The following is a 72089-nucleotide window of genomic DNA, read 5'->3' as shown; positions in this document are numbered from 1 at the left end:
AATAAGCACCATATAATCAGAAGATAACTCTCCACCCACTCGTCACGTAATCGTGCCCCTGAATTCGTATGTCAAATGTAAATAAAAATTGTAAAAATTATTGACATTGAGTAAGAGATAATGTGGCTAATTTAGTTTTGAGTATTATATTAGCCCCGTGTTCATCTGGCTCAGGATCGAGACAAGTAACGGGCTCTTGTGAACACGGTAATGAACCTCTGTGTTCCGTAAAATGTTGGGAATTTCTTGAGTGCCTGAGGGGTTATAGGCTTCTCAGGAAGGAGCCAGCTCCTTAGAGTTAGATTCTAAAGGGATCTGATGATGGTGTATAAACACAGAATTACTGTGAAGAACTTCATGTGCTGAAATGTTCTCGAGCGACAACCGATGTCAGTGTTGAGTTAAAAACCGGATCGCCTGAGACGATTTTAGCAGTGTACAGTGTGATTCTAAATTATTATCGGGGTTTCCGTGGACTATAATTTTAAAATGGGAAAAAAACGAGACGGAACTGCCGATGGAATATGAAAGTGAAACTTAAAAAGTTTTATTATATTTAGAATTAATACTGTAGAATTATAAAAGACTTCAACATGCGTGCCTTTCGTGACGCGTAAGGTTTGAAAATTATAGGCCACGGAAACCACGACAATATTTTAGAATCATTCTGTTTATTCGCAGTGAAAACTTGAAATCTTAAGATCAGAATTTCGTGTTTTATATAAAATCCTAGTGTTTCTAGAAATTTAGGAGACAATGATATGCTGGGAATGTAGCTCGGATGGAGAGGATGCATGCATATAAAATTATGGTTAGACCATTTTAAAAATAAAGAAGAAGGTGGGAAGGTTACAAACGTGTCTTAAGGAAACAGGTTCTGAGGATCTGAGACGGGTACAGTGTGCTCAAGGTCGTATCCAATTTGTCATTTCCTATCTTGTATCCACGGTTTCCGGTACCAAATTTCTAACTAAATGCGCCTTGTTGCTCTATGATATCAAATGTAATGATGGCAACATATAATGGCTGGAACACGAAAGCTGGAGCCTTCAGCAGCAATAAATATTACAATTATGTGACATGAAGTAGTAAGGATATGGAAGGAAACTGCCTTTCTATGTCTTAAGCAGATTCCCAAGGGTCGCCGATCCTAATTTCGAACTCGGGCCTTCACGAATACGAAACGGTACGCATAACTAATTCATTGCGACATTCAGTTTCATACAGCACGAAAAGTTCAGCCGGTCACAATGGCCGCTCAGTCTAAGGCAAGAAATGTCTTCGCTCGCTCGAATACTGGGATCGTGGGTTCGAATTCCACTCAAGGCATGGATGTTTTTATGCGTTTATTCTATGTTTGTGTTGTCCTGTGTACGTAAGGCCTTGCGACGGGCTGATTACCCGTTCAAGGAGTCCTGTCGACTGTCCAAAATTAAGAAGCTGAAACGAAACAAAGCGTTACTCGGATGCCCTAAGCTCCAAGTGGGAGCAACAGGAGTATAGATACATAGATAAATCGATAGATAGAAGAACAGCTAAGCGGTGATACATTTTGTGAGCGCAATATTGAAATTGTTGCTCTCTTTAAAATATTAGAAACTCTGTTGATTATGAATATTATTAAAAGATCGTCAAGATAAAGGTGTATGTCATGTTCAGAGTTTCCTAAAATCTGAAATTTACGAGGCCTGGCCTTTCAATATGATTATTATCGTTATCTGTCAGTTTTATTATCTTCTGTAGCCCGCATACTCCGGGATAATTAATTTCCTAAGTAATTTCCTGCTTTAATGATGGCGAGTGAAATCGCTGAGGAGTTTTGCCTGTACCTTCCCAGGATATTGTCTTCTAAAAGCGAATGTCTTTGTCTGAAGTTCGTTGGTTATGTTGTGCGAATTTCTTGGAACATGTGTTCTGTCTTTACGTTGTGATTGTAATAGCCACGCGGTGCAGTGATTGAAGAAATCGGCTATAAATTTTCACATCATCAGCTTTTATACCTGATAGTATTAAACAAAGGTTAGTAAAATAAAAAATACGTTGAGTTTATGGCGTTAGGTGTTTATATTGAAGAGATTAGTCACTTACAAGATTCAGAATTTCTACATTGTTCATGGAACCTGAAGGTTACTTCTCATTTTTACAAGATTCTGCCATTAGGCCCTGTTATGAGCCATATAAATCCAATACACACCTGCGCAGAATATTTGTCTATGATTAATTTAATACTCGTATTTAACTTTCATTTTCGTCCGTGTCTCCCTCGTAATGTTTCCTTTTGCAGTTTTCGGAATAGAATGTTGCATATAGAGCTATTAACTTTTCGTCCGTGTCTCCCTCGTAATGTTTCCTTTTGCAGTTTTCGGAATAGAATGTTGCATATAGAGCTATGCGATCTCCACCATACATGCCACATGTCAAGCCCATCTCAGTTATTCACCTAATATATATAACAATTTTGAGACGAAACAGTGACATCAAATTTCTTTCGAAGACTTCAGTGTATACGCTGACTCCACCGAGAACTACAAATCAGTAATTAAAATCATATGATTTAATGACATATTTCTAAGTATATTGTAACATGTATAGCTAGGTAACGTCTCCGTAAACACATTCCTAGGCAACACAGGCAACTATAGAATTTGGGTTAGTAGGGTTCTGATACCTGCAATGTAATTTTAACTGATATATCCACGGCAACGAATCGTTCACAGCACAGTAACGGCTAAGAACGATATTAATACACTCTTGAAAGAGGTGATTTCTACACGGTTCGCCAAAACATTATAACAGGAGGGTCTCTCAGACGAATTCATTCACCCCCGTGTGGAGGCGGGGTCGAATACCTCCACTGTGACCCTGCGAGTCGTAGGAGGCGACGAAAAGGGAAGTCTCAAATCTGAGACAGTAAAATATGGTCGTGAGTCCCAAGGTACTCGGATCCCAGAAAGTCTGCGCTGGCAAGGGCCAGTGACATATACAAAAGTCACACCCGTCCTCTTGTCAGAGAGGGCGCTCCAGAAAAGCAAGAACGTAACTGTCAAACAGTAATAAATATCCAGAAGGAACCAAATGTGTGAACTCTTATAATCAAGTGAAATTGTAATATAGACGCCTAATAAATAAATAAATAAATAAATAAATCAATCAGTAAATCAATAAATCAATCAATCACTCAACCAATCAATCAATCAATCAATCTATAAGTAACAATATCAGTCACACCTACCTGCTACACGTGACAATATTTTTAATTGTACAGGTTATAATTAATTAAAATTTCCTTGCTTAATATCGAAGTGTCTCAACCGGTGTATTTGTAACTGTCAATCATATTTTCTCAGATGGAATTTGTTTGTAACTTTGTCGTCCTTCACTATATAAACATCCATATTTATAGCGTTAATGGTTCCGTTGCTTTCGCCGTCAAAACTAAACTTATACCAGTAAATCTGCCCAGTCGCGGTACTGTTTTACGTTCCACATAAAATTTCGTTTAAACTTTCATCTTTTCAGAAGAGTTGTTAACACAGGATATTTCAGGGTGATAACATTGCGTGCCCTCCACTTCTGAAGATCCCGTGGTGGCCGTGTTGATGCTACTGGTGACAGGAAATTATAAATTACAACCTGATTCTAAATTATTGTCGGCATTTCCGTGTCCTATAATTTTCAAAAAGTACAGAGCGAAGTTGAAGGAATTGTTGACAGGATTCGACGGAAGTGTGTCACAGATGCCCTATGCTCCAGAGAGAAGAATTAACTAGCTAACTGATTTTAATAACTTACGAGAATTCTAATAAAAATATAATGAACTTTAATGTAATTTAAGGCGAATAAAACGTTTTTATTTAATTAAATACTATGCCGTATGAGTGGGTCATGCGTTAGCGCAGTTGTCTAAGGTACTATGCTACAAGTCAGAAGGTCGCGGGTTCGAATCCCGCTGAGGTTACTGGATTTTTTAACTGACCTAATCCTTCCAGCCGTAATATGGCCCTAGGGTCGACTGAGTCTTTAAGAGAAATGAGTACCAGAAATCTTTCTAGGTGGTGAAGGGCGGCCGGCGGGTAAGGCTGATAACCTCACCGCCATCTCTAAGTCAATTTTCTAGAAAATGTGGGCGCCTCGACCTCTCACAACCCTATGGGCCTCCACGGCCTGTTACAGGGATAGCTTTACCTTACATTTATGCCGTATGAGTAATGACAAAATATAGGAAACAAAACGTAAGTAACCAGGACAATTACTTTGTAAGGTTTGATGTTCTCATAGCGGTGGCCTTGAAGAATTCTATCCTTCAGGGATATAACACCATATAATGTGTTTAAGATCAAAAGACGTTTCGGTGGGACATGTCTTCAGAGTTTGCAAGTAAGATAAACAAGAAACCAACATGGAACAGACAGCACAAACCTTCAAACATGTGGATCATCATGTCTGTCCGTCTGCATGCTTAAGCCCAAGAAACTCTGGGCTGATTTCAATGAAATTTTGTATTAGAGGTCCTCACAAAATTTGCAGTGTAATTTTGATTTTCATAGCGATCGATCCTATCGAAGTAACTCTCTGATAAATATTCGGAGCATCTGTGATGATAGAGAATTGCGAGGTGTGAAGAATGCTTGTGGAAACTCTCTATACCCCGGTGTGAATTACACACTTCCAATCTTGTCATTGTCATCCCGAATGGGGCGTTAGCCCCACCTTATAAATTTTAATAACTTCCTCTGCTATTTTCGTAACAACATATTACACTTCATGCTTTATAAAGAAACAACTAGTACTCAAAGGCAGTCAATATTGCATTTAATTTAGGTTGGTATTAAAGAGACATGAATCAAGACGTTTCGAAGCGACATTCAAGGAGCTTTATTGTAGTCTTCGAGGGATACGGTGCCTTGGTATCATGTAAGTTGACATGGGCTAACTACTTTCCGCCTGTTCCTATATAGCTCGAAGTCTTTAGATTAGGCAATTAACTTTATGTTAGAAATTGAATGTCCCTTAGAGGGATGTCTTATGAGTTGTTTTGGTGTAAATTTATCCTCGTAAAACGAGACCTTCCAATATTTAGTTAGAGACCTTGTGACAAAACCCGTAAAATAAAAATAACTTAGGGGGGTCTACATATATATACACTGTTTACCCCAAACACTCTTTCATACTGCTTTAACAAGATTATAAAATGAATCTCTCGGGCTAACATGTAGATAAAATCCCCAGCCAAGTACAACTTGCACTTTTTATCTTGATGTCGCGGAAAGATACACTACTGATATCTTTTTTTCTCTGAATTTTCATAGTCGACACACTTGTATTATTAAAATATAAATAATCAATATATACAGGTTGATTCTAAATTATTGTCGGGATTTTCGTGGGCTATAATTTTCAAACCCGTCAGCAACAAATAAAACAACTGACGGAATATGAAAGTGAACTTCATAAAGTTATATTATATATAACATCAGTACTATAGAATGCTAAAGAACTTCAACATGCGTGCTATTCATGGCACATAGGGTTTGAAAATTATAGGCCACCTATAGACCGACAATAAATTAGAATCACCCTGTACGTCTGTAATTTATTGTACCTACTATATTTTATGCGCTCCTCATGATTTCGCGTCCCGTTGACACAACAGGAAACATTGCTTTCGGAACAACGAAAGCTCTACCCAATTCTGTCATTCCTCTCCCACTAAGTATTTGAGATATTTTACGCAAGGAGCAAGGCCCAACGTGAAGGTCGCAATAACCAGAAAACAAACAAATAATGAATATAAAAATGGTGTCCACAATATATCCAAGAGAATAAAGAAATTCAGCATTTGCACAGAAGATAACTGAAAATATCCAGTTCTTATGCTAATTTTCTATTATCAATTTTAATGTTATTAAACCATCTACTCCAGGACTCTCAAGTGATCTCTTTCCATCAGATTCTTCAAGCATGTTATTCTACAAGTTTTTCAAGGGCACACGCATTCTACATTACTCGCCCATCTCAAAACCCTTCTATTTAGCCATCCCAGTGATATCTGATGAAGACTTGGTTAACGAACCTCGCCGTGAAACAAAGGTTTTGCAGGATTCAATATTAGAATTATATTCTTCTTCAGCAATGGGAAATGAGGAAAAACAGCAGGAACTTTGAATTGTGGTGTGTCAGAAGTACGTTCAGGGCAAAGTGAGCAGGAGATCAAGCTAACAGTATGGCGAGTGATTTACTTTCGTACTTGTTTGAGAATCAGTTTGTCTTCAAGGAGAGTAATGTTTATTTAATCGCAGGTGGTTTAAGGACGCTGTATCAGCTACAGAATAACGCAATTTCCAATGAGACGCGACGCTGACTGTGTACAGCGAATTGAAGATAAGGATGAAGGAATCCTGAGCGGCTTAATTCAAAGCGTTTTCTCAGAATTTGCTTGGACAGACTAACGAAAGTGCTGAAGACTGTATTTGGGTCTGAGATCGAGGTTTTAAGAAAAGGATAAAGGTAAAGTCGTACATGTCCTTATTGAACACATCGCCATGAAGACGTATGGGGGAGTGGATGTATAGATCCACGTATTCTTCACCTAGGCACTAAGATCTGAAAGTTTATGACGATGGTATATTGCTACAAGTATTATGATTTTGAATATCATCCATCGTCTTGTCTGTTTTTAAAAAACTTCCTGTTTCTTTTTCAAAACACAGGATTCTGTCCCCGTCCTCAGGTAAAACCTACTCAATCGGGTCCAATAGATAGACAAGACGATGGATAATGTCCAAAAACTTGTACCTAGGCACTAGTTGGAGGCGATGGGTCAAGTTCAAACCGCGGTCACTTTACTCCCGGGGAAAGAGAACGTGGTACTCAGAGCCCCAGAGAACGTTTAAATGACGTGGAGAGGAGAAACATCTTGCCCCCCCACCAGGACTCGGGCTGTATTGGCCAGTAGTAGCGACTTTGCGACGTGCTGATCATTCTTCCAAGGAGTCCTACCGTGTAAAAATGATTACGAAACTGAAGCAGAGGCCAGAGCCCAATGAAGGGATGTAAAGCCATTGATGAATGAATAAATGAATCAGCATTCATTATAATATGCCTAATTATAATGAACGGTTACAAAATGTGTGGAAAGGTGTGTGTTAGACTTAACTGACTCGGAATATTGTCTGATATTTGGCTTTTGTGAACACTGTGATAAACCTTTTCATGTGTCAATACAGAATTTTTTTGAACAGCTGGTATATAATCCTGATTTTCCAGGAAGATCTTATAACCCTGAGTTACTATGGAGGATCATTTACATGTTTTATTTAGTGCAGAATCAAATCAGATTATGGTAATACACGACCGGAGGAAAGTAACAACTGTTGTTACCTCAAATGAAACACAAAGGATGCAGATACAGAAATAAGGCGAGGACATAAATAAAATAAAATATAGAACGGACAAGTTGACATTCATTAACCGACAATGTATTCAGTCTTCAGATATCCACGTTCAAGTCCTGCTGCTCGTTAGTGCAGATTAGCAAGGCATGAAACTTGAGGTTTCTGTTAGTTCCTGCCACACAGCAACATGTGCACGAAATCATAAGTATCTATTTCTTAAGAGGCTGGTTGCGTATCTTGTTAATTAATTCTGTTTGATCCGACAAAATAATGTGTGTTAATACGAGTAAAGCATATCATTAGCATAGGTAATCTTTTAGAATAGCTGCTATTTAATGAAGAGTGAGGCCGTGTCATAGATCAGGCGGTTCGTCGCCGGCGTCCCACGGCAGTGGCCCCGGTTCGAGCCCGGTCAGCTCATATGGGATTTGTGGTGGACAATGTGGAAATTGGGTCGGTTTTTCCGATTACTTCGGTTTCCCCTTCCAATTCGTATTCCAACGATTGCTCCACCATCTATCGTCCGGGGCTTGTACAACAGGCCAAAACAGTGGGCGCAGTACTACTCACATCCCGTGAGAGAGAGAGAGAGAGAGAAAAGAACAAGAGAGATAACTTCATTTAGGCTTACCTTCTGTATGTTTTACTCGTCGAAACATATAAAAGTCAAAATGGAAAGTTCAGTTCTGAATGAAATGAAATTCGTAATATAGGATTTTGATAAAATTTAGTATATAAATAAATTTATCAACGGCAAAGAATTTGTATCCCTTACGTTAGAAGTTTAAAAAATTTTCGAAAATTTTATTTCAACTCCCCATTTTTACTTCTACAATTTACAGAATGTCAATGTGTCCATCTCTTGTAGAATGATTCTGACTTATATGATTTTCAGCCTTGCTGAATTGATGCATTTGAATCATTCAAGGCTACTGACATACTGCGCTCATAACTCAGAATTTTGGATGGGAGAAAATAAGTTTGTAGGTGAGTTCCTATACTGAAATCTAACTTTGAAGTGCTGCATCGTAAATGAGGAAAAGCTAGAAATTCATAAATCGGTAAGATTTTAAAATCTGCCCCCAAAAGAAAGAAATATTCTAGTTCAAGCTGAATGCATACTTCTAGGCTATACCAGGATATTCGTGTGTTTAAAGGAGAGATAAAATGAATCTACATCACTCCTAGAACACCAATTTTTTTAAATTTTCTGCACATTTATAATTCTTTTATTGCTAGTGGGGTGGGACTAAGTCCCTTGTACTGTGGCCACTTCTGGCCTATTGTACCAGCCCCAGATGATAGGTGAGGGTGATTGTGGAGCAATTGATGGAGTGAAGATTGGCAGGGGAAAAGGAATCACTCGGAGAAAACCTGCCCCAGCACCACTTTGTCTACCACAAATCCCACTTGACCAGACCCGGGAGCCGGGAACATTTGTATTTACTCTAATACTTGACGGTGTAACAGTTCGGTTCACTTCATCTTTGTCTTTACAACGAGCTCTTGCAGGAGGGTAAATGACTAAAATTCTGACGAACCAATGTTGGTTTAATTATATGTTTCATTCATTCATTCATCTATCAATGGCCCCGGCCTCTTCTTCAGTTTCGTAATCTTTTTTACACAGACGGTAGTATTCCTTGGACGGGGGATCAGCCGCTACCTACACATAGGGGAACACAAACAAGAATAAACGCACACACATCTATGCCTCAAATGGGATTCGAAATCACGATCCCAGCGTTCGAGCGAGTGAAGACATGGTGAACGAGAAATGTTTACGTTTTTCGAGATCCGTTTTGAGAAGGTTCTAATCACTCAGCTTGTTGAGGAGTTCCCCTTCACGGCAGAGCCCGAAATTCCAAATGACCTCGAATGTGCAGGCCCACGTCAGTGGTTAGGGCAGATATTGTGTGTTGTATTTATTATTTGCTTCCGGCAACACAATATGTGGATAGCTATGCTATACGTTAAACAAAACAGAACTTTTGTGTCTGTGAACATAGCAATTCAGGTAAAAGTAATAGCAAAAGTTAGATACATCAGTGTCAATCACGGCATGTTTCGACCCCCATTGGGTCATCATCAGGTGTACCTCTGTACTTAGAATCTGAATTTTTTGTTCAATACAGATCCACATTTTTCTTCATATTTAACTTTATAATTAAGTGATTATTGCTTAGTAATAAACCTCTAGTTTGTTTACTCATCGGCTTTGAGCTGTATTGTTATTAAATTAAATTGAAGTTAGTTGAAGATTTAAAATTAATAAGTATTAAAGTTAAAAGAATTTTGAAACTACGCACTAGTATGTGTGGGTTCTCATTAAATTTCCAAGTTACGTATTTATGAGTAAACAGTTGAAGATTGTTGTGAATGCCTATCTGACCATTCTATTGGTACACTGGCTTTCCCTGTCTGGAGTCGTCTTTGGTATTGCTTGCATGACGTACAGGTGATGCAGGTTGTGATGTTAGGGTCTCTTGCACTGCACGATCATACGTGCTACCTCCTTATACACGTCAGAGTGTAGGGTGAGTGTTGGAGTAAATGTCGACAGTTTGTTGTATGTTGATGTTGTGGTTATATGTTCCCCTACGGGTGTGTGATGTGTTGTTTTCGTGTTCCCTTTTCCCGTGGCCTGTCATTATGTGGAGAGCGTGTTGTTTGTAGGAATATATGTATGATTAGTACCGATGTAATGACTTTTGTTGTTACGTTTACCTGAATAGTGTCGACGGATACAAATATACTCTTTTGAATGACAAAACAGAATGCAACACGTGAAGATTATATATTAAGCGTTTACAACATGTTTGAGACGTCCGGCCATCATCAGGTAATTTACATGCACCTTCAATTCATATACTCTTTTCTTTATATTAGCCTCTGTTCAGAGTTGCAAGACTCACCGAGTCGTGAGACAGTAAATTATGGTCATGACTCCTGCGGCGCTCGGAACCAGGAATGACTGTGCTGGCGAGGACAGCAGTAATTTACCTCACTGGCTGGTAAATATTTACATATGGATGCATTCCTGGTGTCAGCCGTTTACTTACGTATTAGTTCAGTGTCTGGGTTATACAGTTGAAATTGAAGAATATTAAAATGTAAGATATAAAGTAAAGTAAAGTAAAGTAAAGTAAAGTAAAGTAAAAAGTACAGCTATCCCTGTAACAAGCCGTGGAGGCCCATAGAGTTGTGAGACGTCGAGGCTCCTAAATTTTCTAGAAATCATAGATGATGGTAAGGTTGTCAGCCTTACGCGCCGGCCGCCCTTTACCCCAAAGAATATTCCTGGTACTCATATCTGTTAGAGACTGAGTTGACCCCAGGGACATAATGCGACTGGAAGGATTAGGTATATTGAAAAAAGTCAACCTCATCGGGATGCGATCCCGCGACTTTCCGTCTTGTAGCATAGTGCCTCAACCAAGTACGCTACCGCGTGCCCCCAAAATGTCAGATATGGTTATGATATTTCTTATTAGTTAATATCCCTTAATTTGACTCGATGAATACAAAATGGCGTAGTTTATGTGGCCTGTAGCTTGCCGTCTTCTTTCTCTGTTTCGATTTGTGACCAGAGCTTTTCTTTCTTCTCAGATGCGAACTTATCCTGGTGAGTGCTGGGTGTTATATTCTTCGTCGAATGCCCCACTACGATCGGTGTGTGTATGTCGGATGAGTGTAATGTATTTTATTTCGTATTGTATTATACGTTACCATCGTAGTTTGTAGACGTTTTTGTTCAGGTTCCCATGGGCGTGACCTTGTGTTGGAGGGCACTGCGCCTGTCTAGAGCGATCGTGAGGGAGTTGTGTTTTATCAGTAGCTAGTATTACGAAATGTTATAGTATCCGTCTTGAAACACACGGAACCCCAAAATTTATGCTGGCGGTTGTGTAGCTACTGGTAGAATCTCCTCTGCCATACAGGTAAAAAGGTAAAATTGTCCCTGTTATTAATTCATTTTTTATTGCTAGTGGGTTGGGACTAAGTCCCTTGTACTGCGGCCACTTCTGGCCTATTGTACCAGCCCCAGATGATAGGTGAGGGGGATTGTGGAGCGATTGGTGGAATGAAGACTGGCAGGGGAAACCGAAGTACTCGGAGAAAACCTGCCCCAGAGCCACTTTGTTCACTACAAATTCCACTTGACCAGACCCGGGATCGAACCCGAGCCGCCGTGGTGGGAAGCCAGTGACTAACCGCTTGAGCTATGGCGCGGCCCTAATAATTAATTAAGTAGTACGCCATGAAGACGTATGGGAGGGTGGATGTATAGATACATTTTTCTTGAATTTGGCATTGGTTGGAGATGAGTGATCAGCTTGACGCCCCGGCCGCTTTACCCGCGAAGAAAAAGCACCCGGTACCCATTGGATAGGAGGCTGGGTGGATCTCAATAGCGGTCTTGACCACGTGGGGGAGAGAGAATTCTTGACTCTACCGGGAGACGAACTCCAACCCCTGTTCATTCCTGCACATAGCCAGTCGCTATTCCGGCTCTGTCAGATAAGCAGAGTGGTAAACGCCTAATGAAGCACGATTCGAATTTCGGCCCAACTGACCTCAGCTACTAGCTTCTCACAGCAACAGTTCAGAACGACTGAATTACAGCAGGCCTCTAACTTACTCACTCACGAACCAACTCCTCACTGACTCCCCACTAACTCTAGTTCCTAACTTGTCCCAAGTAGAAAACACCGCTTCCCATTATTGTTGAATCTTCTTGTTGCTGTGGAATTGTTGCATTAGTGTCTGTTGCAGAGCCATTACCTAGCAACGGCTGTTGTATATTTGCTTGTTTCATTGTTGTTGCCTAGCAACGGGCCTACATGCCACAATATAGATACAGTGTCAATACAACAGAACGAGCCACGATTTTTCTTCATGTTTAGAGGAATTTTATCAGTACATTTTAATAGCATCAGTACAATTCACTCGGTACCAGTGTATCGACAGGCTATGGGCCGGAGGTTCGAGGAATCGGGTTCAATTCCCGTCAGGGAAAAGAGATTATTCTCTTCTCCACAGCGTCCAGACTGACCCTGTGTTTCATGCAGCCTCATGTCCGATGGACACCGTGGACTCTTTCCTTGGGGATAGAACGGCTGGGAGTGTGAAGCTGACCACTCACCTCTATCTAGTTCTCAGTCAAAGTTAAAGTTAAAATCAAGCACTACTGTACTGCCTAAAAGGCCAGCAGTAAGCACCACTCTGCTCAGGAAGTGGAAATACACCGAGTATTGTATTCTGAGTAGTCACGCTTCACGGGAGGCATTTCCTGCGAATCACGAAATTTTCCGTGACCATTGAGTCTCAATTTCCATCTTATTATGTGCACTTATTATCGAAAGTTACATGAATTTGCAAGTACGTAGTTTCTATGTGGATTCCCTCCGCAGTTCGACTTCGCTCAGGCACATTGTAATGTGACCTACGAAATATTCATTTTCCTTTTAGCCTGCTTCTCTTATTTTGAAACAATAGCAGTAGGCTTATTAGGTTACCTTGCTGTTTGTGTGTCTGTGTATCCCGCCCCACATGAACGTCTGAATGCCTGAACCAATCTTTATGAAACTTGGTATGTATATCATGGTAACTGAACCCATCTCAACGGTGTACTTTATAAATCCCTTCCTTCAGTCTGTGTCTGTGTATACCATATCGTTGCTAGGCAACGGCTTGGTAAAGAAGTTACCGCTGCAGCAAATACACGCACAACAATAGAATTATTGGATGCATCGTTTTCTATGTGGTCCTTGTCGTATCAAAGGGAAATTGTCGATTAGTTGTTCCCAGAACTTCTCGTTATATTATAAATTTAATTTATTTAGTAAAATATATAAATATCTAAAAGCAGATAAACTCCATTTAGCAGAGTCCGTCTTAAGAACATAACAGTAGTTATGGTGATCAAAAATTTTCTCGCCTTATATGGAATACGAAGTTTATTTTCTGTGTTCACGAGAGCCTTCCGCTGGGACTCTGTTATGAACAAAATGCATCTAGTCCACGGCGTACGCTTTCACGTCTTTAAGGTACATTTTAATATTATCTTCAAATATACTCCCAAGTCTTGCAAGTGTTACTTCCCTTCACGATTTCTGACCAAAATGTTGTACAATAATTCATCCTTTTCATGCGTACTACGTTCCCTACCCACTTAGTACTCTTTTTACTGATATTTAATGAAGCTGTGATGCGCCTTTAGTGATAGGCTGTATTCTGAGCAAAATTTTATTTAGGAACCTAAGGAAGGAGGCAACTTGGGTGATTTCTTTATAGATAGGGGGAAGGAATTAAAGAGAATCATGCATTAAACACGTGCAAGGGGCTGCACTAGAATGAACTGGCGAGATTTTTAGAGTGTATGGTATTTAATCATTGTATTTCGCAAATACTGGCAAATTATTGAGTAGCTGAGGAACTGCAAGCTTTGCAAGAAAGTCCCGTGAGAGATGGGGTTGAGAGTAACAGTCCAGTGGTCGTCCAGTTGAGATAGAAACATGTACTTTCAAACTACCTGTACTAGCGAGGTCGATGCTCACAGATCCATACCGTAAGCCTTACAAATCCATTGAAGAAATGACATTGGAAGAACTAAATGGCCATGCGATATTAGGAAATTGTAAAGGTCATGAGTTCAATACTGTTCAACCGATAGAACGATCACAAAATTGTCTAAGTTGTGATATTAATGTTTGTGCACGCACCGTCCTACATCTAAGTAGTCCAAACCTTTCGTTCGTCCTACTGTAGACAGTGAAAATAAGTATATTTGTAGTAGTGTCAGTAGTAGTAGTAGTAGTAGTAGTAGTAGTAGTAGTAGTAGTAGTAGTAGTAGTAGTAGTAGTAGTAACAATAGTGGCGGTGGGTGGTAGTGACGTTCGTAGTGATAGTGTTAATTGAATTCTTTATTTATTTACGTGCTGACCTCAACAACAAGTGTCAATAATAATAATAATAATAATAATAATAATAATAATAATATGGAATGGAACCTGAAAAAAGCGAAGTAGTGGATCCAGCTGGAACAACCGTTGCTAGGCAACGAATCGATAAACAACGGCGTGACCACAGAAGCTGAACAATCTCCACTGTTAAGATTCGTTACCAGGACACGACTTGTGAAAGACTGAGAAGTTCTAGCGTGTAGTGATTTATAGTGTGGGAATCAGCGATAGTGTTATACTTAGATCTGAGGTTTTCACGGCGGTGACTATGAAGAAAGCAGTCTTCTGGGATTTGGTACCGTGTATGTGTGGTGTTGACCGACGTTTCGGAGGTACGTATCGCCTCCATCTTCAGGGTAGAAGCTCTTTCCCCCCCTCCTACTCCACTGATTTCACATGTGACTTGCCCTTCCCCCTTCCTTCACTGCTCTCACATAGCTGTGTATATTTCCTACACCAGTCTGCTTGTACCGGTTCTCACGGTCTCTTCGCCTGCGGATTTCTTATATTTTTCCTTCTACCCTGAAGATGGAGACGATACGTTCCTCCGAAACGTCGGTTAACACCATATATACACGGTGCCAAATCCCAGAAGACTGCTTTCTTCAGTGTTATAGTTATTTGTAGTCACGACTTGTAAGTGGTCAATAAATCCAATGATCCGAAACCCCGTCTATGGTCACTCCCTCTCGTGGCAGTATTGTAACTATAAACCCTCTGTAAGTTTATTCACTTCTTGGGCTTCTATCTGGAAAGTGAATTAATTGATGTGTAATAAATCATCATAAGGGGAGATATAAATTAAATCTGACCCAGTCTGCTCTTCAGGCTAATTCAATACGCATTGATAACACCCCTCTCCTCATCTTTAGGTATTCTGATAAATAATTGATTTTAATACAATGAGGAAAGTAAAATATTTTATTTAAATACATTAAGGAAAACAATGGGGAAATTAATTATCACAGACATATGAACCAATTTTCAAGAAAATAAATTGAACATGCTTTATTACTATTATTATTCTTATTATTATTAATGTTTCCACATTAATTGTACATACACATCATAATATTGTTTATTTTTTGTTTTGTTTTAAAACAATGTTAAGAGGGAACATAAGTTGAACATAAGTTCGGGTAAGGATGATATATTTGAATCCACTCTGAATGCTTTTCAGGCTTCTTAACGAATGACTTGATGAGCCATAAATAAGAATATTTCAAGATGAAGGCTGCAGATATCGCATAGGACGATTTATCACATTTTTAAGTAAGTGCAATATATTTGAAGAGTCGACTCCAGATAAATAACCTTCACTGGTTCTGTTTACTGGTCCCTGTAATTCCATATAGGATTAAGGATTCAACTGTCATAATTTTTAGTACTGAGGAAGGGATCTCAGGATTCCAAAAATTATCTCTGAGACAAATTTGGCAAAAGATGTTTGAGTATGAAACAAATTATGTCTTAGATAGCATATAAACTATAAATTTGATAAGCTGTGTTAAAATTATTTTTAATAAGAGAATATTAAATTCTACATAAATTTTTGTTTAATTATTATTACAGTGAATATAGAATTGTAGAATTTTCATACAGAATTAAGGTGACAAAATTTACGTTGAAAGTTTAATAAAACTTGTCATCCAACACTTCATAGTTGAGTGAAATTGAAAATCCCTGCCGCAGTACTGTTACAAAATGGCGTACAATACCGAAGAAAAGTACACGAGTAGGAAGGAAATAATCACCCCAAAACTACTGAATATAATTTGGATATATGACGTCATAATTTCTCTCATGAGAATTTGCTTCAGAGCTGGGTTATCTTACTTTCTGTTAGCCTATAGGCCAACTAATTTACCTTTAAAATAAAAAAAGTATTTAGAAAATAATTTTAATATTATCTTCTAGGAAGTTGAAATGTACAATTACACATTATAACAAACACAAAATAAGAATTAGAATAATAACAATTTTGTTATTCCATGAATATATTATATGATACCTCTGCCGAATTATGAAAACAGTAAAACGAACAAAAAGCGTACTTGGTTCCCCATAGAAATATTTTTATATTTTCTCTCTGTAGCCGTAGTAAGTATAAATGGTATTACGGATGGAAGTAGATGAGAAGAGGTGAAACACACAGTTCAGTCCCATGATGCAGTCTTCCACAACAAAGAGCCAGCAGCTTAGCGCCTCCGACCGAACCTGAGGAACACGTGGTCGACGTCTTGCCGCTTAACTCCGGCGTCAACTAGCGGGTTACTGTTGTCACGCGCGACTGCAACATAAAGCATTGCAGTCAGATCATATGTGTGCGCTGTGTGTCACTGCGCATCCTATGGGCCTTCCGTAACATTGGTTCCGTTAGTTAGTATGGATGGGCCGCGCCATAGCTCAAGCGGTTAGTCGCTGGCTTCCCACCGCGGCGGCCCGGGTTCGATCCCGGGTCTGGTCAAGTGGGATTTGTGGTGGACAAAGTGGCGCTGGGGCAGGTTTTCTCCGAGTACTTCGGTTTCCCCTGCCAATCTCCCTTCCACCAATTGCTCCACAATCAGCCTCACCTATCATCTGGGGCTGGTACAATAGGCCAGAAGTGGCCACAGTGCAAGGGACTTAGTCCCACCCCACTAACAATAAAAATAGTATTGATAGTTCAGACAGCATGTAAGTTGACTTCAGGCTGGATGATCTGGGTTCTATTCCCGGCAGGAGCAGGAACTTAATCTTCGCCATTATATTCAGGCCCATCCCGCCTACCATCTGACAGCCGCGGGGAGTAAAGGGGCTGGACACGGGTAGAGTAAATATGGTCATGAATCCCGCTGAACTCGGTACCAAGAATGACTGTGCTGCCGAGGACCAGAAGTAGTGTACCAGACCAGACAAGGCTGGAAGGAGAAGCTGACAACTCACCTCAATCTAGTGCCGAAGTTAGTGCATGAAGCCATACCTGTACCCTCTCAGACATCATTATGTCTTGAGTTTTATTGTGCATAGGAGAAACTTTGCATTGTTCGCCATTTTTTTGAGGAATGATGGTCCATATGTTGAAGAAGATTTATTCTTACAAATATTCCATCCTCCATCATAAACAGAACGATTAAATTGGGACAATCATCTGGCGATATTCCCAAAAAAAACACTGCGTAATGAGCACAATAATCTTCGTCGTTGGAATTTTAAATCGTGGAGTATCAGGTTTTATGATTTGTTGGGTTCCTAGCGACGCTGTTTGAGGTTCATAGGCGTCAAATGAGGTGATGATTGCGAATTTGGACAGGACCTATAAGGAGGCAACTATAGCCTGCTTGAACTTTCTCTCCGGGTGTTCATATGAAGAGATCGAGGAAAGTTACAAACAGCTTCCCTCAGTAAAGATGATAACCCCTGAGTTCGAACTGTGTAACTCCAGAATGGAAGTTTAGATCGTCACCGATATGTTAAGCTTACTGCCCTGCGTCATAGTTTAATTGTTATTAAGCTGTTCCTATTTCATGTACTGAGTTCAGTTTTCCATAACAAGATTGGGTGTCCTGATTTTTACGATTTTCCTTAGTCCTTGCAGGCAAATGTTGTGATAGCGCCTTAAAGTTATATTTCTCTCTACACTCTTCAAATTTCCTCATTCGCAATTACCTTTCAATTTGAGAAAAGAAGGCAGGCTTTGAGGCTGAGACAAAGTAATAAACAATGGATCACAATTTGTTTGGTGAAGCATGAAATGAGGCTATTCTTGGTAAAGTAATTTATTTGTAAAGCTATAAATTGTTACCTTTGTCATCTAAGTAGGCTTCCATTGCGTTGGAGAGCTCGTAAAACGTCGACAATGCAGCGCAAACCTTACGCACTCTCAAGGGGATATCCTCCTGCTGAAAACTTGGGCTGCACTGGGGAGGGGGGACCGCTGCTACTCGCCTCGACGCGCACGCCAACAGAACGGTGAGGACGCAGATGAGAACCACACATACGTGCTTCATTCTGCCACAGAAATCAGCAACTGATGTAATCTGTCTGCAAGATTAACTTTTCATGCTTTGTGTCAGAGATCTCATTTAGAAAACATAGGCCTTTCTGGCCTGGACCACCAATACGTGTGACTCATTCAGTCACAGAGCTCAGCTACAGATTTAATCTATAAGTATAGAACCATGTTATGTATAAGATACCTCATATGAAAGTAGACTTGTCTATTTTACATTTGTGAAGATCAATGAAATAACGTATACATTTCTCTGTCAGTAGTTTAGCTGAATATGTGTGGCTTTAAAGTCTACGTATACCATGTTACCATATTAACATAAGCTGATTTCTTTAAATCAAAAGCAACAAGGAAAGGATTAAAAACCACCGTCCGCTAAAAGGAATTTTTTTAAGCCTTTCCAGGAAACTCGTTTTATCAAGAAACGTGCGTGCAATTAATGTGTCATGGTCAGTTTTTAATAAAAAATGAATATATATACATTAATTTGGAGAACATATATTTTTTGAAACATGAGCTTTGCTGCTTTGATATCTAAGTGGTCTTGATGTTCGAATATTTCAGATAAAAAAATATACACTTTTTTTTTGTCAGATTTAAATCTAAAATTCAAAATCCGACGCTGTAGAGTTCTGATACTGAAAGTATCGTTGGAAAAGCAACGAAAAAAGCAAAAATACCTAGAATTGTGTTAAAATATACTCATCACATTGGAATGTGCTTTAAAGAAAAGTGGGGGGGGGGTCCTAATTAGATCTATCCAATGCTATGTATTTTGCGTGATGAGTAGTTTCCGAAAAAACTAATAAATTACAATTGAGCTTCTCATGAAATTGGTATCATGTTGGTCCGATATAAGCCACGTTTAAATTAGCATGACATAATTTAATAGAGATCGCCACTATCAGCCATCATATTGAAAGAAGAATGTGAAAATATACAGTATACAATTAAGGACGTATTTCACAGAAGGAATTCTAAATAACATGCTCAGTTATATGTTGCGATAAGCTCAAATATTTCAAATATTTATTCATATAAGTTTCCAATATAAGGCCACGCCATAGCTCAAGCGGTTAGTCGCTGGCTTCCCACCGCGGCGGCCCGGGTTCGAACCCTGTTCTGGTCAAGTGGGATTTGTGGTGGAAAAAGTGGCGCTGGGGCAGGTTTTCTCCGAGTAATTCGGTTTCCCCTTCCAATCTTCATTCCACAATTGCTCCACAATCACCCTCACCTATCATATGGGGCTGGTACAGAAGTGGCCGCAGTACAAGGGACTTAGTCCCATCCCACTAGCAATAAGAAAAGTAAAGTAAAGTTTATATTACTCGTATATTAATTTCAGAGTTCCATGTGTCTGTTATACGACCCACATCTCTCTTGGACTGCAATTTCATCCTCTGATAAATTGCGTGGTGACAATCGGAGTTTAGGACATATGGAAAAGAGAATATCACATGACGGTAAGTCTGTACCTTGCGCTGAATGGGCTAATGTCTCTTTGTGGTTTCTTAAGACGTGTGTGTGATAGGATTACTTTACACTAGCAAAAGCACTCGCTTTTCTCCCCCGTGATTTCTTAAACTAAAACATACTCCTGCTGGAGTGAAATTTATTGGGTGTGACAATCTTTATATTACGTTTTCCATGTTCTGTGAACTTATGACTAAGGACCGGATTTTTATATAATAATAGTCCCTTAAATATGTATGCATTTATGCATGAAAAGCTTCCAAATTTGCTTATAAAATTAATACCAAATATAAGAATTGATTTTACGTTATTTTAAGACAAACAAATCAAATTTAAGTTAATTTAATATAATCATGTAACTTGCGGCATCAGTCACAAAGAGCAATACGTGCTCATACTGAATGCCATTCGACCATAGTAAATTCATGGAATCCATAAAAAATTCGAAAACTGCGGAGCTATTTGTGTTTTCAAATTGCTCTACCGCAAGAAGATATGGGGTAGATTGTTCATTTTTATTAAAGGATCCAACTACAATGTTGCAATAAGCCGTCCCTCACAGTGTTGTGTTTCGTCGAGTGACACCCGCAATATTATCTTGAATCTTATCTGTAATGTTTTCAAGTGTAAGATCGTAACACTGCTTCATATAATTTTTGCGCACAGTAGATTCATCTGGCACTTTGCACTGTGTATACTTCTCTATGAAGTTTCGAGGTTTCTCAGAGTAGAACTGGTTAGTTTTCACAGCGGAATATCTGCCGCTGAATGACTTCGCATAAGTCAAAGGAGAACTGTGAAAAACTATTGTCGCGTATCGGGCGTATATCGCGGCAAATAAATTCTCGGTGGATTCGATGTAGCGAATTTTATTTCACATTCGCACTCACAATGCAGTTGCATTAAAATCCTGTCCCTACTTATGACCAAGAAATAAGTTCCCGAAAGTACTCTTAAACTGATTAAATTACTAATTTATTGTGACAATCTTATAAATTGGATATATGTTCCTGGTGAGCAGTGTTCTGTTACTTATCGCCATGATGCTGATCAGTTATAGTTAAGTGGGTCTGCATATTCGTTTCTGAAATCCATTTTACTGAATAATATACAGGGGATATTGTTGGAAGATACTTTGATACTCATCTGAAGAAAAATTCTTTCGAATTTTTACACTTCGCACTTTCCTTCAATTCTTCATATCCTTTCATATGTTTATCTCTTTCCCTCCTTTTTCCTTTAAAACAGTGAACGAGATACAGTGTCTTTCAGATGGTACCGTTTCGATTAAGAAGCTCGGCTTTTCAAGCGTTCCGTTTCTAATTTAAACTTCTAATTTGTTTAAGGGCTTGAAAAAGCATCAGAGCTAGGCAACTGGGTCATTCTTCTGTTTCTTATCCAATATGATCGAGGTCGGATACTGGAAGATTGTGTGGAGAAATAAATTATTGAAGTTAAGAAAGAAATTAGAAGGAACCGATGTCGTCAGTTTTACAAGAATGAGCACGATGAAGATCTCCTTGTAGCTATTACAATTAATTACGTTTTCGAACTGGCTAAAGTAATCGACCTTTGTCCCTGTTTTTCCTAACACAAAATGTATTGAAATAATTAAATAGTTCAGTCAACATACACAATTATTTTATATTTGTATCCATAGTTTTATTAATATTTTACATTTGTCTTTCATAAAATATGGGGCACGCCATAGCGTAAAATGATTGAGGCACTTTGTTACAAGATGGAAGGTCGCGGGTTCGATTCCTGATGTCATTGAATTTTCAATCGACCTAATCCTTCCAGCAACACTGTGGCCCTGGGGTCGACTCAGCCTATAACAGAAAATAGTACCAGGAATCTCCCTGGGGGGTAAAAAGCGGCCGGCACCTAAGGCTGGCAATCTTACTGTCATCTGTGAGTCGATTGTCTAGAAAATGTGAGAACCTCGACGTCTCACAACCCTATGGGCTTCCACTGCCTGTTACAGGAATAACTCTACTTTCACCTTTCATAAATTTCGCGAATAATACGCATAAATAAAAACAGGACACTTTAAGTTCTTACATGAAACAAGGAAATTTGCGAATTGCAAGAAAGAAACATTGAATTATTTTTACTTGTTATTAAATTCAGATTCTAAAAAGAACAGTGTCGCAATACACAAATTTTCTATTTTTTTACCTCCGCATGGCGATAAATTGCTCTGTGCCTTGCAACGTGCATTTGGTTGCCTAGAAACGAAGCAACAGTAGACACAGATCCTTTTAGTTTGTGCTTTATACCTCTCCTTGCAGTCATCAGATGTGAGGGAGGGGGGGAGGGGAGCAGGAAGGAAGAAGGAAGAGCGGTTTTGTGCTATAGATAGAATATATAAGTTTATAAATTTAGAATACGTCATAAGGTTCATTAGGTTTAATTTAGGCAGAATTCAATACTTGCTCAGAGTAACACAATATCTAAATGTTTTGAAAAGAAACAAAAACAGTTCGCGCATTCAACACGGAAGATATAACAATTGCCCCTGACTTCGGCCTAAAAGAATTTACGACTAATGAACCACCAGTTATGTGTAACATACTGGAAACAAATTAAGTATTTTACTTCTTTATTTTTTTTTTGTTTCCAAAACTAAATATATAACGTTCAGTTTTCAATGTCACATATACAGTTATTTGCCCGGAGCATATCACAAGACTATGGCTAGTGAACTTCTTATGTTGTTAATGCAATAACTTTATAAATTATTGTAGGGGTTTCCATGGTCTATAATTTTCAAACCGAAAACAATAAAATAAAACTGCTAACAGAATATCAAAGTGCAACTCAAAAGGTTTTGTTTAGCAGTGCTGTACTCGCCGCATTGATGTTTGGGAGAAAATATGACGTCATACCACAAAATGGCGACTATTCGAGAGAAAGCAATGTGCATAATTTGGTTTTTCGAAACGAAGTCCGTTATCAAAACGCAACGTCGTTACAGAGCTCAATATGGAAAAGATCCACTTTCAGATGATGCTATCCGACGTTGGTTAAAACAGTTTCAAGAGATTGATAGTGTTCTGCACCGAAAAGGAGTGGAAAGACCGAACACTTCGCAGGAAGATGTTGATCGAATCCAGGAAGCGCCTCCTCGAAGCCTGCAAAAATCAACTACACACGTTTCTTTACAGTTATCATAAACTACGGTTTGGAATGTTGTCCATTCAAGGCAGTTTCATATTCTCGAAATATTTTTATTTTCTTTATGCTATTTGAAAATTTTAGGCCACGGAAACACCGACAATAATGTAGAATCACACTGTATAAATAAGTTATGTTTCTGAATTCCTGGCATTCGTAAGGACTCTGGTCTAAGTAATCAGTCGTTTGCTGAAGAATATAATTTAATCAGAATATGCGAATCAGAATACAGACTATCCCCACTTATCTCTTTCAAAAATTTGTTTTAAAATTCATGTGCCAACCTACTATTTTCGTTAGAGCTGATTTTAAGCGTTACTTATTTTGTAAATATTTTCAATCCCTACTCCTTAAATATCTAGAACTGTCTCATTTTAGAATATTAATCTACCACTGTCAGTTTTTTTAACCAAAGCGATCCAGTTTGATTTCAGTGTTCTACTAATTAATTAGAATCGTCTTTTTAAAACACTGGTTTACATGAGGGCGTTTATTGTACAGTATGATATCCTTCCGCTGAAATATTGACATTGGCACGGACAATACTCCGTTCTTTATTGATACCAGCTTTAATTCACTTCCGCGTTTTAATTGATAACTAAAAACCGTAAATCTATCTGAAAAATTTAAGCCCATGTTCATCATTAATTTCTACATCATTCTGACTTTACGTTAAGTATATACCTATCAAATGTTTTTCTTCCTTGTTTAGTATAGGAACCCTTTCCGCTCGCTATGTTACGTATTCCCTTTTTCATGACGGCATGGCGCAGTCTCAGTTTGGCGATGGAGGAGAAGGCCTCCAGATATGGAGGGTCGCTATCGATATATTGAATAAACAGTGGCGATTTATTAAGCTGAAGGATGGGGGTGTTACGAAACGCGGACTCATTCTGTGGAGAGACGTAAGGACCCTCACTTAACCCAAGGAAGGAGCGTAAGCTGAGAATAGGTTCCTGTGGAGAATATTAGGACCTCAGACAGAGGATACGAAAAGAGGCTGCAGTAAATTGCATATTGAGAAGCTTCTTAATTCTCACTTTTCATCAGATATTGTGGTGCTCAAATCTAGGTAGTGAAGAAGGATAAAATTTGGGTTAGAAAACCTGACGGTAAAAACTACATAATGAGGAGCTTCATAACCTGTACGCTTTTCCAAGTATAATTAGAATGATCAAGTCAAGGAGGATGAGGTGGGCAGGGCATGTAGCACAAATAGGGGATAAGATATTGGTGGGAAAGCCGGAAGGAAGGGGAACACTGGGAAGACCAAGACGTATGTGGGTGGGCAATATTAAAATCTTAGAGAGATAGGGTGGGATGGTATGGATTGGATTGATCTGGCTCAGGATAGGGACCAGTGGAGGGCTCTTGTGAACACGGTAATGAACCTTCGGGTTCCAAAAATGCTGTGAAGCTCTTGAGTAGCTGCACAATTGGCGGCTTCTCAAGAAGGGCTCAGCTCCGTGAGTGGGTGAACCTGACAGGCGATTACAGGCAAAGACCTGCGCATGCGGTGGGCGGTGATATCAATATTTTGTTGGAATATTTAATGACACTGTCCATATATATCTGTCAGTATCCGTGGAGTAGAATAATAGTACGATTTTTAATAATGTTTTTGAAAGGATTTAGAAGGAATCGGCCGTGGAATAATTGAGATACTATCCAAGCATGCGTCTAGAGATACTGAGTAAAACACAAAAAACCCTGAGTCAGAGCTACAGGTGTTCCGGTCGAGAATCGAACCGAGCATCAATTGAATACAACATTACTGCTACACTAACCTGCTCGGTGATAAGAAGAAATAGGGAGTGAGTGGTTGGATTCATCTGGCTCAGGATAGGGATCTGTGGCGGGCTCCTGTGCACAAAATTGATTTTGGGTTTCCATAATAAAGTGAGAGATTTGTTGGTCTTTCTGGGTGACTATCAGCTTCTCAAGGAAGACCTACTCCATGGAGGTACTTATTTTCCCATTTATTTACGAAAATAAATACTCAAGAGTGTTAATGACACTATAAAATGGATTAACCATCCTCTAATTTCTTACTATGTCATTTACATAATTAATTACCCGTATATCAGAAATCTGACAGTGTGAGCTCCATGAGATGTCTAAATGTGCTCTAAGAGTTCTTGCCATGGGGTGTATATAATTAATGCAAAACGAGGAGACTGTGCCTGTCCATCCATTTGTGAGCACGTTTCATTTCGGACGCTACCGAAGAGAATGTGTTGTAACATGTATGGCTAGGAAATGTTTCGGTAAACACATTTCCTAGGTAACACAGTCAACTATAGAACTTCGGTTACTAGGGTTTTGATACGCGCAGTTTAACTGATTAAAAACCAATTTCCATGACAAAGTAGTAACTAAGAATACGGTAACTCTACTGTTAATGGAGGTTATCTCTATAAGATTCGACCAGAACCAGCCTCAGGNAACCAGAACCTACCTCAGGGAGAGAACTGACCAACAGAAGACAGACTATGACAGAAGATAAGCAGAAGTCAGAAGTGAAATCTTTATTTAATGTGGTGTAGTCACAGTAACCTTTAAAGTGTTATCACCGTTTGTAGTTACGAAATGTTATAATTACTGTAAGATTGTGTTACAACTACTTGTAGTTCCGCCTGGTGAATAGCCAATAAATCGATTCATCTAATCCGGAACCCATTAATTACTTGTCGCGTTACCAGGTTACGTGATATTATATCAATATTTAGTAAATTATAAGAAATATATCCTAAATTATTAAATCATATCTACTGTAGTCCTGCAGCGAACCGAATATATTTCACAAGGCTTCTCGTGATTTTTATTTCTCCAATAAATCTTCATGGTACTTCTTAATCCTCTTCCCTCTGCCTACCACCACCAACCTAAAATAATATCTGTAATAAACATGGCCTAATTTTAAACATGTTCTATATCTCGCATTTGTTTCATTCTTGCCTAATATGTCCCGCTCTTTGCTCTGACTACGTTTAAGCCATTGCCAGTGAGCAGGAAGAGAGTCTCGAAGTCAATAATTCATAAATCGATTCGATCATGTTACTGATAGGCAAGACAGTTGTATCTTCCAGACTTTCATGTACACAAATCTGAATTCCAAAGCAGTTCCAGCAATTCCACTTTATAAGATATTTGACGCCTGTTTTCAGTCATCTGAGATTCGTCTTAGCACTTGGATTGAGAAATAATTGAATTTTAGCTTAAAACTGACACTGGCTTCTCCAAAGCTGCAGATGAAATCCTGTAGAATTATATTAAATAATATTGAGTAATTAATCTTGATGAAAGTTGCCAGGATCGTCAGAGAGAAATAGAAAGATCTGTTGTACTCTTGTAACTGGAGGAACACACGACCTTAATCCATGAAGCTGATGATGATGAATTGACGAAAGGATTTAGTTTAAATAAATAAAGTCTGAATTAAAATAATCTTTTTGCAAATTCAATGCACAGTTATTGTCAAAGTACAAGAATTTATAATGTTATCTGCTAGGAGCATGTATGTTACATCTTAGTCCCTTATCCTCTTAACTTCAAGCTTACTATTATTAGTCAAGTGAGTATGTTAAGGTCCCTGATTGAAATCATTTATTTCTTCTATTTTCACAGAAAATGAACCCGAAACAAATTAATCAAAGCAGTGATAGTGTAAAGAAAGCTGAAGATTATATTTTTAATGGTACGACGCCTTGTGTTTATATATATATATATTGACGTTTCGGAGGAATTCGCTGTCTTATTCCAACCTGAAGATACAGGCAGCAGGTGTTTCCAAAAATTTGTATGTATTTGTATACGTATATTGTCACATATTTGGTGGTGTGCGTGACTTATAGACGTTTTTTTGATTGATGACCGGATTTATTACACACTTATACAACTTGTTACTACACTTCACACACCACTAAATGACACACAATGTCTTCTCTTCCCCATCAGACTTCCAACTTCACTGAACTACACTCAATAATTCTGATGCATCAATTCCTCAGTTCAACTCCTCTGCTCCCAAGATTATCTTCGACTGCCATTTCAGGAGACTCCATTAATTATTCTCTCAGCCACCTGAGATCCTCGTTATATAGCCTCGGGGCGGACCCACAGGAAACAATACATCTCAACAGTAGATCCAGTGTTGCGCGTTGTTGCGGAAGCGTGTTTACCGGGCAGTTGCATAGCAATGGGCGTCTCATCTGGCTCCACTATTTCGGCTTTCAGGCGTCATGTCACAGTACATATATCTACCAGATTAAACGGTGTTATACCCGAAAATATCGCAATATTCATATTTACGTCTACGTCAGTGGGGACCTCAAATCGAACTTAGAAACAAGTGTACAAGCAAACCATAATGCAGTCTGGTTGAAACCTCTAGGCGTACCTAGAATTCGGGTTTCATTAAGGGCGAGTATTCAGTTTTATGTTACCACCATCGAAATTGTTGTTAAGCCAGAAGTGAATGGAATGTCACATAAAGCCAAATGTATGTAGTTGAAATTATATGCCAACATCTTTTCGATACTTAACACAATGTAGGTTTTGAGGTTCTCCCAGCGGTGGTTGTGAAGACCACTATCTTCTGGGACATAATATCAAGTAGTCAGTTGGAAGTCAACCGACATTTCGGAGGAACATATCACCTCCATTTTCAAGGTCGAATAAGCCGAGCAAGATACCAGAGTGAAAGGAGGTCGCAAGCCAACGGACTACACGTGTTTATGTCCCAGAAGATAGAACTCTTGATACTTAATATTGTCAGCACTGAACTATTTGAAATTTTACTTCGCCCCAAATTAGATCACGGACATTTTCTTTCACAACTTCAGTCAAGACACACAAAACTGAAATTTTAAACGGGGAATTCCCGAATACGAAGCAGGAATCCTTGCCTATTCAATCTCAATGTTCGTCATCATAATAATCATTGTCCTGACCGTTCGTTTTCATCCTTTATTTCGTATTAATAAGATTACTCCAAATTGTGTTATACTTTACATGATCTAATGCAATTTTGTCTTTATTTTCTATAATCAAGTGTAATATATTCAGAACAAAACTGAACATTTAGCTTGTCTCTGACAAAAATGGAGAACTATAGACTGAGGGTGTTGAGAATATTTGGACCTACGAGAGATGAAGTGACAGGAGGTTGGAGAAAACTGCACAATGAGGGGCTTCATAACTTGTACTCTTCTCCAAATATAATTAGAATGATCAAGTTGAAGGAAGATGAGATGGACAGGGCATATAGCATGAATCAGAAGAAGAATGCATATAGGATATTGGTGGAAAAGCCAGAAGGAAAGAGACCACTGGGAAGACCGAGACGTAGATTGGTGGACAATATTAAAATGGATATTAGAGAGATAGGTTGGTATGGTATGGATTGGATTGATCTGGCTGTACACTTGTCGGCTTCTCAAGAAGGGTTCAGCTCCATGAGTGAGTGAGTGAGTGAGCTTGTTTATATAAATAAATAGACAAAGAAGGAATTAATAGTGGCTCTTGAAACACAGTGTAGAAGGCTCGGGAGCGCGGGATGCGGCAAGACGACGAGACGGGTTAAGAACTGTTGCCCGTGGAGCTTAAGTGTATACGATAAGTTTGTCAAATCCAGTGATATCTCGGTAGAGTGGACTGGATACCTCTCCGGTTCAGATTTTGTGCGGAAGAAACCTGACTCTGTGGGCGTGTATTAGTGGTGGTGTGAGCCGAAATGTTGTCGACCCGCTTGGGGAGCCACAGTTGCGTATTTAGAGGATAGAGCGCACCAATTCCGTTCCAGTTTAGTAATCCCTAGAAATTGTATCCGCGTAAAACCGCAGTGTAACTACTGACACCAAGGGTATTGCAATGGCTTAGAGTAAACAGAGGGTTTCAGGCTCAGCTCCTGATGAAGGAAGATTTCAAACCAAGCGAAATTTTGGAGCACATTAGAATTATCATGGTTCGAGAAGTAACATAAACATTGCCTTCGGTCTGCCTCTGTGGTCTAGTGGTCAGAGTTCCTGGCTACAGATCCAGAGGTCCGGGTTCTATTCCCGGCGCTATCAGATTTTCTGAGAAGAACTGGGTCTGGAACGGGGTCCACTCAGCCTAGTGAGGATAATTGAGGAGCTATTTCAAGGAAATGGCGGCTCCGGTCTAGAAAACCGAAATTAACGGCCGTGGGGATCCGTTGCGCTGACCACGCGACACCCTCTATCCGCTAAATTTGGCACTAATTTCGCCGACAAGCGGCGGTCGCTCGGTCGGTATAGTTCGCTTGCGGACTAAAACCACGGAGTTTGTTTTTGTTGTTTGTTTTAGCTTTAGGTCTAATGGCTACACTGTTAAGGCAGGCAAAGTTGCACGCATTCTTAACCTCGACAGTAGGTGAAGATGATGGTCCGACCACCTTACCGCTCCCCCTCCCACAGAACGGTCTGCCATACCCACCGAGTAGGTTTGGTGACCACTAGGAGTTGCTCTGGATTCGGTGACGTTTAGAGAAGCCAGTGCTTTACTCGGAATCTAAACCCGGATGTCAGATCTGCAGTCGGGCACGTTTCCGGTTGAGCAAGGTGGGCTCCTTGAGGAGGCAGGTGTAAGATTGGTATTTGAAATGACTAACACCCTGGAGCCAAGCCCTTCTAGAGAAGTCGCCAGTAGCTCAGCTACTCAAGAATTTCGGAAAATTTTATGGAACCCGAAGGTTTATTACCGTGTTCACAGAGATCCGCCACTGGTAACTATCCTGAGCCAGTTCAACCGAGTCCATACCATCCCAAACTTATCCTGTAAAATGCCTTTTAATATTATCCTCCAACCTAGGTCTAGGACTTCCTACTGGTCTCTTTCCTTCTGGTTTTTGCCTACAAACTCCTATATGCATTCCTTTTCACCCATATGCGTGCTATACGCCCTGTTTATCTTAATCTCCGTGACCTGATCATTCTAATTATATTTGGCGAAGAGTTCAATTATGAAGTTATGCAGTGTCTATCTATCTATGTCCCTGCCTGCCTATGACTCTAAAACCTTTAGCTGGGCCTTGGCCGCCTTTTTTTCAGTTTCTTTATCCTTTTTACACAGTTTTAGCACTCCTTGTACGGGGGATCAGCTTCTCGAAAGGCCACTACCTGCACACAGGACAGCACAAGCACAGAGTAAACGCACACAAACATCCATGCCTCAAATGGGATTCGAACCCATGATCCCAGTGTTTGAGCGGGCGAAGATAGTCCATGCCTTAGACTACGCGGCCACTGTGATCGGCTGGCCGGATATCCTCCAAATATAGAATATTAAGATAATTAAAAATATCGGGAACTCTAAGCACCGACGTGCACCAACAAATCTACATTCCGTAATTGTAACCTCGAGAGAGGCGTCCTCATACAAGGCATCAAACCTGGTCAGCTGTTGGTAGGTCTTACGCATGAGTGCAACACTCCGATGGGCGCATGTAGTTCAAGCATGAGTTCCGTCGCAATTTTAAACTCGCAGAAATGAATTGCTGGTGCCCTTTCTACCTCCAGTTCTCTAAATACATTTGCCGGGAGCCCACACCACCCGCACGGATATGCTAATCTTTGGGCCCACTACTCTCATATTCTTCCAGCAATTTTCAGAAAGGAGTGAGTCGTGGCTGACGTCTGCCTCTTGGTAGATTAGATTAGTACGATTTTTTGCTTCATAATTACCCGACTGCACAATTTAATTAGCAAGCCAGAGCCTATATGGTCTGCCGTCGCAAGCTTCTGGATTATTCAAAGCGAAGCTGCACTAGGCCTTAGAGTTCAGTATTGCGCCGACTGAACGCCCTCGTTGGTGTTTGTGCCTTGTTTTCGAGACACACCGGATTCGAATCTTGACTGTCTCCACTGAATGAAGTTCATGTCTTTCTCAAGCCTCTCCGGGAAAATGTCGGGGTTCTACTGTCTGACTATACCCCAGGAGTAAAACCAAACGTAAAGCTTTCACTAACAGGCCGTGGAGGCCAATAAGGTTGTGAGACGTCGAGGCTCCCACATTTTCTAGACAATCGGCCCACAGATGGAGGTGAGGTTTTCAGCCTTAAGCGCCGGCCTACATTTACTACCAGGAAGATTCCTGGTACTCATTTCTGTTAGAGGCTGAGTCGACCCCAGGGCCATAGTGAGGTTGGAAGGATTAGGTCAATTGAAAAATCTAATGACCTCATTGGGAATCGAACCCTCGGCCTTGTGGCTTATAGCACAGTGCCTCAACCAACTACAATATCACCGGGGTGGGCTGCTCGTATACTTTCGCTGGAAATGCTTTTAGTGTCATAGAAAACAAAAATACTTTAAGGCTGTTTCATCATCATCATCATCAGTAATCTGTCAAGACGACAGGTCCACAGTCTCTTTCAAAACAATTCCTCCACTTAATGCGATCTAGAGCTTTCTCCTTCAAATGACAGTATCCTCTTCTGTCCCCAAGGTCATCCAGCATCTTCTTACGTCTTCTTCCTCGTCTTCTTGTCACTTCTATCCGCCCATCTATCTTTCCTTCGATAGCTTCTTTTAGAAGGCAGTTTCTGCGTAAAACATGACCAATCCAATTAGCCTTCCGTTTTCTTATTTCATGTAGGATATTCCTCTGCTCACTGACTCTAATTAACACTTCTTCATTTCTCACATAATCGGTCCAACTGATCTTCTCCATTCTTCTCCAACACCACATTTCGAAACTTTCCAGATGTTTCTGATCTACTGCCCTAAGTGTCCATGTTTCAGCCCCATACAGAGCTATGCTCCAAATGTAGCATTTCACTAGTTTCTTCCTCAAATTTAAGTCCAATTTGCTGGTAAAAAGATTCTTCTTCTTGCTAAATGCAGCTTTTGCCATGGCAATCCTGGATTTAATTTCACAAGTACACCTTCCATCATCTGTTAACAAGCTACCCAAATATTTAAAACATTTCACATTCTCCACTTGTTTTTGGTCTATCTTTATTGTGACTGGGGTTGGTTGTCTCGAAATTTTCATTACTTTTGTTTTCTCCACATTCATTTCCATGCCATAGCACCTTCCAATTTCAATTAGTCTATCAATCATGCCCTGTAGCACAGTTTCTTCCTTAGCCATTAACACAAGGTCATCTGCATATTTCACAGTTTGAATAATTTGCCCTCCTACTTTGAAGTCACCGAGCCCATCCAGAGCTTCCTTGGTAAGGCATTCGCTGTACAAGTTGAACAGAATTGGTGATAAACAGCATCCTTGTCGAACTCCTCTTCCAATCTGCACACTTCCTGTCTCCCCCCTGTCCAGTCGTACTCTAACTTTCTGATCCATGTACAATTTGCTAATCAATCTTCTTTCATGCCAATCGATACCTGTTTCTTTCAGGATCTGCATTAATTTGGTCCAGTTTACCCGGTCAAATGCCTTCTGCCAGTCTATGAAGCAAACACACAGTTCTTCATCTATCTCCAAAGTTCGTTCCGCTATAATTCTCATCATCCCAATTGCATCCCTGGTTCCTTTTCCTCTTCTAAATCCAAACTGATCTTCTCCAAGTACATCCTCTATTTTCCTTTCAATTCTTCTTTTAAGTATCTTTGCTATTATCTTTGCTGTATGTGCAATAAGACTTATTGTGCGATGGTCGCTGCATTTTGTAGCTTTTGTCTTTTTCTTTAAGGCAATCATTGTAACTTCTGTAAAGTCCTTGGGCCACTCTCCACTTTCATATATGGTGTTCATTAGTTTTGTCAGTGTTTTCAAACCACCTTCTCCCAGTAACTTGAGCACATCTCCAGGTACATCATCATCTCCTGTAGCCTTTCCCTTCCTCATTTCCTTGATAGCTTTTTCCACCTCACTTTGTAAAATATATGGTCCTTTCTCGTCTGTATCTACTTCTTCTTCCGGTTCAACTTCTAAGGTTTCTGGCCGATTAGGTCGATCATATAGTTCTGAAATATAATTTTCCCAAATTTTCAGCACTTGCCTCTGATCTACTATTCTATTCCCCTGGGAGTCTTCGATGCCAACATTTTGAATCCCATGATTCTCTTTCCATCCTAGTTCTTTTGTCTTCATGTACATCAAATCATAACGGCCTGTTCTTTGAAATTCCATAATCTCATTACATATCTTCTCAAGATATTCCTTTTTGGCCCTGTCCGTGGCTCTTTTCAATTCATTCCTCAGTCTCCTGTATTTCCTCCTGCCTTCTTCATTGTTGACATTCTTCCATTTCCTTCGCTCCTCCATTTTACTCATCATCTCCTGTGTAACCCATGGTTTTCTTGCTATCTTCTCAACTTTACCTACCAAATCACTGATAGTATCTAACATGCATTCTTTTATATCGTTCCACTGCGCTTCAGCATTTCCGCTTTCACCTTCAATTGCACCGAGTTTCTCTTCTAGAGTCTCTTGCACGCTTTGTCTTTGAGCATATAACTTCTCCAAATCCCATCTGGGTCTGCGCTTTCGAAATCCTATAATTTTCTTCAACCTGGTTCGGAACTTGGCAACCAGCAAGTTGTGGTCAGAGTCAATGTCTGCCCCAGGAAGCGTCTTCACATCCTTCACACTGTTTCTGAATCGATGTTTCACAAGGATGTAGTCCAGCTGATGCCTCTTCCAATCCCCAGGTGCCTTCCATGTGTAAATTCTTCTCTTTGGCTTCTTGAACCAAGTGTTGGTAACAATCAATCCATTTCGTTCACAAAAGTCAATAAGCATTTGACCTCTGTGATTCCGTCTTCCTAGTCCATGTGATCCAACAATATTCTGATGTTTATTTGTCGTTTATTATATGACGCTCATAATCTAACACAACATGGCGCCGAGTGACGTAATGATTAATGGATAATGGGTTAGAGAGGATGTGGAAGGAATCTGCCTGTTTTGAAATTTTATCCAAGAATTTCCCTGGATAGACTGAGGAAACCCAAAATAAACTTCAGTCATTATAGCCTGTCTCCTGGCAGAGATTTGAAGCCAGGACTTTCTGAATACGCCGATCACGGTAGCCGAGTGGTCTAAGGCATGTACTAGGCTGCGCCACAGCTCAGGTGGTTAGTCGCTGGCTTCCCACCGCGGCAGACGGAGTTCGATCTCGGGGTCTGTTCAAGTGGGATTTGTGGTGGACAAAAGTGGCGCTGGGGCGAGTTTTCTCCGAGTACTTCGGTTTCCCTTGCCACTCTTCATTCCACCGAATTCTTCATCATCATGATCACCCGGGGCAGGCTACAAGAGGCCAATGAGTGGCCGCCGTGCGGAGTGGACCCAGTTGGACTCCACCCCCTTCACTAAGCGAATTTAAAAAGAAAGGGCATGTACTGTCTTCGTTCGCTCGGAAATCTGCATCGTGGGTTCCCACACAAGGCATGGATGTTTGGTATGTGTATGCGTTTATTCTGTGTTTATGTTGTCCTGTGTTTAGGTAGCGGTTTTGTGACGGGCTGATCGCTCGTCCAGGGAGTCCTACCGTGTGTAAAAATGATCATGAATGTGGGAAATCAGCCCTATGCTCCAAAGTGAATGGCCGCGCCATAACTCAAGCGGTTAGTCGCTGGCTTCCCACCGCGGCGGCCCGGGTCTGGTCAAGTGGGATTTGTGGTGGACAAATTGACGCTGGGGCAGGTTTTCTCCGAGTACTTCGGTTTCCCCTGCCAGTGTTCATTCCACCAATTGATCCACAATCATCCTCACCTATCATCTGGTGCTGGTACAATTGGCCAGAAGTGGCCGCAGTACAAGGGACTTAGTCCCACCCCACTAGCAATAAAAAATAATGCTCCAAAGTGGGAGCAAAAGGAGAGAGAGAATAAACTTTCTGAATACGATGCTGGAGCAAGTACTTAACACCCGAGGGGATATATGTTTCGTAAGACTAGAATTCGTTGTAAGAGAGAAGCAGGCTTTGAGAATTATACGCTGAAATCTTTGTTACTTTATGGATTCTATCTTCTGGGATACAGTGCCATGTAGTTCCTTAAAAGCCTACCGAGGTTTCGGAGAAAAATATCGCAGCCTCCTTCATGCTGGTTTCTTGTCTGACTTTCATTTCAACCTTGAAGATGGAGGAGACATGTGCCTCCGAATTGTCGGATGACTTTCAACGGAATACACAGCGTTATATCCTAGAAGAGAGAAATCTTTATACTGACCGCTGTGAGAACTTCAAAACCTACATCTGTGTTAGTTTTCATCGGTCACTCTAACATAACAGAAAACAGCTGAAAGAGTAGTCCCCAGCTTACACGGTTAATTAGCTCTGAAGGCTTCCGTGTAAGTTTAAACCCGTGTTAGCCCAACAATGCTTAAATGCCACATATTTTCGACATACACGTTCGTTTCAGTAGATAGCTGTAGCTAATATTATGTACAATAAAATGTATAATATGCCACATTGTAATGCATTATAATACATAAAACTTTTATATCCGCTACTAGTGACCTTAGACTTCGAAGTACATAAAATGTTTCAATAGAAAAGCAATAAATTCTGGGAAGAACTAATCGCCTACTTTCTTTCGATACGACACGAACCGCAAAGAAAACTACTCCAACAATTCTTCGCTGCAGCGGGAACGTTTTACCGAGTTGTTATCTAGCGGCGATAGGGGGATACACAGACACACGCGTCTAACAGTTCTTCTATTGTTGCGTGTATTCGTTGCCGTGGGAACTTCTTTACGGAGCCGTTGCATAGCAAAGATGAGAGGGATAAGCACACAGACACACACGCTGTGGGAGAAATTTGTGAAGTACGCCAGTGAGATGGGTTCAGATGCCATGATATACGTACATACCGAGTTTCATAAATATTGGTTGAGCCATTCAAATTTAATTAAGGAGGGGAATTAACAGACACAGATAGCATAAACGTACTTTAGGAAAGTAGGCTAAAAACTTGTTTTGTGTCCATGTAGCTACGGATTCGTGTAATTCGGAATCTTATAGGTTGGAGATTTATTGCACTGCGAACATACTAGCACGAGTCCACTAATGCAAATGAGTATATAGGAAGTTTCTGTCTTGGACCCTAGAAAGCTGGGGTAGTAGGTTCAAATCCCACTTGAGACATGGATGTCTGAGTTTGTTTATTCTATGTTTATGTTGTCCTGTGTGTAGACAGAGGCCTTGAGACTGGCTGAGTCCTACCGACTGTGTATAGGATTACGAACTGAAAAAAACGGGCCAGGGCCCCAACAATGGGCTCTTGATTCATTGATGAATGAATGAATGAATTAAGGATATTTGCTGTAGGGCTCGCAAAATCGGCTCACCTCAGGAAAATATGCAACCATTTCTTTTTGCTAAGCAATGATAATAAACATTGTCCAGTGTTCATAGTTGCAGGAGGCAACTGACAACTCGCTGAACAAATTTACCAGCACATTATGCCTAATTAACTGGAAGGCAATCACATGCATGACTGACTAGTTAAGCAGTAATCTATAGTTTTGTACTTAGCATGTGGGTAGGATTGCTAATTGATAGTTTCCCTTACAAACGTTTCATTCAATCGGTTCACTGAGTGTGAGCACAGAGTAATGAAAGGTTTGTATTCTGGCCACTGAACCTCTGTTTTTCGTTTTTAATAAATGTATGGTTATTCGTTTGTATCACCACGTCCTACTGAGAAGCGTTTGAAATGTTAATCCTTTGGAATAGTGTGTTGATTATTGTAAATATATGTATACAAGAAGTTCTGGCAAGAACTAATCTCATATTTTCTTTTGATATGACACGGACTGCGTCGAAAACGACTCCTCAAGCAATTATTCGATGCCGAGGGAAAGCGTTTACCTAGCCGTTGCCTAATAACGATAAGAGGATACACAGGCAGACCCACAGACTCACAAAATGACGCTTTTAACAATTCTTCTATTGTTGCATGTACTTATTGCCTGGGAACGTGTTTACCGAGCCGTTGCCTAGCAACGATAGGGAGGATAACACATATAGACACACAGACTGATGGGTCTCTTCTTATCTCTTATCACCACCGCTGACAACACCTCCAGTCCTACTTAAAGTAGGATATACTCGTACTTGTGTGAAACCGGGATGTTTCAGTCGGTATAGCGACTAGGCTGTGGGCTGGAAAACTGATGTATCGGAGTTCGATTCCCGCCAGAGTAATGTATTTTTCTGCTCCCCCCAACGACTAACTGGCACCGGCCTTCATTCTGCCTCTTCTCCAATGGTGAATTTATTCCTGGGGTTAGAATGGTCGGAGCATAAAACGAACAACTCACATTCATCTAATGCCAAGATTAAGAACGCATGGAGTCGAGCTTCTGTTCCCTCATACGTCTTTATAGCGTGGTACGTAGTTAAACTTTAAGGGGGAAAGACCCTGCCGGTCGCCCTGGATGCTCCACGAAACAGAAATAGGGGCCACAGACTTCAGTGAGGTATGAGCTTCTGTAAAATCAAAAAAACTGAGTTTTTGTATTTTTAATTATTAAGAAATAATAATAAAAAAGCATTGTAATGTAAATTTGTTGTTGCTGACAGGGGCCTCCACATTTTGATTCCCCCGGGGGCCCCCACAAATGTAATTCCGGCCCTGGCTTTTTTAGTAAGCTCTGTACATTTGCGTCAAAACTGCTTGATTCTAAAAAGTGTCTCGAATTCTAGGTCAGGGGTAGAAATGCGAGTATCACAGCTCGGGATGGCGTCTCAGCCCGCCGCACAGATAACTGGGCAGACAGCCGCTCTCCAGCCACACACAACTGTTTTACCCGCGTCGATAATTCAGTCGATCACTTCGAAAATACGTGCCGTGTAAATTTACTTCCTCGCCTCCTCTCATAATTAGGAGATTTTGATATATTTATTAACAGCTTCCATCTTCGTTTTCAAAGACAGTATTCATTTCGTGTTTCTATTTGTGTTTGTGATTTATTTAACGATGATGTCAGCAATTCAAACAATACAACGTCGAATTGAGGTCACGGGGTACCGTAGTTGGTTGAGGCACTATGCTACAAACCAGAAGGTCTCGGGTTCGATTGCCGATGATGTCATTGAATTTTTCAATTAACCTTATCTTAAGGTCTACTCAGCCTTTAGCAGAAATGAGCATCACGTATCTTCTTGGGGGATAAAGGGCGGCCGGCGCGTAAGGCTGACAACCTCACCGCCATCTGTGAGTCAATTATCTGGAAAAAGCTGGAGCCTAGACGTCTCGCAACCCTTTGGGCCTTCACGGCCTGTTACAGAGATAAAAGTATGACGTGAAATGACTGGACGACAGAGAATAATGACCCTTAAAGGACGTGGAATGAACTGGCCAATGTAAAGTACTGTCCCGGAATTCACTTGAAAGAACTGAGGAGAACTATGAAAGAGTCGACACGGGATACTCGGTATCTCGACCGAGATTCGAACCTGACACCTGCAAGTTACGAGTCAGAAACGTTATCGCTTGAGCCAATGTGCGCATTACTTAAGAGTAACTTCTTGCTCTGTGTACGGAAGAGGAAGCCTGGACTGTGTTTCAGTGTGCCGTGGAGAGAAGTGTGACGCCTGGTTACAGGGCAACAAATCCTATGCCTGCGGGACAAGAACACTCTTCAGCGCATTTTACTGAAGACTGATGAAATTTCTGCGAACCGATTGATAGGTCTATGCTCCTTTAAGTGTCATTAAAGTGATGGCATAAGGTTACAGGATCAATGACATTAGTGGTAGATAATGGCATTATTATGGCATGAACGTTCTAGGATAGTATGATTGATATGCTGATCGTTCCTCATTCCGCTTGAAAGGTAATGGCCGTAGAGTTAGATAGTAGTTATTAATGAATTTGCTGCCCGCCTGGTCTGGAAGAAGAAAACTGTCCNTCTTCATTTTGGCCGACGTTTCGGAGGAACGTCGGCCAAAACGAAGAATACACGGCGCCAAAACCCAGAAGACGACTTTCTTCATAGTCATCGCCGTGAAAACCTCAAAAATTACATAAACAGCTAATACTGTTTAGCTGAAAAATCTGTGTTCGCTACGAGAGACATAAAAAACACGCAAATACAGTATGTCAGAGTCAGAGTCAGAGTAAAAGTAAGAGTCAGAGTTGCTTTATGACTGGAGGTTTACCGCAAATCAGCTCGTCTTAGCGACAAGCCCCTTGAGACCCACGACTAGAATTTTTATTTTCCAACCGAACACTTGCGGGTATAATCCTTATGTAACATCCTCTCTGACGACAGGATGGGTCTGTCGTTTACATTTGCTACTGGACCTCGCCAGCGCAGTGATTCTCAGGTCCGAGTCCCGCAGGACTCATGACCACATTTACAGTCTTAGATTCAAGACTCCCCCAACCTGGAGGGCCAGGGCCCCATATTTATATCCCTCAGGAACAGGGTGGCCCGGTTATATCCCCAGGCACTGGGTTTCCTTTTCTTCACCTCCTATGACTCGCAGGGCTACGGTAGGGTCATTTGACCCCACCTCCACACCTCCCACTCTGTGAGCAGAGTCCAGGGTTTTATTATTGTAGCGTGTAGATCCGTTACTGGGTAACGACCTCGAAACAACACCCCTTGCTAGGCAAAAACCTCGAAACAAATAACGAGACGGGAACGGCTAGGCAAACACATTCATGCTGCAACGGATACTCATGCAACACTAGAAGAACTGTAGGAAACGGCACTTTCTGCTGGTCCATGCCAAAGGTACTTGAGCCCGGAAGCAGAGGAATACCCATTATTAGAAGCCTTTACCAGGCAACTACTAGTGAAGTCACTGCATGGTGGGAAAGATTTATCGTGCGTGCTAGTGATGTAAGTGTGTGGAAATTAGCGATGTCGCTATAATTAAGTGGAATTACGAGTTGCTAATTAAAGTGGTCCAAGAGCCAGTGTTCAATCGAGAAACCCGTCGAAAGTCACTCAAAGTCCTGATATTATGTTAAAGCAGATGGTACATATAGTAAAAACTGGACTTTAATGGGTTAAATGCATGATCGCGTCTGTTTACTTCCTTTCCAAATCTTTATTAATTAGTCATCTACAGTTTGGCTACCGACAGCGCCATTAAACAAGCCGCACATAAACTAAAACGATTTTATATCGAATCTATCCATTTCCAACAATAGTTTTATTGATATAGATTTCAATTTATTTGTGGTTTATTTACCGATACTTTCAGAAATCTAGAATTTAGAAGCAAATGATCAGCAATTTGTTGTCGCATACTTTGAGGCACTATACTGGCAGATGTGTACAGGGACAGAGGAAAACCATGAAAATCCCCAGTCAGAAAAACCTGTATCCGATCCGAGGTTCGAATCTAGGCCCTCCAGATTACGAAACAGAGATTTTTAGCTCTTGGACCTCTACGGCCGGTGATATGATTACGGACAGAACGCAGGTTCCAAAAGGCAAGCAGAAGGAAATGCTGAAATGGAGGATTTTAGGCTCTTCCAGATAGATGTCCTACACATTTAAATGAGTTAGATTACAAATATAATAAATGAAAAGAAGTAAATTTTTATTTTCCGGCTACAAATTTTGCTAATGGTATATGCAAAATATATCAGGATACGATATCGTATATTTGGAAAGTACGTATGTATACTGCGGATTATACACATTAGTTTTTTGAATTGTGCCTCTGATGATGGTTGTATTAAACCGAAACATGTAAGGCAGAAGTGATAAAGAAGTGACCTACAAAGTGTTACACTGGACGGACTTTCTATTGACTTTGTGATACCCATTAGTATTTTCCTGTTTTGTTAGAATTAACATTTGTGAGGTAGGCAAACCACACTGCAACTGAAGAACTCAATTGGGTTAATTTGTAGGCGTTGCGCTAATAGTGGTTACACTACCTACGTACGAGTACCACTCTCTCCTCCATTATAAGGTTCCCCTGGAAGCCTTACTGCCCACATGTGTGAGAACGACTTACCTGTGGTATCTCCCCCGCACTTGAGCGCAACAATTGATATTCTGATTTCGGATCTGCCACGAAGTCGTACAACTGTTAACTGCGCGCTGAAGTGCTGAATGGCGTCATGAAGCACTAACCTGAACTGGCTATACTGGATCAGAATCAGGAATTGACATAAGAAAGGACAAATCATACCTTGGGGGTTGCTTGGAGAATGTTTCCTATACGAATCACGCCTGTGTAGCAATAGGTAGCAAAGTAAATAGAAATGTATATAGGCAGTTTTATTATTAACTTCAACAAAATATGCAGGATTTGAGGTTTTCACGGCGGTGACTATGAATAATATCGTCTTCTGAGATGTGGCACCGTGAAGACATTGTGTAAACCGACGTTTCGGAGGAACATATCGCCTCCATTTTCAGGACAGAAAAATATCCTCGAGCGAGGAATCAGCGTGAGCAGATGGCTGCTACTGTCAATTTATCAGTGATAAAAATCTATTTCTCTAAGCAGAATTCCATTCTGAGAAGTAAGTTTAATTACCTAGTTACAGTGAGAGATGTATTGAACTGGCTGTGAAACTCAATACAGATTTCATAATACCAAATATGTTCAGTCTCTTGTTGCGAAATTATTCACAGTCCGTAGAATCAGAACGCATTTCCTTTGTCATTTTCATATTTCATCAGCCTTTATGCTCATTTGTTGCTGATACAAATCTGCTATTCAGATACTGATAAACCTTCTCATGAAGACTACAACTCCTTATCCTCTGCTATTAAATATGAATTCATTCAAATTAAGCAGGGGAGAAATGTCATGGAACCTGAAGACACTGTGAACGAAATCAGTAGAATAATTAAATTCACGTTTTAGCATTCACCGTTATTGTTGGCACAAATCTTATATTCGTTTCCTTCTAGACGATTAAATATTAGGGAATTCCAAAACGTGTTTAAACAAAAATTTCAAATCTTAATTATGTATCCGGTATAAGATCACTGTGGTCGCGGTGCACGGGCCAAGAAAGTCCACCCCTTATACATTTAAGTCATGGAAACATTTTTGTTCAACGAGCCGCCTTTGAGAAAGTCGATATGAATTTTTATTTGAGCATAAAAGTAATTCTATATTTTATTAATACTAACCTAAATTATTTTTTTTTGTTATTCCCATTATCACATTTCTTTAAAATTCAGTTTCTCATATCCCACACGCGTGCTACATTCCCATAATATCTCGTCCTCCCAGATGTAATCTCCTTAATATAATTCATTAGGAGTACAAATGATAGGGTTCATTATTAAGCAGCTTCTTTCATATTCCTCTCACTTCCACTCTCTTTGGTCCAAACATTCCACTCAGCATCCCCCTCTCAGATACTCTCAAAATAATGAAGCGCAGCCGGACTTATTTGGAAACTTTCACGTTAGCGGCTTAGAGTAGCGAAATTACAATTTCCTTTCACAATTTTGAAAATTAAATGAGGATATTGTTTCACAATATGAAGGCTAACTACAGCAGGAGTCTGTTGTGGCAGTTTGCAGAACTTTCTTTGTAAACATTTCGTAAAATTAGGTTCGTGCTTAAGTGTGGTGTGTAATTAATAAAATATATTATAAGATGTAGACCCGTTGCTAGGCAATGACCGCAAAATAAGTATATATACAACATCCGTTGCTAAGTTATGGCTCTGCAAACAACGGACGTTACTTGGCAGTGGCTGAGTAGCAATCACGTGGAAACCCCAACTGACACGAAAGCAACAAATGACCAGCAACAGAGGAACGGTGATTTCTGTGCGGTCCGTGCCGAGATATTACAAGCAGGACATGTTAGTCCAGAATTAGAAACCATTGTGGAGGCGGGGTCGAATACCTTCGCTTTAGCCCTGCGAGTGGTAGGAGGCGACGAAAATGGAACCCAGTGATTGGGGGTAAAAGTGGACCACCCTGTTTCTGTGAGATATAAATACGGGGTCCTGGCGTTCCAGGTTGGAGGAATGTCGAATCTGAGACAGTAAAGGATGATCATGAATCCCGCAGGACTCGGGACCGTGAATGACTGCGCTGGCGAGGCCACTAGCAATTGTAAAGAACAGATCCGTCCTCTCGTCAGGGAGGGTGCCTCACATCAACAAACCCCAAACTGTCTGGCAGTAATAAAAATCTGGTCTTGGGCGCAAGATGGGGGCTTAACACCAAGATAGACTGGCAGATTGACCGTCTGTCGGAACACAACTTTGACTGTGACTGTGATATTTTTGAGAGCGAGGGAGTGAGTCAGTTAGAGGACTGCTACGGTTGAGTCCTTGTGAGCTGTTGCTGTTAGAAGCTGGTAGCTGAGGCACGGGGACAATTCAGGCACCAAGAGGAATGGGAACATCCGCCGTTGGAAGCCGTTACCAAACAACGCATGGTGAAGACACAGCGAGCTAAGAAGACATGTGTGTGGTATAATGAACTGTAAAGTGTGTGAATTAGTGAAACGGTTATAATCACAGATCTGTAAGCGTTTATTAAATCCAATTACCAATCTAAACTCATCTATACTCACTCCATCACGTGACTACATAATGAGGCAGAGAAACAAATAAAACCATCAGAAAATTTATTAGGCCTTCCTTCCCCATAACGACGATAGAAGCAGAATGTTTTAACATCCCTCTATGAACTGTAACATGTATGATATGATGAAACATTAGTGGGAGGGTGGAGTCCAGCTGGGTCCACTCGGCACGGCGGCCATTGATTGGCCTATTGTACCTGCACCGGGTGATTATAATGATGGAGAATTTGGTGGAATGAAGATTGGCAAAGGAAACCGAAGTACTCGGAGACAAACCGCCCCAGCGCCACTTTGTCCACCACAAATCCCACTTGACCAGACCCAGGATCGAACCCGGGCCACCTCGGTGGGAAGCCAGCGACTAACCGCTTGAGCTATTGATGGAACATTAAGTCTTTGATATTATCTGTCGGGCTAAGTCCGACATTCGGAAAATTGAATTCGTGTTCAACGTCGAAATGAGTTTGACTGATTTTATATCGGAACTTTTGTAATTCCCGTGCATGATTCAAAGAAAATGCCGTCGTTGGTTACGTAAAGTACACAAAACCCGCAAATTGCTACCGTCTGTACATGGTCTTCGTGCGCTGCTTCCTGTCCCGTGTACACAACATTACATACGCGCAGATCTGTCTCAATTAATACATGTGTTCAATACAGTTTTTAGTATTCTCTCTTTAATGTTATATTTTAGCGTCCTGTTGCACTGATTTATGTCCATGATTTATTCTATCCGTCTTACAGTGCATACATTTATTCACCTTACTCTTCTCTCTTGCACTACATGTTTCAGCACAAAAGTGCCATCTTCAGGTGCTTTTCGATGTACGTCAAACTACTTCATTGCATGCCCTGTTGTCTTTATACTAAAATATATAATCATCATATATATTGATAAATTTTAAATATTAAAAATATTAAAACTGTTCAGGATTTGTCATCCTTATGTNAATATTTTTAATATTTAAAATTTATCAATATATATGATGATTATATATTTTAGTATAAAGACAACAGGGCATGCAATGAAGTAGTTTGACGTACATCGAAAAGCACCTGAAGATGGCACTTTTGTGCTGAAACATGTAGTGCAAGAGAGAAGAGTAAGGTGAATAAATGTATGCACTGTAAGACGGATAGAATAAATCGTGGACACGCTCTCTTTATTTTGAAAAAGAATAATGTAGGCCTATTCGATCTCGATGCTGTCTGTATGTGTTTACCTGAATCCATTGAGTTTTGAATGCCTGAACCATTCTTCATGAAACTTGGTATATATATCATGGCACCTTACTCCGTCTCAGCGCCGTACTTCATAAATCCCGCCCACCAGTCTGTGTGTCTGTCTGTGTGTGTGTATCCCCGCATATCACTGCTAGTTTTTATTTCCCGTACCGCCCCTAATTATCTTTCATTATTTCCTAGCCGTAAGGTGAAGTTTCAAGGTAGGTGCTGTTACTAGCCTCCCTTTTTAGTGAGATTCTTTCCATTTGCCGACACAAAACAAATATGTTACATAACTTTCCCTGCTACAAAAGTGAACTTTTGCAGATTCAATGTAGTTTAATTACAGCATTAAGCTTCAAAGGCGAACACAAAGCTGAGACCACAGAAATAGACGCTTAGGCGTATCATGCGGCCATGACTTTTTAGCGCCTGCGCACTTATGCCTTCCAGGTGAACATACATCCTGACGCTTTTATAAGTATTAGATTAAATTATATTAGACAAGGCAAAAATATATAGTCTTCAAAAGGATTAATAAAACTGTTGATGAATCGAATTAAATTGAATTAATTACCCTATAAAATTTAATGTACATCTACCACAACGATTCTGTCAGTTTTTGTTTGGTGGTTTTCACCCTGGTAATCGCCGAGATATCGGAAGACGAACAGACGTGACGATATTAAAAGTTATTTTTCCTTTCGACTTGCACTGAAAGATACATACAATTTACCGGTTCTTGTGAACAAGAACCCATGCAAGGTCGGCGGATCCTTCACTAGCTGAGCGACCGTTAGAATCTCAAGAAGGGATCTAATCCATGGAGTTTTTAATTAACTTCAGTATATTAATAACCAACATATTCTGAAATATGAAATCAATGCTCAGTAAATCATTTCTAAATTATTTAGTTAGTTCTGCACTACAGTTCTTCAGAACACATTCTCATAAAGAAAATAGGGCTATATGAACTAATTTAATTTTTCCAAAGCATTGCTTTTCCAGTCAATATTTATTACCTATCGACATATCCCGATGGACAGATGTAGTGCGAGAAACATATTGTCACTTGTTGGTGACGAGACTTGGGAGTTGGATTGGTAACTGGATTTATTGAACACTTATAAACCGTAACTACAAAGAATTGTAATTACTTCAAATATGACAGCCTCGAATTTAAAAAAAAACACCCAATTTTTAAGTGTCGGTTTTATGAAGAAATTAGAAAAAAAAAGTATTTATTTCAATTTTTTTTATTTAGGACATATCAGTTAGTGTAACAAAATATTTAGAACATGTTTAAAGTGAAAAGTAATGGAAAATTCATCAGAATGAAATGGAAATTTAAAACTTTCAGTACATGCAATTTTTTTCTATCTCTTTTTATTTAATCACAAAGTTCATCCAACGATCCTTCTGTCGCACTTTCATTTTCTGGTGCTGATGCACCCTAGCCACTGTGTTCACTTTCATCCCTAAGAATGTCATCTTGAGTTCCTTCTTCAGCATTAGACACACAACACTTTAAAACGATTTTGGAATGATATTGTCTGACATTTCTTTCCAAGTCTGTGATATCCACTCCACTGTTATGGACGCTGACGCCCTTTTAATTTTGCCTCTAGGTATCGATATATTGTGACATGAGGCCTGAACGCCGGAAATATGCAGTCGAGAAAGTCAACGGCCAGCTCAAATATGTTTCCCCGGCAACGAATATGCTTGTACAACTGAAGGCGTTACACGGAGATTGTCACTCGTTTCGTGGCAACGGAGAATAACAGAGGACAATCAACAGTCAGACTGGGTGATCTATAGTCGGTCCGCATGAAGTTATTTCAATCCGAGATTCAGAGGCCCGGATCGAGAATTTGAGAGACTAGAGAAATTGTTCGAGGATTGAATAGTTGAAGTGTTACCAAGCAACGACTAAGCAGGCGGAAGTTGAAGACTTTATTTTATGTGTTATGTGAACAGTAATCTGTAGAGTGTTATAATTATTTGCAGTTACGACTTGTGAGTAACCAATAAACCCCAACACCAAATCTAGAACCCACAATTATTCTTCACGCTAACTCCTTATGCGTGGCAATATGATTGTCTTTATTCAACCAGACACCAAAGTGTTCACGGACAAGCTGCTTGAATGGTTTGTTAATTGACACATCAAGTGGCTGTAATTTGTTCCTTAACGTTTACCTGTTTTTGGTTCCTCGAATTTAAGACGCGCTTAATTCTTTCGAAAGGTGGAAAATGTGCGTCTTATATTCGAAGTAATACGGTATTACCGCTAATTTACACACTTAATGCATGACTATAGCATTGCTAAGTCCCAGTCTGTTATTGTCCTCACTAGTCGTTGCTCGGTTACGGTAACTAACAATGGAGATTTTTCTGCATTCGAGCTTACATTGTTGCCTGCTGGCAGATTAACTCATTGCCCCAACTGTCTCATCACAACAACTTGACTGACTACTAAATTGTTGCTGGTCCTCGCCAGCACAGTGGTTCTTGGTTCCGAGGCCCACGGAACTCATGACCAAATTTTACTGTATGGCAACTTCGGGAGTCTGCAGACCAATCTATCCACTAACTAATTTATCTCGTCCGTGCTGTCTATATACCCTCGGCGCGGACCGCAGAGAAAGCACCGCTTCCAAAAATTCTTCTATTGTTGCATGCGTATGTTGTCGTGACATTTATTTAGCCGTCACCACGCAACGGATAATGTAATCATGTCACAGTGTCTTCCTTTTGTGATAAAGACAGGTGGCTAAAAGTGGAACAATTTTATTATAAACTACCTACGTGACAGGTTATGTACCTCACAAAATGAGAAAACGGAGACACGGTTTTCGTTTGCCTGCAATGTTTTGTTTAGGCCACATGCATAACACATCCCCAAAGAAGTTGCCGTACTACCACGGCGAACCCTTGAACACGATATCTTACGAAACAGCTGATCGATCCTAGATCTTAATTTGGTTGGCATTTTAACTGGATCTTTCGTCTATACACACACAAGAGAACAACATTATGTAATATAGAAGTTATAGACAAAGTCGTTTACTTGCGACTTCAGCTGCTTCGTGTAGAAAAACACGCAGAGAAACGACAGCCATCGCTTGTGGCAGAGTTGTGGACCACTAATTAGAATTCACAGAAGCAATTGTAACGTGATCCAAAAACAGCGTTCCCTGTTGTATTTACACAGCTATAGAGAAACTCAGGGCATTCAAAGTAAAGATACAATATTTGTAAAATGACAGTTTTACTTATGGACAAGTTTTATAATCAATGAAAAATAAACAAAATTAACTCCTGCTGCAATGCGATTTGTGTTTCTGTTCCATTTCACGGCTTTAGAAAATTTTTATCACTATCTATCTATCTGTCTGGCTATGTCTCTACAATCATTTCTTGGGCCCTGGCCAATTTTAAAGTTTCTTAAACCTATACACAGCCGGTAGAACTCCTTGGACGGGGAATCAGCCCGTCGCTAGGCCACTATCTACACACAGAACTACACAAACACAGAACAAACGCACACAGACATCCATGCATTTAGTGGGATTCGAACCAACGATCCCAGTGTTCGAGCTAGCGAAGACAGTTCATGCCTTACACCGCGCGGCCACTGTGATCGACTCTTGCGCCGCTAAATAATAAAAATAACTGACTTAATGATGCAACGTCTATCCGGAAAACGGGTATTTGTTCAGCTGGTCAGGAAATTCTTGACTTTTGTGGAATTCTAATATCCGCTACCTTTACAACTCTCACTGCATCCAACCCGGAACCTGTCGCATACAGTAAACCGCACATAACTCTGTGAAGACAGTGATAGAATTACTGTGTTTCTGGACATTTTCCCTCGTCCCGTGTGTGAGTGTGACAGTGTGTAGTGTGGCTGACTACATTGTGATATATCTTCCCTGTCTCGACCCCAGGCGACCATATGAATATACGTACTTCCGTAAACAGTGTTTACGCGTCGTTACTGGACTGCTGCTCAGTAACAGTTGTAGTAGGCTGCAATGATTCATTGTTATTGTAACGAGAACTAGTCACTAGTCACAGACCTTAATTCTCCGAAATTTTCACAGTAGTATTATTATTATTATTAGTAGTAGTAGTAGTAGTAATAATAATAATGATAATATTGGGGGCATACTGTAGCGTAGTTGGTTGAGGCACTATGCTACAAGCTGGAATTTCGTGGGTTCGATTCCCTATGAGGTCGTTGCATTTTTCAGATGATATAATCCTTCCAGCCGCACTATGGCCCTGGTGTCGACTCAGCCTCTAACAGAAATGAGTACCAAGCATTTTTCTGGGGAGTAAAAGGCGGCCGGTGCGTAAGGGTGGCAACCTTATCGCCATCTGTTAGCCGACTGTCTAGAATAGGTTGGAGCCTCGACGTCTCACAAAACTATAGGCCTCCACAGACTCTTACAGGGATAACTTTACCTTTTTAATAATAGTAATAATAATAATAAATATCTGACACTGAGGGGAGAACATAGACTGAAAATGTTTGAGAACACGATGCTGAGGACAATCTTTGGGCCGAAGAAGAAATAAGAAGGAAGCGGGAGAAAACTGCATAATGAGGAACTGTTGCTTCATAACTTATGCTCTTCTCCAAGTATAATTAGAACGATCAAGTCAAGGAGGATGAGATTTGCAGGGCATGTAGGACGCGTGGGAAGGAAGAAAAATGTGAACAGTGTTCTGGTGGGAAAGATAGGAGGAAAGATACAATTAGGAAGATTTAGATGGAGGTTGGAAAATAATATTAAAATGTATGTTAGAGAAATATTAATTTATTACATTGCACAATTTACGTAACTTACACGTATAAGTAAATTGTGCAATGTAGTAATTTCATCTGTTCTCCGTTAAAAAATATTTTTCCAGTAAGACATTCCTTCAAGTAGAGTTACAATTGAAATACCCTTAGCTCCGAGACTGCTGAGAAAAGGAACTACAGTATATCGATGTACCATTTTTAGCCTACTGTCCTTATTTTGCAAAAATGAAAGTAAACATATGCGATCTCCATTCTGTCAGTGTGTCTGTACATCTCCCCTACCCCACTAGTTATTGAATGCCTGAACCGATCCTTGTGAAATTCGGTATATATGTCATGACACCTGAGCCCATTCCAACGGCGTAATTCATAAGCCGCCCCCATCAGTCTGTGTCTCTACGTGTATCTTCTACCGTTAGTAGACAACGGTTTGGTAAAAATCCCTCTGTCGTTGCTGGGCAACGGCTCGGCAAAACTTTACTGCTGCAACTTATACACATGTAACAATAGAATAACTGTTGGGCGTATCGTTTTCTATGTAGTCCGTGTCGAATCAAGGAAATAAGTCGATTAATTCTTCCCAGAACGTCTTTTTCTTCGCTCAGAATTTCCTCAGGAGTCACCTCCCGAAGTTGCGAAACGAAGTCATGAGGAATTCTGTAGACAGATTAATAAAGATCCTTATTTACATTATAACGTTACTCTTCATATTTCCCCTCGATGAAGGCATGTTTCGCTGTTAAAGTCCAACACCAGACACCTAACTTCGTGCACTCGGAAAAGGAAGTGTACAGTATCGATAGTAAAACCAGATTAATGCTGACTTGTTTAGTTCACACCACGTGATAAGAGCGCTTGCGCACAAATGCCATACAGTGACTTGTGTGTTACGTAGCATAATCGTATTTAAGATTTTGTCTTAAGACTCCGAGAAGAAAATAACATTGCAGAGTCCAGACGGCCCCAGATCGCATTCTAATGCCTATTAATACCCCTTCCTCCACCGTATATATTTCGTAATCACCCCCATATTACTCGCAGCAAAGTTCCGGGTGCGCAAGTGGAAAGAGAAGGTTAGAAAATTTCAAGGGAAATAACGGAACAAAGAGTTTGGATGCCAGAAAACTTGTTCATCTGTGACTGCTTTATGTTTTATATGGTTATATAGTTCTGTTGACTGCTATAAAATTTATTGCATAGAGGAATCAATTGCGCCGTACTAACAGACATAACTCACGCTCTGTGTTAATCTACAATGTCCCATAAAATTCGGTATCTAAAGAACACAAATGTTTGTTTTATTATTGTTTTTCACTTTTTGAAGACGAGATACACACGACCCTCTACTTCCTGCTCCATAAGACTAGTTCCTTGAGGCTCTTGCTGCTTACAGGCCCTGTCTTATGGCAAAACTATATTTACAAAGTGTAATTTAATTGGCTCTATTTTGTTTGTGCTCAGATCTAATAACATATTTTTATTGGATTGAAGTTACTGAGCTGGATGGAATCCGTACTGAATAAAACAGTGAGTTGAGTTTCGAGTCAGAGAGGAGAAACGCATGTAGCTCTTCTTGTAAAGGGTCTGCAGTTTTTCTCCTTTCTTTTACTAGAATTGGAATCGGTAGACAAATTTTAATAAATCTCCTCCTCGTATAACATTCTTATGAATGTCCGTCAAGCGATTCCCGAATTTTTATTATCGGACAGAAACTATGACATTAAGGTGGGGGGAAGCTTTTTGCAAATTATGGGTCGGGTTCGTATAATGCAAGGTCTTAAACCAAATATATATTACAGGTTGTATAATTTAAGGCAAAGGAATAAGCATATTCCAGAATTGTAGATGAAAAGATAAATATAAAAAAGTTAAAGTTCCTGTGTTTAATTAATTAAGCACTACGCCATTAAGGCGTATAGGGGAGTGGATGTATAGATCCACATTTTCTTGACCTCGGCACTAACTGGAGGTCAGTTTACGCCCCTGCCGCTTTACCCCCAAGAAAAAAGCCCCTGGTAGCCATTGGATAGGAATTTGGGTGGACCCCAGAACCGGTCTTGATGACGTGGAGAACAGAAAATTCTTGATCCTACCGGGACTCGAACTGCGACCCCTCCGTCGTTCAGCCCGTAGCCAGTCACTATACCGACTGAGCTATCCCGGCTCTTTCTATAGAAACACGCTTGCCGAATATTTTAATGATTTAAAGTGGATTGGAAGGGTTCCATTGTGATACTGCGTTGACTGCGATGGACCTGACGGTTTAGTTACCAGCAGGCAACAGCTGAATGTCGACCATCTGCCTCTCGGAGCACCGAGGCTTCTTGTTCAAATATAAGCAAGTAAAACTGCAGATCCAGTTGGGAAACGAAAGCCAGAAATATAATTTTTGCTTAATTGTGCGAGGAAGTGCCAACAGGAACTGAATAAAAATTTTCCCAGAAAGATCGGAGATGGTTAATGAACAGCCACTCTAACAGATGATGCGTTCCACTTTCAGAAAGTTGGGAAAAAAAGACTGTCTTGATTATTTTGAATTTTCATGGAAGCCTTGCAGAAAATTCTTCGTTAATGTGAAAGCATTTCACATTTTGAGGGACTTCATATACGTAAGATTCAATTAACTAATGTTCTTCCTTTCTATAGTTTTCATTTTATGTCAGCGACATGTCAAGGGTTTCAGAATCACACAGTTGGACATTGAATGTCGAAACTACGAAGAAGTTCTCGTCTTTGTCCGAACTGGCGTAGCATTCAGGAGGCATCTATTTCAGATTTCAGCTCATTTTCCGTCTATCTCTACCAAAATTTTGCTCGACTTTCCTCAGTCTCTCCAGTTGACTTCCAGATTAGTGACATAAAGGAGGCTATAACTGCTTCTTCTCAATTCTTTATGCAGTAATATTTGTAGTTCGAACAGCTTTGCGAAGATAGATGTGTGTTTGTAATAAAGGAAGATGACGTCTAACGAGTGATTCAGAATCGGAAGGAAAACATTTTTTTTTAAGTCTCTCTTTCAAATTCATTTCCTTGTTTCTGCTCTTGCTCTTTAAACTCTTCTCTCTCAATGGACCAACCGGTTACATGAAAATGGTTGTATGAATCTTTTTCTTTTATTTTCATTTTTTTCCCAACCCTCTCGTCACCTTTTATGAGATTTTTTTCTACTGACGCGATTGAAACTTTAGTTTCAGCAACCTTCGCAACTACAGAAGCGCGCGATTTTCTAGTCTATTTCTTACCGCCTTCAATCGCGTACTCTTACACAAATAGTGAGGTTAGTGCGCAGTGAGGTGGACTGTCGTGTTTGTTTTAATATCGAAATAAGGTGCATTGCATAATCAGCAACGTCCGTGCATTCATAACCATAAACTCAAGACATATCCTGTTAATAAGCAAGGAACCTAGTTACTCGGTTGGTCGCTTGATTGTGCTGGCATCAAGTGCAACTGGTTTCACGCGCTAGGTGACATGCGATCTATTTCAGCGTATCCATTGGGCTACTGGATATCAGCCTTTAGTAAAGGAAACTGGACACTTGTCAGAGAAGTTAGCAATGTACCACGTGTTACTACCCTAAAGGATCATACAGGCATAGCAGCAGTGTCTGTAAATAGCAACTTGGCTGACGGTGGCTACCTGTTGCTGGTGGAGTCAATGAGAAATTGTCTGTCCAATGTGTGTTTACATTTTGTCGTGGCATAAGCCAGGAGCGTGTTAATACTGTTGCTCTTCCGTATTCTGAGCTCTTTATTCAAGGATCGCTGTCTTACGTAGTGTAACCGCATGTTGCAGAGTTTCGCATGTTTCGTGTCCGAAACAATTGAAAGACATTTTATTAAGTTTTATATTAGAGGTCTGCAGTGAAAATTTAGTTTGATTTTGCTTCGAATCTGTGCAATATAGCCCTAATTTTAAGTGGTGATGAAATATAAAATTTATCACTTCTCTAAGGCACATTTACAATTTAAATTAATATATGATATATAAAACGTAGATCTAAGTAAGATATACGATTTTTACTTGAAAAAATCGGCATTATATATACTGTATTTAACTAAATAAAGCTGATAAATTTTACAGCCTTTGTCAATAGAAATGCCATTCTATGTGGAAGTTTATTATATCTTATTTCTGTTACAAGAGGAAAAAACGAAATGAAAATAAACAAGAAATTGTAATGTGCTAATATAATTTTAGTATATGGAAATATTTGTCCTTAACTTTTACATTTCTCTGTATGTTCCCTTTGGAATCTGTAATTGAAATATCGCCGTTCTTTAATTGGATTCGTCAAACATGGGCTTGAATATTAGTCTAACTTACGAATCATTAGAACTTATTTCTGTCACAAGTGTTCGTCATAGAATGGTTTTTTTTTCTTTGGCACTACAGCCCCAGTGGGCCTAGGCCTACCTCCATGAAACTCTCCTATCACTTCGGTTTTTCTAGATCTTACACATTCGGTAGGACCCCTTGGGCGAGTGATCAGCTCGTCGCAAGGCCTCTATCTGTACACAAACAGAAAACCGCACACACACAAACTAAACATCCATGCCCTGAGTGGGATTCGAACCCACGATCCCGGCTTCCGAGCGATCGAGGACAGTGCATGCCTTAGACCGCTCGGCTACCCTGACCGGCCATAGAATGGTTACGAGGAAATAAATAGAAGTACAGAATGTCAAAAAAAAAAGTGTACATTCAAAAGTCAAAACCATATTGACTGTTTTATTTTTCATGGAAAGCCTCTTAGATTTCCGTCTCCGGTTGAGAACGTCCGGGCTGAGGGACCCAATTTTTAGGTACCATTTCACAAGTGGCGAGTTTGGGTGTCAGATAATAATATTGAGGGAATCGAGTCATTGAAAGTTTGTTTTTATACATAAAATACAACACAGAAAGACACGGCCATGCGATCAGTCCCGAACGGGATTGGAAAACACGATCCTGATATACTGTATATCTGCTTTCTAACCCAATGTATCAGCTACAATGTTCTCCCGATCTGAGCGTCTTTGTTTTTCGAGCTTATCTCAGGAACGTCCTCTCATTTAGCTTCATGTTTCCTTAGGTGTGCAGTCCTTTTAATGTCCATAGCTCACTCTGAATTGTTTAAAAGTAGTAAAAGTATGTTACTTAATTACAATATTAAACATTCTTTCCTACACAAAATATACAGTTATTAACCATGAAGAGGGGCACACGGTAGCGTAGCTGGTTGGGGCCCTATGATGCAAGGCGGAGGGTCGCGGTTTCGATTCTCCTTGAGGTCACTGGTTTTTCAGTTGACCTAATCCTTCCAGCCGCACTATAGCCCTGGAGTTGACTCTGTCTTTAGTAGAAATAAGTACCAGGCATCTTCCTGGTTACGGGGCTGCCAGACGGCGCTTAAGTTTGGCAATTTCACCCCCGTCTGTGAGCCGATTATCTAGAAAATTTGAGAACCTCGATGTCTCAAACTCTATGGGCCTCCACGGCCTGTTACAGAGATAGCGTTACCTTTTATATCTTTTAATTAAGAAGAGACAGAATGCGGTAAAGACCATGTTCCCTTCACCTGCTGCAGTTCATTTCCATACATTTACACCTTCATTAATTGAAACCCATTGAGGGATCTTGAGTAGAAGCCTTCGTGAACAGTTCCGTTTACAGCAGATCCTCGATAATCCGGTTGCAATCGATCCGAATGTCGGATAGTCCGGATCGAGATATGAAAGATGAAAAATTACTGTTCATACTTAAGTACATACTTTAAAAGACGCATGGGATTCAGGAGTAAGAGGGTTTAGAGCAAAAGGACCCTCCGACTATGTTGAGAGCAGCTGGAGAGTCTGAAACTACGCAAGAAAATATCCAAGATTGGCTTGAGCTGGATAAAAGAGACATGTTATCGTAGTTATTGTCAGCGTTTAATGAAATTCCCACTCCTCTATGTGTAAAACGCGATGAATTTGTTTGCTCTCGGGCGGGTGCCGCGGGCCTGATATTGCCACAATGTAGAATATTCTTGGTACTTTGCATATGGCTTCCTCTGCTTCTCAAGACTGGGACTCTACTCTTGAAAGACGGGAACGTCGCCGTGCCATCCCCAGTACAAAGCAGCGCAGTTCAATTTTCACCTGTATTGATATTGGGCAACAATCTCACGTTTCAGTGGAGATTTCACAACGACGCTTGTTTGATTTCATTCACATTTCTTTCCTTCTGTGCAGAACACGAGAAGTCTATTTGAGCTGTAGGGTGGCTTCTGCCATCAATAGTTCCATTTTAACAGCGTTTTCCTGACACACTTCGTGAATGGGGGGGAAAACTAATTTCCTCAGTTTATTTGTGTCAGGCTAGCTTCGATGATACCCGTCTATAATAGCATACACGAAATATTATTAGAGTGGACATCTCAATGAGGATCGGATGGATGGTGTATGTAGCACGCATGGGAGAACTAACAAATATGGTAGGTGGAATAATGTGATTGAGAAAGCAGAAAGCAGAACAACACTTTGATGACGTATGTGCAGATGTATATTATTAAAATCGATAGTAAAGAGAGCGTGAATATTTGGATTAGGGTGGGGTTCAGTGGCGGTCATTTGTACACATGATAATGAATCTTCGGGTTTTATATAAATTAGAGAATTTCTTAAATAGTTGAACGACTAGCAGCTTCTCGAATAGATATCTGTTCCATAGAGTTTTACCATAAAGATATTCAGATGTTTGGCTACCTGACGCATGATATTCAGGAACCGGGATAATGCAGTCGGTATAGCGTCTGGCTAAGTGCTGCACGACCAAGGGGTCGGAGTTCAAGTACGGTAGTGTCGAGAATTTTCTGTTCTCCACTTCTTCCAGACCGCCTCTGGGGTTCACCCGACCTCCTATCCAATGGGTACCGGGACGTTATGTTGACCACTCATCTCCAGCTAGTGCAGAGGTCATGAGAATGTGGATCTATACATCCACTCCCCCATACGTCTTCATGGTGTAGTGCTTAATTAGAAAAGCGCAGGAACAACTTTACCTTTTTTCACCTTTTTTTTTCTTAGCCCTACAGCCCCAGTGGGCCTAGGCCTACCTCCATGAACTTCTCCGTTCACTTCGGTTTTTCTAGATCTTACACATTCGGTAGGACTCATTGGGCGGGTGATCAGCTCGTCGCAAGGCCTCTACCCGTACACAAGCACAGAAAAACGCACACACACAAACTAAACATCCATACCCTGGGTGGGATTCGAACCCACGATCCCGGTTTCAGAGCGAGCGAAGACAGTACATGCCTTAGACCGCTCGGCTACCGTGACCGGCTTTTTTCACCTTTACCCTTGATATTCAATCGGAAAGTTATAATGTTCGGGAAACAATGTAGGTTAAAATAAAGGAAATTTTAAATAAGCAAAGATATCCCTAAGGTGTAATAACGTAAGCTACATTAAAGTCCATAGTCGTTTGTTCTATAAGTATAATGCACATTGGGAGAGGTTGTAATATGTCCTCACAATTCCGCAGTACACGGAATAAGGAGCTAAATTTGTTAAGAGAGCGAGGGAGAGTCAAATTTAAATTTATAAACAAACTGCGTACTCTCTGTTTTAAGACAATAAAATGAGGTTGACTGAACATTAAGTAGAGAGCAGGGCGCCGCTTATTTCCTCATTGAGCCCTGCGTTATGTTGCTGAATCCCACGTGTCAGTCCGTAGGTTTAGGTTAATGTCCTGAGATCCTGGCAAAATTCTAATTATGTACAGAAGTAGACTTGAAAGGATTCTGACGATGGTGCATACACTACTTATTTTGGTTTATTTTGGACTTCACCCATCGTCTGGTATGTGAAAGACAAAATACCACGACGTTTCGGAGACTGGATCTGTCTCCGAAACGTCGTGGTTTTTTGTCTTTCACATACCAGACGATGAGTGAAGTCCAAAATAAACCAAAAGAAGTAATGTACAGAAGTATCTATCACGAAGCAGCACTTTACGTACCTGGTGTCTGATATTCCAGTAACAGAACCCGAAGTACAGCACGGCTTATAACGAAGGCTGTAACTGGATACGATTCTGAACCACATGAATCTACTTCCCATCTTCACAATCTACATCCCTAAGCCTATATTCTGTTTCCCAAGTTGCATGCCCTGCGCATTGTAATCTTCTAGATTCTGTTATCCCAGTATTAGATATCCTGTTCAAACGAAGTTTTTCTTGTAACGTAATATTCCAAATTGTCCTCTTACTTCAGAGAGCCGGGGTAGCTCAGTCAATATATAGTGATTAAGCGTCGGTATGAACGACTGGGAATCGAAATTCGATTCTTGGTGTAGGCAGTGTTTTTTTTCCTCGCTGTCGCATTTAAATTTGCTCTGGGGCTCGTCAATCATCCTATACATCCGGTACAATGACTCTTTCCTCTAGGGTAAAACAGGCAAGAGGTGAAACAGGCCACTCACCTGTATTTAGTGTCTAAGATTTGAGCTACACTTCCGCGCCCCTATGAGCTTTCTTGTTCTAGTGCTTTATTAAGCACAGTGAGAGATACTATATCTCTTCATCTTTTTAACTCCATATATTTTTTCTGGGCACTTTGTTTTGAAATGCTTTTACTTCATAACCCTCTTTTAACAAATCCCCTTACTATGTTCATAAGTAAGATAAAGAAAATGTAGATTTTCTCTAGCCGATTACACTGGCAGCACGGTCTAAGACGTGAACCTTCTTGACTCGCTTGAACGTTGGGATCTTGAGTTTGAAACCCACTCGAGGCATAGTTGTCTGTGTATGCGTTAATTCTGTGTTTGTGTTGTCCTGTGTGTAGGTAGCGGCCTTGTGACGAGATGATCCTTCGTTTAAGGAGTCCTACCGTCTGTGTAAAGATTACGAAACTGAAGAAGAGGCCAGGACCCAAGAAAGGGCTGTAGAGCCATTGATGAATGAATTAAGTTTGCGTAATGTTGAAAATACATAACAGGCATATAATTACTATGGTAGCCTGTAGTTTATTTTAAGAAAAATATAGAAATGACACTTTAAATCATGAATGTGGAACGGCTGGAACAGAAGTTGGAATAGTTTATTTTGCTTTAGATTGTACGTACATTAGAGGGGGAAGACCTGAGGTAGTTGGCCTCATGATTCTATCAAGAAACCTGCAGTAAGCACTCTACAGTTCAAGACAAGAATCGATATATCGCTATGATTCATACGCTCTCTAACGCTCTCTCGTCTGTTCGTGATACAGAATTTCCTGTTTGGAGGCCAGACGAATTAATATGAATGTAAGGAGAAGTAATTAACTACCATGATTCGCATGACGTTCATCATTAATAATCATCTTTATATTCTAATAAGATATAAACGTTTTTGACGTTACATTGCTATAAGTGCCATATTTTTGTACATTATCCGTCGTCTTGTCTATATTTAAAAACCGTCGTGTTTGTTTTTCTAAACACAAAGTGTCCAAAAACATAATACTTATATCTTTATATTCTATTAGAGACACCACCTCTAGTTGAAATAGCGTCGTCAAATAAGGCGAAATAAATCATTCATAGTCACACGAGACCTATGTTATGTAGTTTTAAAATATCCCACAGTGAAGCATAGTGAACAAGTTTAATGGTTTTCCTTCAGTCAGCTTCGTTCGTGCGCCCATTAGGATTAGCAGGTACATTTTGTAGTCTTCCAGAAAAAAAGAAGTAAGAAAGAATGAAAGAAAAAGTAAAGGTGTCCCTGTAACATGTCGCAGACCCCCATAGCGTTGTGGGACGGCGAGGCTCTCACATTTTCCAGACAATCCGCTCACAGATGGCAGTAAGGTTGCCAGCCTTGCACCGGCCACTCTTTACCCTGCATGAAGATTCCTAGTACTCATTTCTGTTAGAGGCTGAGTCGACCCCAGGACCATATTGCGGCTGGAAGGACTAGCTCAATTGAAAAATGCAATTACCTCATCGGGAATCTAACTCGCGCCCTTCCGGCTTGTAGCAAAGTGCCTCAAGTAACTACCCTACCGCGTGCCCTGCAGTCCTTCCAGTACTGAACGTTATTTGAAAAATCGTCTTTGTGAATAGGCATATTTCAAACCCGAAATTAAATTTATGTAATTGAAAACTGTACAATGTACCTTAACTTCGCAAACCACATAAAATGAATTCAGTCTGTAATGGCCAGCGGTTTGAAACGAGATGTCTCATAGGCAGCCAAGTTGAAGTCTAAACATAAATTGCATTCCGGTGCACAGTAGCTTTTACCCATTCAGAAAAAAAAACATTTCTCTTCTCCGTACACATGTACTGTTAGCGAAATTCATATCGAAAACGTAGGAATTATCCTGGTCATAAAAATGTAAAGTTGTCCCTATGCTTAACTAAGCACAGGGCAGTGGATGTATAAACCAACGTTTTCCTGACCTAGGCACTAGTTGGAGTGAGTGGTCAGCTTCACGGCCCGGCCGCTTTACCCCGGGGAGAAGGGCCCCGGTACTCATTGTATAGGAGGTTGGGTGGACCCAAGAACAGGTCTGAACGACGTGGATAACAGGAAATTCTTGACCCTAACGGGAGTCGAACTCCGACCCCTCGGTCGTCAAGCCAGTAGTTAGTCGCACTAACGAAATTGATATCCAAGTGACCCTGCATGTGTAGAAGAAAGAACTGAGATTCCTGGCATAAAATTCGAATTATATCTGATATTAGACGGGTGTTGTGAAACACGAGCTCCATCAGAGCAACAACTTCAGCCTAATGGCTTCCAGTCAATATTGATATAATTTTGTAATTTTACTCAAGGAGCTAAGCCTACGTTACATGCAAGTTGCTTAAAGGAGCTATATTGAATGACATGCTGTGCGGGAAGTATTAGAAGGAAATATTTCTGGCATCTGTAGTTTATAATCCGGAATTATTCTCTATAGACTGGGAAGTCATAAAAACAAGTTATGTGGCCAAAAATGTAAGTAGGTATTTTGCAAGTACATGCCAGAACCGTTGTTACTGCGGATACGCTCTGCTGATGTACAGAGAGATAAGAATTATCTTTTTTTTTGGAACGGAAAAATATGTTATGTTGTATAATATCAAAGAAAATAAAATATGTTCAGAAGGATATATTTGTACATAAATGGCAGGTTTTCATCCTATTGTAAGGTTACATGTCACAAAAGAGACGAAAGAACTTGCAGGTTGTGTTGTACATATATATATACTGTATATATATACACGTATGTGTACAAGGTCAACCCAAACAGAACACAATAGAAACGGTAAATTCCATCTCAAGTTAAGGTTTCAGAACCGGAATGACAAACTGACTGAAATGCTCTTCTCCCCTTAACTGGAAAGGTAACTAGCTCACTCGCTCACTCACTCCTCACTCCTCACTCTTTCGTACATGATCCTAATTGAAAAAGCAGTGGAAGCTCAATTAAACCGAAGCCCCTCAATTTAATGGAAAGGAGAGGTTTCAATAACTCAGTTTTTTATATATTTACGTGCTGAGCTCAACGGCCATTGGCCAATAATAATACTAATACTAATACTACTACTACTACTACTACTACTACTACTACTACTAATATTCCCTCATGGAGATGAGCCCTTCTTGAGAAGCTGCCATTTGTGCAGCTACTCAAGAACTTCCCAGCATTTTATGGAACCCGAAAGTTCATTACCGTGTTCACAAGAGCCCTCCACTGGTCCCTATCACGAGCCAGATCAATCCAATCCATACCATCCCCTCCTATCTCTCTAAGATCAATTTTAATATTGTCCACCCACCTACGTCTTGGTCTTCCCAGTGGTCTCTTTCCTTCTGGCTTTCCCACTTTGATGTATAGATCCACATTTTCTTGACTTCTGCACTAGTTGGAGTTCATTGGTTAATATCAAGCACCGGCCGCTTTACCCCTATTGAATAGGAGGTATGGTTGACCCCAGAGCTAGTCTGGACGGTGTGGAGAATAGAAAATTCTTACCCCTACTGGGACTCGAACTCCGACCCTTCGGTCGTCCAGCCCATAGCCAGTCACTATACGGAGTACCATATCCTGGCTCAAATAATAATTCAATTCAGTTCAATTCTTCATTATTTATGTGCCGAGTCAACAACAGCAAGCCCAATTACAGACACAGCACAGGGTAGATACAACAATAATAATAATAATAATAATAATAAATGACGTTTAGAAAATTTATTAATTTCGTTCAGAACAGAGTGTAGTGACAAGCTGTTGTGAATACTAAATTCCGTAAAAAGCAGAAATTTCTTGACCCGTCGAGCGACTATAAGGTTTTCGAGAACTACGATCTATAGATCTGGTTCTATGGTTCACGACCTAGTTTATAAAATCACTCTACGGGGCCCTGTCCTGAACCAGTGCGGACGCCTTCAAATCATTTCACACCCTCACACCCTATCTCCCAAAGACCCATCCTAATATTAATGGTCCATAAGCCTGAGTTTCTCGGGTTGTCTCTTCTGTCGAAGGGGCAGAAGCGACAACTTGAGAGACATAAGAATTAAATGAAAGCATAACTTCATAAATCTGGATTCGATATGCTGTATAGACTTGTTATTTTGCTGAATTCAGATGATCTGACGGTGAAAAAACTTCTCACAAAGCAATTCGAGTCTTTCTGCAATAATATCCTTACTGGAATAGGATGGAACCTTTGTGGGGAGTCTAATGTAACATCAAGAAGCTTTGGAAATACTTTTCCAGATCTACGTGAGAAATTATATAGGATTACTTTGTGAATTTGTAATGGATAGCCAGAAGATTTTATTTATGATCTCAATAAAACGAATAATGTTTGCTCGGGATAAAGAAGGGAGAAAGTACTTTTAGTTTGAAAGGATTTTTATTACATTCCTTTAAAAGTACCTGTTATTCCGTTGAAGATTTATAGTCTTTATAGTTGAGGCTCTCAATCTGTGTTTACTTCGGGAGCTTTCAGAAAGCGTACAGTTACATGTGGACATAAGGCCGCGCCGTAGCTCAAGCGGTTAGTCGCTGGCTTCCAACCGCGGCGGCCCGGGTTCGATCCCTGGGCTGGTCAAGTGGGATTTGTGGTGGACAAAGTGGCGCTGGAGTAGGTTTTCTCCGAGTACTTCGGTTTCCCCTGCCAATCTTCCTTCCACCAATTGCTCCACAATCACCCTCACCTATCATCTGGGGCTGGTACAATAGGCCAGACGTGGCCGCAGTACAAGGGACTTAGTCCCACCCCACTAGCAATAAAAAAATATGTTGACATATGTGGTACAACATTTTGATTAAATTAATCTGTAATCTTCTGACTCTGTTAATTAAATGGAAACAAATACATTAATTGACATTTATATTTTGTAAAGTCGGTCTCTAGTTAACCTTTTCCAGACTCATATATTCCTTTCATTTAAAAAATATATTGATTTTTTTTACAAATCTTTTGGTTTTGATATGAATTTAGTTTTATCCACTTAAATTTGAATCTTTCCGGCAAACAACTTTCATATTTCCCCTGAACGAGAAATGAACATTTAACACTAAGGGACAGCTCTGTATAACAACACAAAATGGGAAATACCCGAATGCGATATCCAGAAGATCGATTTGGTCGATATTGACATTTTTTACTTCGATGCATGTAAAATTTGAGTTTTACACAGCGGCGAACATTAATATTGTGATATTCTGGGCTGTTATCGTATTGCATGGTAAGAAGGCATCAACGGTTTGGAGGAATGTACTACTTGAGTCTTCAGGGCAATTCTACAATTAAACTCCGTGACCTTTAGTCCGCAAGCGAACTATACCGACCCAGCGACCGCCGCTTGCCGGCGAAGTTAATGCTAACTTTAATGGATAGTGGGTATCGCGTGGTCAGCGCAACGGATTCCCACGGCCGTTAACCTCGATTTTCTAGACCGGAGCCGCTACTTTTCCATTCAAGTAGCTCCTCAATTATCCTCACGAGGCTGAGTGGAACCCATTCCAGACTTACTATTTCTCAGAATATCTGGTAGCGCCGGGAATCGAACCCGGGACCTCTAGATCTGTAGCCAGGAACTCTGACCACTAGACCACAGATGCGGTAGAAAAGTGCATGTTCCTTCGAAATGTCTGTATAGTCGTATGAGACTGCGCGGTTTCTTGACCAGAAGACAAAAGTATGAATCGAATCAATGTTGGCAGTCTTAGGTAGGCCGCACACCGGCATGTGTCAAGACATGTAACAGTCAAGACACGATGACTGCAACATGACACAAAGAAAGGAGTACAATTGAAACGAATGAGATTATGAAAACCGCCGCACACCGGTCTGAGTCATGATGCTGACGTCAGCTTCATGCGGACCAATCACGAATGACCCAAGACAGCTTTTCTTGTCTCATGTCTTTATGCTTGTCTTGACGCAGATGGTGTGCGGCATCCCTTAGGAATTAATATCAATTCGATGTATTCTTGACGATTGATTGATTCTTTTCTCATCTGTTAATTTGTCCTTGGAGCCCTTTTTGCAGAGATAAACTGCAGTCATCACTAATTGGGTTTATATCCCTGGGCTGGATATTCATATGATTAGGGAACGAGATAGTACATATCTAATGCATTCGACATCATTTGTCACTTGTTGCAACTCGAGGAGAACCAGAAAGATTTTAATGCATTTATATAAATATTTAGCTTTCAGTTTGATAGCGATAACTAATGAACAGTTGGAATGACATATGTGAAATTTCGAATGGAGACAGATCATAGACATGCGCGTAGATCTGGACAACGGCGGTGAAAACATTAAGAAGTAGTTTATTTTTTTTATTGCTAGTGGGGTGGGACTAAGTCCCTTGTACTGCGGCCACTTCTGGCCTATTGTACCAGCCCCTGATGATAGGTGAGGGTGATTGTGGAGCAATTGGTGGAATGAAGATTGGCAGGGGAAACCGAAGTACTCAGAGGAAACCTGCCCCAGCACCACTTTGTCCACCATAAATCCCACTTGACCAGATCCGGGATCGAACCCGGGCCGCCGCGGTGGGAAGCCAGCGACTAACCTCTTGAGCTATGGCGCGGCCCTAAAAAGTAGTTTAAGTAGGCATGTATTTTTGTATATAGTATATTTTTTTAATTGCTTGTTTCGTTAACAACTCACGCGGAGTTTCTTTTTCGACCAGCCTTCATATTTATGTCGAAGATATTTAAAAGAGAGCTCATAGCACAGCAAAAGTGTTCATGAAATTTAACCAGGATTAAATACATAACACTTGGACATTTTCTACATTGAAGCGCTGTCTACACAGATGACTGAAACAAGCACATGGAAAAATATTTTAAAATATATATCGATAAATAATAACATATAAAATGGGAATCTGCCTCTTGTTTGATATTTATACAGTACGAAATATTTTAAAAATAAAGTACAGTATACAGATCTAAAGGCAAAGAAGATTATAAATATTTGCGAACGCTGGTACACTTAAAATTACTTACGGGCTTTTCTATGTTATGTATTTACTTATTTGAAACCTTCTGGTTATGCATACGAATTAAAGCAAACACTTTAAAAGAATGTAGAATGCCTCCAGTTAACACGCAGTGATCAAAGTAGTTGGATATTTGGACAAAATACACGGGCAATGCCTCATCATACGTAACTGCCTCAGAGCTGAAATGTTCCGATTAGCAGGGAGACAAGCCTACCGGATTATGGGTTTCCATCTCTTTATATACACGAAAGGTCACCTTCTCTTCGATTATATCGCCTGCACGGTGTTTGTTCAGAGATCAGTACACTAGATCACCCGCCCCTTCGTCAGTTTATGCAAGTATTTATTTAGTTGTTTCATCTCGGAGGAAAGCGCCATAAACAAATTATTCAAGCCCGATTAGTTTTAAGTTGGAACTTCACGAGCGTTTACATTCTGTTAAATAAAATTAATGTAACTTGTTAGATTATTTTATATTAAGTTTCGTTGTTGTCTGTGGCTACAGATACAGAGGTCCGGGTTCGATTCCCGGCGCTACCAGTTTTTTTTTCTGAGAAGTAGTTGGGTGAGGGGCTATGCTACAAGCCGGAAGGTCGCGGGTTCAAATCCCGATGAGGTCATTGGATTTTTTCAATTGACCTAATCCTTCCAGCGGCACTATGGCCCTGGGGTTCACTCAGCCTCTAAAAGAAAGGAGTACCAGGAATTAATTAAATAATTTTCCTGGGCAGTAAAACACGGCTGGCGCTTAAGACTGACAACCTTACCGCCATCTTTGAGCCGATTGTCTAGATAATGTGTGACCTCAACGTCTCACAACCCTATGGGCCTTCACGGCCTGGTACAGGAATAGTTTTACGTTTTACCATATAAATACGTGTAGGGGAAGTGGAGGTAAAGATTCACATATTCCTCCGTGGCTTTTAGTCCGCAAGCAGAATATACAGCCGAGCGACCGCCGCTTGTCGGCGAAGTTAGTGCCAACTTTAGCGGATAGAGGGTGTCGCGTGGTTAGCGCAACGGATCGCCACGGCCGTTAATCTCGGTTTTCTAGACTGGTCACATGTTCCTACTCTTGTGATTTGATAGAGCGTGGTAGATTCATTCTGTAATTTTATTTTATCCCTAATAAAATGACACCAGATCCCGTAGGACGTGGAGTGAAACATTGGTCGTTAAATTATTTTCATCGACAGCAGGCAGGTATTAAGAATGCATCAAACAGAAGAAAAAGGGAAATTGTAAAGGAGTTTATTACTTTAGAACATTGAGCTGTAAAGGGAGTGAGTCAACGAAAAAATAAAATATTTGCAAAAAATTGAGGTGGGAAATAGTGTGTTATGACACTTTGATTCAAAGTGCCCTGTGGGAAGCGGCTTCAGTAATGACTGCTCTGCACTGACAGCGACAATTTTTTTTCAACTTACAGAATCCTGACTGGAGAAACCTGTAAACGTACAAGCAGTGTAGCAGAAATTTTCTCGCGAAACCAATAATCGGTCATCTTGTCAAAACATACCCCGACTTTTATGGGACCGAAAATTTCAATATCGGGGTTAACAAGAGCCCACCACTGGCCTCTGTCCATATCCAAATTACTCCAATCCACGCCCTTTCATTCTACGTATTTCTGTAACATTATTCTCCCATCTAAGCTTAGGTTTCCAGACCTAGTTCCCATCATACCTCTCTGTCTATGGCTCTACAGTCATTTGTTGTACTTTGGCTGCCTTTCAGTTTCTTAATCCTATACACAGTAGTAAGAGCTCCTCTGACGGGGGATCAGCCCGTCGAAAGGCCTCTACCTAACACAAACAGAATAAACACAGACGCAGACATCTGTACCCTGAGTGAGATTCGAAACCTCGATCCGAGCGTTCGAGGGAGTGAAGACAGTTCATGCCTTTGACCGCGCGGCCGCTGTGTTCGGCAGTTCCCCTCACACAGTCAGACTAAATTTTGCATACTTCTTCCATCATCCCCACGCGTGCCACACGTTCCGTGCGGCTTATCCTCCTTGAACTGATCACCGTGAAAATGTCTGCTGAAGAATGCATTTCATAACGTTTCTGGTTACTGAATTTTATTTAGCCTTCTCTTGCTTCTCCGAAGCCGGGATGGTGGCTGGCTATGGGCTCGATGACCGAGGGGTCGGAGTTCGAGCCCGGGTAAAGTAAAAAATTTGTCCCTTCTTCGCAGCGTCCAGACCGGCTCTGAGGCCCACCCAGCCTCATATCCAGTTGGTAACGGGGTAAAGTGGCCGGGACATGACGCTGACCACCCACCTCCAATTAGTGCCGAGGTCAAGAATACGTGGATCTATACATCAACTCCCACATACACCTTCATGGTGTAATACTTAATTAGTTAAGCACAGGGACAACTTTACCTTACCTTTTACCTTTTTGTTGTCCAACCAAATATTCTCATCTACACTCTGTCCTCAGACACAGTCAATTTGAGAACTTTCCTTAGATGAAGGGAACATGTCTCACGCCCATCCAAAACAACACGTAATATGTATTATACAGTTTTATATTAGAGTATTTACGTTTTTGGATAGGATTTGGAAAATTCTTTTTCGTATGTTGAACTTAGGCTGTTTCAATACGTACGAGTATGATCAACCGTCACAAAAACTTACGTTAAAAAAAAATTAATCTTTCTATATACAACTGCACACTATAAATTTCATCCTTAAACTGTAATCATTGAATGAAATACACAAATCAGTCCAAATATCTATAATATAAGTGCAAAATTTTTTGAAACATATGAAGTACAACTTTTGTTGCTTAGAGAGTGATTAATTATGCCTGACCATACTTAACATTACGTGCACGTAAGTACAGAATTGGCAGTCCGCGTACCAGTGCACGTATTCACGGCCGTTTTTTTGAAGTTTGCCTAGTTTAAATCTTATTATATAAAGTAGTCACTTCTCTCTCCTTTTCTGTGCCTTTATCTCCGCGCTTAAAATCTTGGGCTATTTCAATCCCACCTCTGAAAGGCCCGGAATGTAGAGGTCTCATTTTCTACGACGGAATTATGCAGCCAAAATGTTGTCAACGATTGCTGCAGGCGATTTGAATGTGTAAGGTTAATATTGTTATCGACATGAATCACTCATGTTAAGCAGCTACAGGAGGATCACATGTGATACATTTGCACATGGATTGGACAGTTCGAGACAAGACTTTCGCGAAATACTGTGTTATTCAACAGATATTCCTTTTATTCGCTGTTATGAAATGAATACTTATTATTATTATTATTATTATTATTATTATTACTTTAGTTAGCACTGAAATGTTCGTATTGATCTCAACATATATTTACCTTTGATCTGGGATACGTTACACAATGAGCTTCATAATTTTTAACTTTTAAGAAATTCTGTAAGAAAAATTCGATCTAGGAGGAAGGGCACATGTAACTCTCCTGAGGAAATGGGTAAATAAATGTGCAGTTATTATCTGAAAGTCTGAAGAGAATATATCACTTGTGAGAATACGTGTGGACGGGAGGATTTTATTAAAATTGATTTTACAAATATAGATTGGAAGATTTCGGACTGGATTTATCTGCTTTAGGCTTCTGTGAACACGGAAAATAAAGCCTTTATTTCTACAACGAAAATAATTGTTTTGACCAGCTGTATACATACCAAACTCCGTGGCTTTAGTCCTCAAGCAAGTTACTGCCAACTTTAGCGGATAGGAGGTGTCACGTGGTCAGGGCAACTAATCTCCACGGCCGTTAATTTCGGTTTTCTAGACCGGAACCGCTACTTTTCCATTCAAATAGCACCTCAATTAACCTCATGAGGCTGAATGGACCCCGTTCTAGACCCACTACTTCTCAGAAAATCTGGTAGTGCCGGGAATCGAACCAGGGGCCTCTGGATCTGTAGCCAGGACGTCTATCTCGGAAAACAGAATCCACTCCACGGAGTTAGGAGTACTGATACAACTTTCGATTTTCCAGGTTTCGCTTCACTGTATGATGTCAGAAAACTGAAACTGACGTTCTCTGATATGAATAACTTTCCCAGATAAATAGTTACATTATTAAAAAATACTTCAGGGGAAGAGGCATTTAAATCGCTTGAGCGCAGAAGACCACAGTAGATCGATATGAGTTAGACAGAGGGGCAGAAGGTGGATACAAACTCTGATTAGTAACTGAGGCTAATAACCCGCTCAATGTGAGCACGGCGATGACGTTCGGAGTCATTAAAAATAGAAAATTCGTTAATCGTACGTAAAAACATATTTTCTTAAGAGATACCCAGCAGTTTGGAGTCAGGTGAAGAGCAACGGAGTTTGTTTCAATTTTTATAACGTTTTCGACAACTGATGTTAATATTTTGGCAGTATTTGCCAGCTGTTCTCTCAAATATTAACATTAGAGTCACCAGAAAAGAAAAAAATATTAAATAGATTGAAAATATATTATTATATTATATATATTATAGCACATTTCATTTCAATGAAAATTAATATATACGAATTTTTATAAGTTCCGATTGGTGATAGTTTTTCCTTATTTTTGTATGGAGAACTTCTTTGGAACACATCCTAATACCGATGTATAGTTTATCTCCTTGTTGACGATTTAGAAGTTAACAAGAATGATGGTGATGATAACAGGATATTCATGATGGTATTTTTAGAGGCTCTGTTGTTGCAAATTAATTTTTGTTGAGTTGAATTTGGTGTAATTTTTCAAGCCTTTTATGTGTATGTATACACGTATATGAAGATATATGTATACACAGATATAGACACTAACTGATTACTGAATGCGATGGCACCGTTTCCTAGAGCATATTCATCAGCCTTTGAGAACTGACGCTCTACCGGAGAACATGAGGTCTCGAAAAGGACTGTCATTAATAAATAATATAATAAATAATATATAAATATAATAAATAATATATAATAACAATTTTTTTAATATATTTCCTGTAAAAAGAGGAATTGTATTTACTATGCTTTGGATCTATTTTTATCTTTGACAAAATGAACACTGGGACGGATACTAGTCTATAGTATCTAGTCAGAGATCCGTGGCTTGAAGTTCGATATTCTGATAACCAGACTCATATATAGGATACCATTACGCTTAGTTTGTCTCAGTTACCTTACTTGTGCGAGCAAGGAACTTCGAGGGCCAGATTTAAGGGGGAGGTAACGGGGCGGTCACCCCGGGGCCTCCACGAAACAGAAATAGAATCAACAGAATTTATTGAGGCATTTGCTTCTCTAAAATCACGAAAAGTTAGTTTATATTTCCAGTTATTTTAAACAAAAATTTTATGAACTAAATTTCTTATTACTGTTAAGGGCCTCCAAATTTTGATTGCCCCAGAACCCCTACAACTATAAATCCGACCCTGAGTGCTTCCTCAAAATACGATGCGCTTTTCACTTATCTGTTTATTACAAATTCTAAAATTTATGAGGAAGCGGGGCAAGTTTTGAAAATGGTGACGTACCTTCTGTGTGTGCTGGTAGCTGAGAGTAGCTGAGTTCAGGGGTCCGGACTTCAGGCGTCGGTCGGTCTGTATCTGTGTGGACCCGATATTCTGGATGTCCTCACTCTTATATGAGACCTCCCGGCGCCCACGGTGACGCTCTCCACCCCGCGCGCGGCCACGCGTACAAGCGCAATAGACCGCTGTCACTCATCTCCTTACGAAGGGGTGGCAACTTGTTGTGGGGGTGGTACAGACTACCATTCTTCATTTTAAGGAAGTAATTAAACAAGGAGAAATATCACATTGCGAATACTTCTGTGTTGAGTGTGCCTGGTCGCTCATAATTATTTCAGTTAGTTCTGAAAGTGATGAACCGTTTGATTATTTTACACTGTGCTACCTAATCTCTTAGTTCAGTGACTCTAAATCCATGGTCTGCGGACCTCGGCAGGTCCCCAAATTGCAGTATGATTACGTTTTATTCACTTTACCATAATAACTTCATATATAATCATGACGTAGCGTTGGGTTAAATGAACAGAATGCTAGATCAGGGCCGCGCCATAGCTCAAGCGGTTAGTCGCTGGCTTCCCACCGTGGCGGCCCGGGTTCGATCCCGGGTCTGGTCAAGTGGGATTTATGATGGACAAAGAGGCGCTGTGGCAGGTTTTCTCCGAGTACTTCGGTTTCCCCTGCCAATCTTCATTCCACCAATTGCTCGACAATCACCATCACCTATCATTTGGGGCTGGTACATTAGGTCAGAAGTGGCCGCAGTACAAGGAACTTAGTACCACCCCACTAGCAATAAAAAGAGGCTGGATCTGGTTTATTTCTAAATTGCGTACACAGAGGATGCCGAATATTAACAAACTCATGAGGTTAAATAGGTCTACTTATACTTTAAAAATGTTTATAATAATAAAAACTTTACACATTGAAATATTTAAGTTCGCACGTTCACAGGTGTCTTATTAGTGTCCTGCACTTCCTTGCGCATGCGTCTCCCAGACGGATGATACAGCTTCAGTACCTTATCATTCTCCATTGATTTTTTTTTTGTCAGAGATGTCTGGACTGCAGAAGTTTATTTGGATCGTTCTGTTGGACCACCTGTTGCTGTTGAATGTCAGGAATCTCTTCTTATGCCGCAAACACATGTTGCTGTGAATTTAAACACATTAGAATCGTCTTTAAAACATTGACAGCCTCCGGTTCCTGTGCTAGGATCTCATGATACGGGAAACCGAGGCTGTGCGTGTGTATGTATACTTGATTTTAGCTGGATACCTATTTAATGGTTAACTAACCACTTCTTTTGATAGCTGGTTAGATAGCTAGATAATTAATTCGTAGTTAGTGTTAAGTAGTGGTTGAACACCTGCCAAATGGATCTTAGAGAGATAGGATGGGATGGGATGGGATGGATTGGATTGGATTGGATAGATCTGGCTGAGGATAGGGACCAGTGGAGGGCGCTTGTGAACACAAAAATGAACTTTCGGGTTCCATGAAATGTTGGGAAGTTCTTGAGTAGCTGCACAATTGGCGGCTTCTCAAGAAGGGCTCAGCTCCATGAGTGAGTGAGTGCTAAGTAGTTATTCAGTTATGCAATCTCTAGATT

The 72089-nt window shown here is 40.3% G+C and overlaps 1 protein-coding gene across 1 annotated transcript; it reads right to left on the bottom strand.

Moving 5' to 3' along the window:
• Positions 1 to 15352: 15352 nt before the first annotated feature.
• Positions 15353 to 70573, bottom strand: LOC111865487 (myosuppressin). Its single transcript, XM_023853578.2, has 3 exons — positions 70484 to 70573; positions 18144 to 18349; positions 15353 to 16649 (listed from the first exon to the last, which is right to left on the bottom strand). The coding sequence occupies exons 2-3, from the start codon at positions 18346 to 18348 to the stop codon at positions 16558 to 16560; spliced, it is 297 nt and encodes a 98-aa protein (XP_023709346.1). The 5' UTR covers position 18349; positions 70484 to 70573; the 3' UTR covers positions 15353 to 16557.
• Between the last annotated feature and the right edge of the window lie 1516 nt (positions 70574 to 72089).

The sequence above is a fragment of the Cryptotermes secundus genome, unplaced genomic scaffold (genome assembly GCF_002891405.2).
Source record: "Cryptotermes secundus unplaced genomic scaffold, Csec_1.0 scaffold944, whole genome shotgun sequence".
NCBI classification, from domain to species: Eukaryota; Metazoa; Arthropoda; class Insecta; order Blattodea; family Kalotermitidae; genus Cryptotermes; species Cryptotermes secundus.
Note: the sequence above shows the minus strand (reverse complement) of the source record. Positions and strands in the feature narration are given on the sequence as shown.

Bases quoted from the DNA above. Each gene is read 5' to 3' on its own strand.
- LOC111865487 (XM_023853578.2), bottom strand. From the start codon at position 18,348: ATGAAGCACGTATGTGTGGTTCTCATCTGCGTCCTCACCGTTCTGTTG. The intron at 16,650-18,143 runs GTAACAATTTAT...TTTATGTTGCAG, and splicing joins AGCCTACTTAGATGACAAAG to TCGCGCGTGACAACAGTAAC.